At 32.8% G+C, this 72089-nt stretch overlaps 1 protein-coding gene across 4 annotated transcripts; it reads left to right on the forward strand.

Moving 5' to 3' along the window:
• Positions 1–23296: 23296 nt before the first annotated feature.
• Positions 23297–40435, forward strand: LOC109805560 (Rab3 GTPase-activating protein catalytic protein). 4 transcript variants are annotated; one of them, XM_083071247.1, is made up of 22 exons: positions 23297–23577; positions 23690–23733; positions 23882–23945; positions 24395–24509; positions 24615–24682; positions 24773–24870; positions 25181–25352; positions 27109–27310; positions 29657–29768; positions 30276–30385; positions 30508–30603; positions 31572–31700; positions 31866–31999; positions 32683–32772; positions 32878–32951; positions 34011–34140; positions 34246–34317; positions 35341–35380; positions 36255–36541; positions 39305–39482; positions 39553–39764; positions 40116–40435. In XM_083071247.1, exons 1-22 carry the CDS (start codon positions 23491–23493, stop codon positions 40410–40412), a joined length of 2811 nt encoding a protein of 936 aa, XP_082927373.1. In that variant the 5' UTR covers positions 23297–23490; the 3' UTR covers positions 40413–40435. The 4 variants fall into 4 exon arrangements, with proteins under 4 accessions (XP_082927373.1, XP_020223278.1, XP_020223280.1 ...); XM_020367689.3 differs by having other exon boundaries at positions 23298–23577; positions 24606–24682; XM_020367691.3 differs by having other exon boundaries at positions 23298–23577; positions 24606–24682; positions 30511–30603.
• Positions 40436–72089: the final 31654 nt, after the last annotated feature.

A 72089-nucleotide genomic window follows, 5' to 3' on the forward strand; every position in this document is an offset into this window, starting at 1 on the left:
GTGTTCGACTGTTGACTCGGTCAACTCTCCCGCAAATTTCGAAAACTTTGGTACTTTTATTCCTCGGGGTAAGCGCACCCAAGTCTCTGTAGTAAAAATAAAAGGTTGTCGAACCTCAGGGACTTGTGAGATAACTTAGATTTCTATTATATTAGTTGATGCTTATAAATTTAAAACTGGAATAGTTACACATATTCAAATTTGAGATATATGATTTTCCAACTTCAAGAAACCAAAGAGTAATTTGATTTAAAGAAAACAGATATAAGAAACAGTTGGGATTTGACTTCATCAATCTCCCTCCTATGCATTCCTATTGATTCTTTTCAAAAGTTCCATTACCCATTGTCATTAAGTTCACTAAATTCATTCCAACCCAATCCCTTGGCATAAGAAATTCTAAGATATCTAACTTAATGAATGATCCCTCACTTCATTTAGTTAAACATCCCGCATTAAGAACTAGAACTTGAAATAACTATTAATCTCAAGACCATTCCTGGATCTCAAAACTAATAGGTGATTCGTTCCAAGTCTAGGCTTGCAAAACGTCTTCCGACCGAATCCCAAACCCCAAAAGCATGGATAAGTGATCAGTTTATCAAAGCATTAAGAACAGGAAGAAATCACTAACATCAAGTAATGGATGATATATATATATGAATCAAAGAGAATACATAGGAGTTTGATGATTACATCTATCCCAACCCTGGAGATTAGCTCTCCATATTACAAGAAATCACCAAAACCCAGGTTGAGAGGTAGAAGAAGAAGAAGATCCCTTGAAGATTCGCGTTCCCACGAGCTCCAGAGCACTCTGTTTCTCTCCCCCTCTGTTTCTTTTCTTTCGTGCAGCCTCTTTTTTTTCTTTTCTCTCTCCTCCTTTTAATATATATGAAAACAGGGTAACACTAAAAAGATAAATCCGCTCAGCGCCTTGGAACGGCTGAGCGGATTGGGAATTCTTCACCCTGAAGAAATCTCAATGGCTGAGCGCCTTAGATCCGCTGAGCGCTTTAGAGGCAGAGAGCACCCCTTGTTCCTGGATGAAATCCGTTGAGCGGATTTGAGTGGCTGAGCGGATTTGAGGCAGAGAGCACTCCTTCTCCAGCACAAGCTAATCCGCTGGGCGCTTTAGAATGGCTGAGCCAGTCTTCTCCAGGTTCCAAAACCTACAAAATGCACACCAAAATGGATCAAAAGCTTCATCATTCCATGTACTTGCACAATCAAAATACCTCTTTGATTCTAAGCATATATAGATCAAAATAATGTTGATATGTACACAAAATGTGCTAGATAAGTGTCTCAAATGGTTGTTAAATCAAGCTTAATTAGACACTTATCAAGCTACCCCCAACTTGGAAATTTGTTTGTCCTCAAACAAAAGGTCTTAATTGAGAGTATAATATCACTAACTTATCTCTATCCGGTGAATCACTAAAAGTTTCACCCAAAAAATATATGTTAATGCACTTACATGATTTCAAAGAGTCCAATGAAAACTTGTTTACAAATCCAGTGAGTACATGCTACAACAAATGGTGCCCACATGATAACAAAAATTATAAACCTCAAGCACACTCAAGGGCAATATTCACTCATCTTCCATTGTTTTCAGTCAAGAGCACTAAAATTCCTCACCAAAGTGTATCTCTCAATGATATATTGTGAAGGGTGAGTGTTTCTCTCATTTCATGTACTAAAACATGCTAAGTCTGTTTTGTTATTCGTCTCCCACAAATCTATTGTTAAGACTACACATGGATCACTAAGGACTTAAGAGGGTTGTAGTGTGGCCTGGCTATCAGAGATTTGGTTTTTCTTTGGGAATCTGAAGGCCTGTTTGACAAGAGACATTCTCACTCATATGGGTTAATTCCAAATTCCTGCACTAGTTTAAACTCTCTTGACTCTTTTTTTGTTTCATCCCTCTTTTGATTAAGTTTGTTAGTTCCTTCCCTTTTAGACTATTTACAATTTGATGAACTGGTAACAAGGAAATTTGAGCATAAAATTAACTCTTGAAATTTTTATCTCTCTTTTTTTTTTTTTTTTTTTTTTTTTTTTTTTTAACATCAAGTAATTGATTCACCCAAGAAACAAACTTTGCCTGTACAACTCAGCTCCAACCAATGATTTCTTCATGCAAGCTACCCCAACTTGGTTCAAATCCCACTTGTTTCATGAGAATGTCTCTTACCAAAAAGGCTAGGGACAATCATGGTTTTTCTTCTTAAGCTTAGGGGTTCTGTTTAGGCTCACATTTGCTGATTAAAGATCAAATATAATTCAAGGGTTGGCTATTTGGTTCCTGGCTAAGTAAAACAATTGCCTTAATGCATTCCAGGCTAGCTTAACTACAACTCATGGGAGACTCAAACAAAACTGACCGCATGAACCAGTGATGACTCTCAGAGATTAGATTTCAACTGTTTGGCTCACTCACTCACACGGCTTGGTTAAGTGCCCTAGACATCAACAACTTAAGACTCGTTTCAACTTCACTTGAACAAACTTGAGGCACACAATTAAAATCAACCATGTACAACCACTTGTGCAACAATGTAAATTTCCAGATCAGAAAACATTGCTCATTGAAAGCTTGAATCATGAAATTGCTTCATCCAGAAAAATTTTTCAGTTAAGTTCCCAAAAAGAATTTTGTGTGTGTGTGTGTGTTTTTTTTTTTTTTTTTTTTTATATATATATATTAATAGACAAGTATGAGCTTAAGTAATTGAAACGTGCAATTAAGGTAAAACAAAGCAACCATACTTATACTGTTGTCCCAAAAAGTACTTACCAACCAACTGAAGAACCACAAAAGAGTAATTAAACCAAAGACAAGAAATTAAAGTCTAAGCAACTACTGTACCCAAAATAACTGCAACTTAAAGTACTGAAAGTAAATGAACAACTACTAAAGCTATTGCAAAATAACAAATTAAAGTGCTAAAGAACCCTCAAGTGTCCTCCTCATCATGGTCTTCCCCTTCTTCTTCTCTTTCAACTCCACCTTCTCCTTCTTCATCCTCAGCTCCACCTTCTCCTTCATGCTGCTCCTCCTCTCCTCCTTCAAAGTTAGGACTGTCCCCAGGCCAATAGAAGTGTTGCTGGAAAGTCTCTGGGGATGGCCACTGAAAGGGAGGTCCTCCATGAAACTGTTGTTGATGAGCATGATACATGCTTGTGTTGAGAGACATCAACGCCAGATGATTAGCCAAATTTTGCTGCTCTATATGGTGAAAATGGGCAACCATGAACTCTTGGCCAGGTAATTGGGAGGAAGAAGATCCTTGCCATTGCCTTGGAGGCCTAGGTTGAGAGGCATCACCGTGCGGCTCACTTTTACAATGAATTTTAATATATGCAGCATTGATGGGAGGTCTAAGAGATTTATTTAAATTACCAGGCAGACGAGAACCATTAACTAAACATAAACCAATAATTAAACCTGGAAAACCCAAAGGTTTAGAAACACCTGTTGAAGAAGAAGAGGATAGCACAATCTTATGTATTTCATCTGAAATAACAGTGGCTATATCTATCTCAGTCTTTTGCAAAATGGAGTAAAGAAGTGTGGCTCTGGGCATGTTCAAATCAGATATGTGGGTGATGCAGTACACATTGCAGTATAAAAAATTTTGCCAGATACGTGCAATGGTAGTCAGGTTCTTCCGTAAGAATGAAACAGGGTTACCTGTGATTCCCACTGTATATGTACAGCCCGGTAGACACAACACTTTGGCCATTTTATCAGCATTAAAAGCTCGGGCCTTCTTCAACCGGCCATATTCATCCAAACCATCACCTCCCATAACATCACGAGTGCTCAAATATTGCTGAATGGCATCTCTAGAATAACTGACCACGGCTCCTCTAACCCAGCTAGTTCTGTTCTTATCAGTCCTCTGAAGTGGGAGAGCATTGGCATAAAACTCCTTGATAATCTCTTCATTATATTTCTTCTCAGGAGTAGCCAGTTTATTCCATTTCCTGTGAGTCAGTTCTCTTTGAAATTCCATATATTCTCCAGCTTCCAACTCCACCCGTCTTTCAGCAACTATTTGGCGGGGCTCCAACTCAGTATATCGCTGCTGCTTAGTTTTGGTCATGAATCTGCTTCTATCCAGACGGATTGAAGCCACAGGTGACTGAGTAGGTTCCTCAGTTTCAGACTCATGTGGAGGATGATTTGAAGAAGCAGCCTCCTTCCTCTTCTTACTAGCTGGGATCTCATGAGTGGGTCTCGATTTTCCCATCTGCAATTCATTTAAAAACAATGGCAAACCACAAGTGTTAGGTAAAAGTTAAATAATTCATTTAACACAAGGAAATATGACTCTCTGTTGTCCATCCGCTCAGCGCCTCAAAATCGCTGAGCGCCTTTGAAAAGGATGTGTTTCTGACCTCTTTCCGCTCAGCGCTTTGAAAGCGCTGAGCGCCTTGAGCACTGGGTTTCTGCCCCTAATCCGCTCAGCGCCTCAAAAAGCGCTGAGCGCCTTACTCCAGGTTTGAAAAATTAGGGTTCTCTGTATTTGAAAAAATATGGAATTTTCTGGGTTGCTTGAGAACCCTAGTTCATGAAAACTTTTCTCAACTTCAAATTTTTGAAAGACAATCAAGGAAAAGCAGCAGATATTGAAATCCTAGAGCATGCATTGTACAATTATCAAACAGCCACACAACTATACACAGGATGTGAACCCTAACACAAACTTTAACCCCAAACATGTATTGTTGAACGAGACCACTGGGATAACAAAATTTAACCCCAAAATGGTGAGAGCAGATCAAGAATCAAACCCTAAACCTATCAAAGCTGAGGGCTATTGCCCATAGAGGGGTGAGAGTGGACATACCTTGAACCAGAGTAGTCTCGTTGTACACAGGAAAATCAACCACAAAATCGAAAAAATTAGAGAGCAAATGCGTGAAGGGGAATAATAAGAACGCGTGCCAAGAGCAGTTACAAGTAGTGGGATGTAGAAGTGGAAGAATGGGAATAGGCAGTTCTTACTCCTTGGGCCATTGGGTTTTATGTTTTAATACCTTTTAAGTAAGGCCCATGCCCGACACTCATCCGCTCAGCGCTTGGGAAGCGCTGAGCTGTTTAGCTCCAGAGAGCTCATCTTCCCCAAGGCGCTGAGCGCCTAAAATCCGCTGAGCCATTTGGCTCCAGAGAGCTCCAGGTTTTTTTTTTCTCATTTCCAGGCGCTGAGCGCCTTCCAAGCGCTGAGCGCTTTACCTCCAGAGGTCAATTCAAATCTAAGGCGCTGAGCGCCTGTCCTCCAGGGACTCATCTGGTTTACTTACTGATATAAGGGGCTGAGCGCCTCTGAGTGGCTGAGCCACTGAGTCCTGGATCAGAAATTCTGGTTTCTAAATTTAACTAAGTGTTGATCCAGGATTCCTAAAATTCTTCTTCTACATAATTTTTTTAGCAAACAAACATCAAACATCAAGGGAGAATGTATGATATCAAACAAGCATACAAGCAAGTTACTAAGTTTTAAATCCTACTTACTCCTAAGTACTAACATAAAATCAAATCAACATGCAAAAAGTGAATAATCAAAGCCAAATTCAAAACATATTCACTGGGTTGCCTCCCAGAAAGCGCTTCTTTATTGTCATTAGCTTGACACTCCTTCAAGTCATGGATCATTTAAATGAGCAACTGTGATGAGTTTCTCAACCTCACCACCCAAGTATGGCTTAATTCTCTGACCATTCACCATCCAAGACCTTCCAGAATTTGGCTCTTCCAACTCCACTGCCCCATATGGTTTGACTGATTTGATCACAAAGGGGCCTGACCATTTGGATTTGAGCTTTCCAGGGAATAATCTCAACCTGGAATTGAACAATAACACCTGTTGGCCTGGTTGGAAATTTCTCTGGACAATCTTCCTGTCATGGTAAGACTTGACTTTGTTCTTATAAATCCGGGAAGATTCATATGCTTGTAACCTCATTTCTTCAAGCTCATGTAGCTGGAGCTTCCTTTTTTCACCTGAGGCCTTCAAATCAAAATTCAAAGTTTTCAAGGCCCAATAGGCCTTATGTTCCAACTCAACTAGTAGATGGCAGGCCTTCCCATACACAAGCTGGAATGGAGATAGTCCAATTGGAGTCTTGTATGCTGTCCTGTAGGCCCACAATGTATCATCCAATTTCACAGCCCAATCCTTCCTTGAGCTGGCTACAGTTTTTTCTAAGATCCTCTTTAACTCCCTATTGGAAACCTCTGCCTGTCCATTTGTCTGAGGATGGTAAGGTGTAGCTACTTTGTGCCTCACACCATAGTGCTCTAACAACTTCTTCAGCTGTGTGTTGCAGAAATGAGAACCACCATCACTTATGAGCACTCTCGATGTTCCAAATCTGGTAAAGATGTTCTTTTTCAAAAACTTGATCACCGTTCGTGCATCAGCTTTCTGAGTCGCTACAGCTTCCACCCACTTGGAAACATAATCCATAGCAACCAGAATGTACTCATTGGAATAAGATGATGGAAGGGGTCCTACAAAGTCAATTCCCCAGCAGTCAAAAACCTCAACTTCAAGGATATTCTGCAATGGTAATTCATGTCTCTTGGAAATTCCTCCAGTTCTCTGACACTTATCACAATTCTTGCAGTGTTCATGAGAATCCTTAAAGATAGAAGGCCAGTAAAATCCAGACTGAAGAATCTTTGCTGCTGTGCGATCTCCATTGTAATGACCTCCATAAGGTGAATTGTGGCAGTGCCACAAAATATCCCTGATCTCTGCACCTGAAACACATCTTCTCAACAAACCATCAGCACCAATCTTAAATAAATAAGGATCATCCCATACATAGTAAGTGGAATCCTTGAAGAATTTCTTTCTCTGCTGCCAATTAAGATCTTCTGGAATGACCCCGGCTGCTTTAAAATTTGCCATATCAGCAAACCAAGGTCTTTCCTGCACAGAGAATAACTTTTCATCTGGAAATTCTTCATGGATAGCACTCTCTAGTATAGTCACCTCTTCATTTTCTAATCTTGATAGGTGATCTGCGATGTGATTCTCACAGCCTTTCTTATCCTTTATCTCTAAATCAAATTCCTGTAACAATAAAATCCATCTTATCAACCTGGGCTTGGAATCAGATTTAGTTAGCAAATACTTAATAGCTGCATGGTCAGTGAATATAGTAATTTTTGAACCAATCAAATAAGAACGAAATTTCTCAAGTGCATATACTATTGCAAGTAACTCTTTCTCTGTGGTTGCATAATTCATTTGAGTCTCATTTAAAACTTTACTTGCATAGTGTATGACATGAAAAATTTTGTTTTTTCTTTGACCCAGCACAGCACCCACTGCATAATCACTAGCATCACACATTAACTCAAAATCAAAATTCCAATCTGGGCTAGTAATTATGGGTGCTGAACACAACTTTTGCTTTAAGAGTGAAAAGGAAGACAAGCAATTATCATCAAATTTAAACTTAACATCCTTCACAAGGAGATTGCTGAGCGGTTTAGCGATCTTTGAGAAATCTTTGATGAACCGCCTATAAAATCCAGCATGTCCAAGAAAACTTCTAATTCCTTTCACATTTGATGGTGGAGGAAGCTTAGAAATGACCTCAACCTTAGCTGGATCCACCTCAATACCTTTCTCAGAAACTTTGTGGCCAAGCACTATTCCTTCAGTCACCATAAAATGACACTTCTCCCAATTAAGAACCAGATTTGTTTCTACGCACCTCCTCAGTACCATGTTGAGATTCTCCAAACATGAATCAAATGATGATCCAAACACTGAGAAATCATCCATGAAAATCTCAATACATTTTTCAACAAGATCAGAGAATATGGCCAACATGCACCTCTGAAACGTGGCTGGTGCGTTACATAATCCAAATGGCATCTTTCTATATGCAAAAACGCCAAAAGGACATGTGAATGCTGTCTTTTCCTGGTCCTTCGGGTCAACTGCTATCTGATTATACCCAGAATAACCGTCCAAGAAGCAATAGAAAGCCTGACCCGCCAACCTCTCTAGCATCTGGTCCATGAAGGGCAATGGAAAGTGATCCTTCCTTGTGGCCTGGTTCAGCTTCCGATAATCAATACACATCCGCCAACCAGTGACTGTCCTTGTAGGAATTAATTCGTTCCTGTCATTCATCACCACCGTCATGCCTCCCTTCTTAGGTACCACCTGAACAGGACTAACCCATGCACTGTCAGAAATAGGGTAAATCATTCCAGCTTCAAGTAACTTAATCACTTCCTTTCTGACAACCTCCTTCATTGTTGGATTGAGGCGCCTTTGAGGTTGTGCTACAGGTCTATAATCCTGTTCCATCAAGATTCTGTGCATGCAGTATGAAGGACTAATACCTTTAAGATCAGACAATGTCCATCCAATAGCCCCTTCATTCGCTTTTAAAACCTCAACTAACTTCCTTTCCTCCTCCGAAGATAAAGAATTGCTAATTATAACTGGTTTTCCACCATTTGCCTCTAAAAACACATATTTGAGATGGCTTGGCAATTGCTTCAATTCTAGCTGCTGAGGTTGAGACTTGTCCCCTTTGTTTAACTCTTGTACACTTGCAGGATTAGTAGAAACCTCCTTGGCTTTGTCTAACTCCTCCAGACATTTCTGAATTTCTCTTTCTTCTTCATCATTAATTTCACTGACCACACTCATCAATGCCTTCTCCAATGGTGTAGCTACTGAGAAATTTCTTTGAGCTTCCAAACACAGCTCATCAATCACATCCACTCTGAAACAACCTGCCTTATCACTTGGATGCTTCATGGCCTCAAAGACATCAAAGTTCACTTCATCATCCTGAACTCTAACCTTGAGTTTCCCATCATCAACATCAATAATAACTTTGGCTGTCTTCATGAATGGTCGTCCCAAAATAAGAGGAACCTCAGAATCTTCCTCCATATCCATGACAACAAAATCTACTGGGAACCAAAACTTATCAACTTTTACTAAGAGGTCTTCAACAACACCATGAGGATACTTGATGGACCTGTCAGCCAACTGCAGAGTCATTCTAGTAGGTCTCACCTCCACCTCACCTATCCTCTGTAGCATTGACAAAGGCATCAGATTGATACTAGCTCCTAAGTCCAACAATGCCTTCCCCACAGAAACATTTCCAATAGTGACTGGCAGAGTAAAACTCCCTGGATCTCTAGACTTTTGTGGAAGTGACTTCTGAATTATAGCACTGCAACCTGCCTCTAACTCCACTGTTCCATCTTCACTCAACTTTCTCTTCTTTGTCAAAAGATCTTTCATAAATCTTGCATAAGATGGCATCTGTTCCAAGGCCTCTGCAAAAGGTATGTTGATCTGTAACCTCTTGATTATATCAAGGAACCTTGCAAACTGGCGTTCCTTGTCTTTCTTTGACGGAGCATGTGGGTAAGGTAGATTCTTCACTGGAGGAGGCCTAATGACTTCTTTCCCTTTCTTCTTTCTCTCCTCCCTCACATCTCCATCTCTCCTCTCATTTTTTTCACTCTCTTTTTTATTATTTTCTTTTTTTTCTTCCTCTTTATTCAACTCCACCTCTTTCTCACTTTCTAACTCAACTACACTCTTTTTCTCTTCTTCCCCAACACTACTGTCTCTCAAATTGTCACCAATCCCCTTACCTATCACAGTGCCGCTCCTTGTTGTAATTGACTGACACTGCTCCTTCGGATTGACCTGTGTATTGGCGGAAAAATTTTTATTTTGTTGATCTGCCAACTGCTTGGCTAGCTGCCCTACTTGAACCTCCAGATTTCTGATAGACGCTTCAGTGTTCTTCTGATTAGTTGTGGAAACCTGCATAAATTGTGTAAGAGCCTCCTCCATTTTTGACAACCTATCAGGCTGATAAGAAGACTGATTTTGATATGGCTTTTGTGGGGGCTGCCTTTGTGAAGGCCCTGCTTCTTGTTTCCACCCAGAATACTGATTCTGATTACTCCTCCAGCCTTGATTCTGATTATAATTACCAGAGAAATTCCCTTGCCTTCCTGGATTGCTCATGTAATTAACTTCCTCCTCCTGTTCTGATTCAGAGACAGAGCAATGCCCATTTGGATGATCACCTGCACAAAAATCACATCTCATTACCTGCTGAGAGCGTGAAGATGACCCTACTTGCAGTTTGGACATCTGCTTCTTTATCTCTTCCATTTGCTGAGAAAGAAGCTTATTCTGGGCCAGGATTGCATTTTGGGTATCCAATTCCAGAATTCCCCTTTTTGAAGGCTGGCTCCTATCATGATGAGCTTGGTAGTCACTGGCTGCTAAAGCATCAATAATGGTAATTGCTTCCTCAGAATCCTTCATCATCATTGAACCACCTGCAGAAGCATCCAATAACATCTTTGTCTGTGGTCTTAACCCATTACAGAACATATTAAGTTGTGCCACATCATCAAACCCATGATTCGGGCATTTCCTCAGCAAGGATTTATATCTCTCCCAAGCTTCACACAAAGGCTCATCAGCACCTTGAGAGAATGTTGCAATTGCTGATTTGGCACTTATATATCTGGAAGGAGGGAAGAATCTTGCCAAAAACTTCCTTTCTACATCCTCCCATCTGGTTAAGCTCTGATTCGGATGGGCCTGCAACCATGTCTTGGCTTTACCTGTCAAAGAGAAAGGAAACAATCGCAAATAAACTGCTTCTTCATCTTCTCCAGGTACACCCATAGTACCAATAAGCTCATAGAAAGTAGACAGATGTGTGTAGGGATCTTCATGGTCCATTCCTGCAAATTGATTGGCAGTGATGAGAGATAATAATGCTGGCTTCATCTCCACTCCCTTGGTTGGTCTAGCTATACTGGAGAAATGCCTAGGTCCCAACTGATGATTGTATTCTCCTAAGAGTCTCCTTGGTTGATGATGAGGTCTGTCACCACCACCCTGTCCTTCCTCAGCCATTGATTCAGAAATAGAGTGTTGAGCTGAAACTGAAGTGGAAGTACCCTCCTGTTCCTGTCTCTCCTGTTCAAGCTTCCTTTGTCGCCTTCTTCTACTATTATTTTTCCTGGCTGTTTTCTCAATTTCTGGATCAAATAGCAACTGCTCAGCAGGAATCTTTCCTCGCATACAAAGACTAACTTAAACAGAAAAGTTAGAACAACAGGTAAAGAATATATTCACACAATAAAAGCTAAGAAATATATACAATAAGATCCAACTAATACAATAGAAATCACAACTATCTTGACACAAGTCCCCGGCAACGGCGCCAAGAAACTTGTTCGGATTTTTAATAGGCAAGCGCACCCAAGTCTCTGTAGTAAAAATAAAAGGTTGTCGAACCTCAGGGACTTGTGAGATAACTTAGATTTCTATTATATTAGTTGATGCTTATAAATTTAAAACTGGAATAGTTACACATATTCAAATTTGAGATATATGATTTTCCAACTTCAAGAAACCAAAGAGTAATTTGATTTAAAGAAAACAGATATAAGAAACAGTTGGGATTTGACTTCATCAATCTCCCTCCTATGCATTCCTATTGATTCTTTTCAAAAGTTCCATTACCCATTGTCATTAAGTTCACTAAATTCATTCCAACCCAATCCCTTGGCATAAGAAATTCTAAGATATCTAACTTAATGAATGATCCCTCACTTCATTTAGTTAAACATCCCGCATTAAGAACTAGAACTTGAAATAACTATTAATCTCAAGACCATTCCTGGATCTCAAAACTAATAGGTGATTCGTTCCAAGTCTAGGCTTGCAAAATGTCTTCCGACCGAATCCCAAACCCCAAAAGCATGGATAAGTGATCAGTTTATCAAAGCATTAAGAACAGGAAGAAATCACTAACATCAAGTAATGGATGATATATATATATATGAATCAAAGAGAATACATAGGAGTTTGATGATTACATCTATCCCAACCCTGGAGATTAGCTCTCCATATTACAAGAAATCACCAAAACCCAGGTTGAGAGGTAGAAGAAGAAGAAGATCCCTTGAAGATTCGCGTTCCCACGAGCTCCAGAGCACTCTGTTTCTCTCCCCCTCTGTTTCTTTTCTTTCGTGCAGCCTCTTTTTTTTCTTTTCTCTCTCCTCCTTTTAATATATATGAAAACAGGGTAACACTAAAAAGATAAATCTGCTCAGCGCCTTGGAACGGCTGAGCGGATTGGGAATTCTTCACCCTGAAGAAATCTCAATGGCTGAGCGCCTTAGATCCGCTGAGCGCTTTAGAGGCAGAGAGCACCCCTTGTTCCTGGATGAAATCCGCTGAGCGGATTTGAGTGGCTGAGCGGATTTGAGGCAGAGAGCACTCCTTCTCCAGCACAAGCTAATCCGCTGGGCGCTTTAGAATGGCTGAGCCAGTCTTCTCCAGGTTCCAAAACCTACAAAATGCACACCAAAATGGATCAAAAGCTTCATCATTCCATGTACTTGCACAATCAAAATACCTCTTTGATTCTAAGCATATATAGATCAAAATAATGTTGATATGTACACAAAATGTGCTAGATAAGTGTCTCAAATGGTTGTTAAATCAAGCTTAATTAGACACTTATCAGTAGTTCTACCTGAGTTATATAATCTGGGAAGGCTGACACAAAATAAGGACGTTCGTTTCGACCTACATCGAATCCGTGTCTATTTAATATTCTTTCTACCATTTGATCTAAGTTATCATTGGGATTCCTATTCGGTCGAACTACGTTCTGATGAAAATTTCCATGTCCCACAGGATTTTCCATCTCATTCAGGTTTGCACTCAGGGCTCTCGAAGGTGATCCATCCCCTAATTTATCTCCTATTTTGTTTATCAATTCGTATAGAGGAGTCATAATATTATGCATTTGAGTCGATAACAAATTAACCATGTCATGATTACTATGGTCCATTTGTTGTCGAAGAGCCATCATGGCTTGATTACTAATACCCGTAGGTACATAACTGCCTTGTCGAATCAGAGAACCCTCCTGACTTGTTCCTATATGTTGATATGGGTCTTGCATAACAAAACCCATGCCATTCGGCCCAGGATTATATCCCTGTGGGGATACATGTATTTGTGAATTGGGTCCTATTAACGGTATTGACATTTCGACATGCACAGGTTGGGTATTTCGCCAATTCTGTGGCATACCCCAGGGATATTCCCTAGTGACATTCGTTAGTTCCTGAGTAACATTTGTTTGCCTAACTGTGTTTTCGAGTAACACAGGGGATGAAGACGTTGCCCCCCTGGTCACATTAGTCACATTATCAGGATTAGAATTTGCTTGTTCTACATCTACGTGATTATTATTGTTAGTGCCCGTTTCTCTATTAGACGTAGACATTGTTCTTCCACTCCTAAGTCTCATGCAACACACACCCAAAACTAGTCCAATTATGTTTGATTTAAAAGGTCCCACCGGGCGTGCCAATTTGTTTACGGTGGATTTCGTTTTATGGATCCTTTTTATTCGAACTAGCACTACAACGGTTTCAATTTAGGTATGTAATTTAAAAATAGAAAATGAAACAGACAATGGAGTAGGAAGATTTAGTGATTACTTGTTTCTAAAGATTATTCAATAATTAACAAGCAATAATTTCCAAACATATAAATGCTAAGATGAACAGAATGGATAATTGAGATATTTGCAATACAAATCATGGTTCAACTTACATAACGTTCCAGAATTACAATGCTGAAGTAATCTAACTACGTGAGTTTAAAAGAGATAAACTAAGAAAACTACGCTAATTCTACTCCTAAAAAGCAAAGAAAAGTGGTCAAGAAATTGGTACCCAGCAGATGCGTGCACGGAAGCCATATGCGCAGGCAGAGAGTGCTTACAGAAATGTGAGTATGAAATTTCCGACCTCTGTGAAGATGCCCAACTCTCAGATTTATAGGATTTAATTGCGAGCAGTTAATTCGTGGGGATTATCGTGGGTGAGTATAACTGCTAGCCACTACGTCGCGCTTATGCGGGTTTAAGAGATAACTACCTTTAACTGCTCTTCCCACGTATTTTATATTTTTCGATTCTTAGTTTCTGCTACCTTTCTCGATGTCCAACCCCTTTTTTGGAGGCCTATGATAACCCCCTTCCTTTCTTTTCGAGCATTCATTCTCTTGGATTAGACTCTCGAGTGTAAACAATTAAATCCCCTGATACAATCTTAATAAGTGTTGACCTTTCTCTACTTCAAGCAGTTCTCACAAAAACCCCTTTTTCGAGTCATATGACTTTCGAGTAACCCTAACAACAATTTTATTTTCAATTCGTATAAAACATAATTTATTTTTAATTATCTAATCATAAGATAGTGTCTACTCTAGTCATGAAAAAAGAAAATGATGGTAAGCTGATAGATTGTCATATCAAATATCAAGATGAGCCAATTTTGATATAAAAAAATCAAGATGACCTATGAACGAATATTTTATGAGTTTAATTTATATGTGTTAATATAATTAATAATATAAAAAGCTTTTATATTTGTTGATAGACGTAAAAACTCGACTTTTTTTTTTTAATATACTGTTTTTTATTTATTTATTTAAATAACCCAGAGTGAAATATATTTACCTAAATATACCACCTAGTTTTGTAGGTGAGAAATCGGTTACTGGGTAACCGATTTCTCAAAGGGATTTTTCCAAAATTTTGAAAAATCCCTTTGAGAAATCGGTTACCCAGTAACCGATTTCTCAAAGGCCCTTTTTTTTTTTTTTTTTTTTTTTTTTTTTTCGTTTTTTCTGTTTTCTTTTTTGTTTTTTTTAATTTAAATTTTTTATTCTAGATTTATAAATTCTTTTTTAGTTTTTCAGTTTAAAATATATAGAATTTAAAAAAAATTATAATGAAATTTAAAATAATTAATTTAGTTATTATTTTGAATTCAGATTATAAGAATGTATTTAAAATTAAATTTAAAGAATAAAATTGAATCAAATTAAATTTAATTAGAAAATTTTAAAAAAAGAAAATATTATGATAAATGACAACTTTAGATAAAAACAACATTAATTGAGATAAAGAAGTTGAAAAAAAATCAAAATACAACAATAAAATAGGAGTTCGAATAAAAAAGAGCAATAACAGAATTATAATACAGCAAATTAGAATCCAACTTTAATGATGTTTATGACCAATTTGGTGGGTTGTTGAAGAATTCAATTTGGGTAATGAATCAGATGGACAACCACATTTATTAGGATGTCAGTACCTTTAAATTAACATGTGTTACTGATCCCAGAAAATGACGTATCACTGTTACAACTTTATTCATTTGAACATCATAGCTTCTACTTCTGGTTCCACCTATGTTGTATCACTGTTAAATTTTAAGTTATTTTTAAATTTTGTATTAATTGTAAATAAAATAATTTAGTTAAGTTTTTAGAATAAGAATAAATAATAAAATAATTATTAAATAAATAAATAATGAAATAAATATGAATTTAAATTAATTAAAAAAAGACAATTTTTATTTAAAATGATAGTAAAGAAAATACAATATTTGGAAAGTTTGATGACATTTTAAGCTTGGTGACTTGAACTCCCTTGACGATAAGGACATTTCTTCTTTGAGTGACCGACATTCCTGCAGAGAGAACACCTTCTTGGTTGGCCTGGTTCAACCATATCCATTTCAGTGCGTATTCTGGATGACTTTGGACGACCTTTTTTATTTCTAATGTGTTCCGGATTTGGTATGATTTGCGGTTCTTAAGATTCATTAGGCAGTTCACCAAATAATTCGTTATACACATTTGAAACATATTGTAATGTGTATACCGGATGTATGTAAGATTTATAATCATGGTGAACATGCTTACATGCAGCAACAACATGGGAGCATGGCATGTGTAGCTTTTGGAATTTTCCACAGTCACACCAGTTGTCATGTAGTCTAACCGTGAAAGTTCCAGTAGGTCGTGTTTCTCTTGGGTTAATGGTCTCTTGCACCAAAAAACGTGTACTGTGACGATCAAATTCGAGGACATGATGACTATTAGCCTTTGATTCTGCATCTCTCATGGCCCTATTCATTATATCCGTATAAACTTGGCCAGCCCTAAGTTTAGCATCGACTTCCTTCCCCTTTTGGATGAATAAGGCATTACATCTCTTATAAGTCGACATGATGATTGCAGAAATTGGCAAATTTCTTGTTTTTTTAAGAATGGAGTTAATTGCCTCAGCCAAGTTGGTAGTCATGTGTCCCCATCGTCGGCCACCATCCCATGCAAGAGTCCATTGTTCTTTTGGTATGGTGTTGAGCCATTCAATTACACCTTCGGTTTCTGGTTCGCTCCTTAGCGTATTGTAGTAGTAATTGAATCTTGGCTCAGTCATCCCATAAGCTGTGAAATCAGATCAGGAAAAAATGAATAATTTAGTAATGTTGAAATATGGTGAAACAAATTGAAGTAATTAATGATGCTAAGTACCTACCCATGTTGATGATTAATTTTTTTCGTTCCGTATTCTTGAAATGCCTCATGAAGTTTTGAGCTATATGGCGAATACAAAATACATGCACTGAATTCTCGGGTGTCCAACCACTGCCTTGTCTAGCGTAGGCATTTTTGATAGATTCGTGCCTGTCCGAAATTAAGCAAAGGCCATCTTGAGGGCAAACATGTCTTTTGAGATAATGTAGAAAGAAAAACCATGCCTCTGCTGTTTCACCCTCAACAATTGCAAAGGCAATTGGAAAGATTTTGTTGTTACCGTCTTGAGCCACGACCACAAGGAGAGTTCCTTTGTATTTGCCATACAAGAATGTGCCATCAACTTGAACAATGGGTTTGCAGTATTTGAACCCATCGATACAAGGTTTAAATGTCCAAAATACTCTATGGAATTGAACATAATGATGAACCATCTCACCTTGTTGGTTGTATAGTGGCCTTGTTTGCTTCTCAACAACAAATCCATTAAGAAATCCACTCATGGCACTAAGCAACTTGGGTAAATCATGGTAAGATTGTTCCCAGTTACCATGTAAGTCTTCAATTGCCTTTTGCTTTGCCATCCAAGCTTTGCGGTATGAGATCGTGTACCCTTCAGCACTTTTGATGTGTGCTATTATTGTTGGAATAGAAATGGATGGATCACTCTCCACCAAAGGAAGAATACTTTTGCTAATATATACATAGCCAAGGTTAACATGATCTTGTGTAATAATAGGTGATGAACAAGAATGTTCACCTGATACCTTACGAAGCTCCCATTTTTGGCTTTTAGTAATAAAAGTCGCTCTGCACCTCCAATCACATGTACTGTTAACACAGCGTGCAACAATTAACGTTGGTGACGATTTCTCCACCCTGTAATACAAACCTTTCTTTATATGGTATGCATTTAGAATATGTTGGACTTCCTCCTTTGTGTTGAAAGTCATGCCTTGAAATAGGCTGTCAAGAGAGTACTCGACATCAACATGGTCAAGTGCATGTCTATACTCTGGGTCGGTGAAATCTGTTTGCAAATCAACATTATGCATGTGTGAAGGAAAACTGAATGTGCTTACGTGCTGAGATTGTTGTACAACACGATCTTCCTCATCTTGTTCATCGTCTTGTTGGAGTCTTGCATCATCTTCCCCCTCACTGAAAGGACCAACTTCTTCTTCAGGAACTCCAACTTCAGGGACTCCTTGCTGTTGTTCTTCTTGTTGGACTCCAGATGTAAGGAGGTTGGTAAATGATCCATGTGTATGAAAATCGTCTAATGATGGTTGGTTTTGATGATAAAAAGGTTGGTTGTGATATGAAGAAGGTTGGGTTTCATAAAAACAAGGTTGGTTTTCATACGAAGAAGGTTGGTTGTGATAGGAAGAAGGTTGGTTTTGATAGGAAGAAGGCTGGTTTTCATAGGTAGAAGGCTGGTTTTCATAGGTAGAAGGTTGGTTTTGTTCTTCAGAAATAATTGGTGTGAGATCTGCATATAGTTCAGCAGAAGTTAGATGTTTAAGGGAACGAATCATTTGAATCATACCATGAACATCTTCATCGTCGGTAAGCTTGACAGCCCGGAAATGAAGCATTCCTTCGCCTACCACTTGTGGATACCGAAAGTAAAGTTGATCAACTGAATGTGGTTGTGGTAACGAAATTCTTCTTTGGATCTTAGCTTTCAACGCATCAAGTGTGATACGTGATCTAATTGATAAAAATATTGTGTCAGAGGATACAAAAGTATCTCCTTGAGTTGTTTGAGTGATTTCACCATTGAAAAAGACTAACACATTCAAAGAAGAGGAAGACATTGTTGTAGACAAGGACTAACACACAGAAACAACAAAGCTTAGCTCAATTGGACTTTGCATTTGAACCCAACATTCATATCATTTAAATAGAAGGTGGAGTTAGGAGTCAATCAATTACATTCAACAACCGTAATAACTTTTCTGACACACTGCATCAATGACACCCTGCATCAATGACACACTGCATCAATGACACCCTGCATCAATGACACCCTGCATCAATGACACCCTGCACAAAGCAATAACTTTTCTGACGCTCTGGGACACTGCATCAATGACACCCTGCATCAATGACACACTGCATCAATGACACCCTGCACAAAGCAATAACTTTTCTGACGCTCTGGGACACAGCATTGATTACTCTGCACAAAGCAATAACTTTTCTGACGCTCTGGGACACTACATCAATGACACCCTGCATCAATGACACACTGCATCAATGACACCCTGCACAAAGCAATAACTTTTCTGACGCTCTGGGACACTGCATCAATGACACCCTGCATCAATGACACACTGCATCAATGACACCCTGCACAAAGCAATAACTTTTCTGACGCTCTGGGACACTGCATCAATGACACCCTGCATCAATGACACACTGCATCAATGACACACTGCATCAATGACACCCTGCACAAAGCAATAACTTTTCTGACGCTCTGGGACACTGCATCAATGACACCCTGCATCAATGACACACTGCATCAATGACACCCTGCACAAAGCAATAACTTTTCTGACGCTCTGGGACACTGCATCAATGACACACTGCATCAATGACACACTGCATCAATGACACCCTGCACAAAGCAATAACTTTTCTGACGCTCTGGGACACTGCATCAATGACACACTGCATCAATGACACCCTGCACAAAGCAATAACTTTTCTGACGCTCTGGGACACTGCATCAATGACACCCTGCATCAATGACACACTGCATCAATGACACCCTGCACAAAGCAATAACTTTTCTGACGCTCTGGGACACAGCATTGATTACTCTGCACAAAGCAATAACTTTTCTGACGCTCTGGGACACTACATCAATGACACCCTGCATCAATGACACACTGCATCAATGACACATTGCATCAATGACACCCTGCACAAAGCAATAACTTTTCTGACGCTCTGGGACACTGCATCAATGACACACTGCATCAATGACACCCTGCACAAAGCAATAACTTTTCTGACGCTCTAGGACACTGCATTGATTACTCTGCACAAAGCAATAACTTTTCTGACGCTCTGGGACACTGCATCAATGACACCCTGCATCAATGACACACTGCATCAATGACACCCTGCACAAAGCAATAACTTTTCTGACGCTCTGGGACACTGCATCAATGACACACTGCATCAATGACACCCTGCACAAAGCAATAACTTTTCTGACGCTCTGGGACACTGCATCAATGACACCCTGCATCAATGACACACTGCATCAATGACACCCTGCACAAAGCAATAACTTTTCTGACGCTCTGGGACACTGCATCAATGACACCCTGCATCAATGACACACTGCATCAATGACACCCTGCACAAAGCAATAACTTTTCTGACGCTCTGGGACACAGCATTGATTACTCTGCACAAAGCAATAACTTTTCTGACGCTCTGGGACACTACATCAATGACACCCTGCATCAATGACACACTGCATCAATGACACCCTGCACAAAGCAATAACTTTTCTGACGCTCTGGTACCAAGCATTCATTACTCTGCATCAACCATTAATTTTTTCCACTATATATACACTACATACAATCCAACACTAAACACACAACCAAAGATCATTTCTCTTCAGCTATTGCAGTATTCAATTTCGTTGCTATTGTTCTTCAATAATGTCTTCTTCATCTTCAACTATGTTGTGGAAACAACACCTTCATAGGTCAAATGATACTCATCTTATGGTAAGTTATTATACATTGCATAATGTTGACAACTAATATTATCTTTTACAAACATTTTAATTCTACCATTTTCGCAGACAACAAGTGATCAAATCATTCAATCTTACTATCATTCCATGCCTGCACCTGACCCAAGAATTGAGAATTTGTTGGAGGTTGCTGGCTTTGCCGAGGTTGCAAAAATAAGACATTTTAAAATCGATGATTGTTTGATAACGTCTTTGGTGGAGAGGTAGAGACCTGAGACACATACTTTTCACTTCCCGGTTGGTGAGTGCACGGTGACTTTGGAAGATGTGGCACTACAATTGGGTTTAAGGATTGACGGCAAACCAGTAACAGGACCAACTTTGTTTGACTGGGATGTATTATGTTACGAGTTATTAGGCTTCGTACCTCCAAAAGGGGAAGCTCTAGTTGGCTCAACCATAAAACTCAAATGGATAAGAGACCATGCAATTGCACTACCAGATGAACCCACTCAACAACAATTGCTTCAACATTGTCGAGCATATATCTTAGGGTTGATCGGTGGTGTCATTATGCCAGACAAGTCAGGTAATAGAATTCACTTAATGTATTTACCATTATTGGCTGACTTGGAACGTGCATGACGATATAGTTGGGGTTCTGCTTGTTTGGCACATTTGTATAGAGAATTGTGTAGGGCAATCTATCCATCCTCAAAGAAAATGGGTGGATGTTCTTTACTTCTACAGTCTTGGGCTTGGTATAGAATGCCCTCCATCCAACCAACAGTCCAACGGGATATTACATTTCCGCTAGCATCGAGGTATGGATTAATTTTTATACCACTTTAATACATCAAACAAGTAAAATATTTAATCTAAAATTTTATAATTGTACAAATGTTTTAGGTGGTCAGGAAGAGGGCTAAGATTTACCGGGACGCCCCATGGAGACTTACTAGGCTACAGATTAAGATATGACAACATGAACCATAACGAGGTAATACAATGTAAACTTCTCTCAAACATACTCTCTTTTACATCAAACAAGTACAATAATTAACCTTTTTCTTTTACAGTTTCTATGGTTGCCATATAGGGAATTTCAGTCCTCATTGCCACCACGTGCTTATCAAGATTCTAGAATATGGACTGCTTGTACTGCTTTAACTTCATTTGCAGTTGTAGTCTGGCATCAAACTGATAGAGTCCAATTGCAATTTGGCTTATGCCAACCAATTCCCAACGAAGCTCATAATCTTGATAAATTGCACGACATAGACATGAGAGGACATAGCGACACCAACTGGGCTCAACAACATGCTGACTGGATTTCCATTTGGAAAGACAGACGCAAACATGTTATTTTTGGGAACCACTTCAAGGGTCTCTCCTACACACTCCAGAGTATTTACAATGGTTTCATGCTAATTCTAAATTATTTCTTTGTAGCCAGTATTCTTCATCTCATGCATCCACTTCTAGTACGCAACTCCCAACAACAACTACAACAACATTCGCAATGGCTGGAGATAATCACCCACCTTATACTGTGGAACAACATCCTCAGTCTTATCCATCATTTCATACACACCATGAACAATTCATGTACACACCACCATCAACAACAACTCCAACAGGGGACTTCATGAGCAATCTTTTTGGCGTCGACATACACACGCCACAAAGTGCATATAATTACATGCAAAGCATGAATTTCCCTTCATTTTCGTCTTATCACTCTGAGGTCCATGGAAGTGGTTCGTCAAATCCAGCCACTGATACTGTTAATATACAACATGACGAGGACCAGGTTGAACCACAACAACCACGCATTGGTCGTCGAAACCCAACAAGGAACCGGCAACCTCCGAGGTGTGGAACGGGTGGCCATAAACATCATTAAAGTTGGATTCTAATTTGCTGCATTGTTATTCTGTTGTTGTTCTTTTTTATTAGAACTCCTATATTATTGTTGTATTTTGGTTTTATTTCAACTTCTTCATCTCAATTAATGTTGTTTTTATCTAAAGTTGTCATTTATCATAATATTTTCTTTTTTAAATTTTCTAATTAAATTTAATTTTATTCTTTAAATTTAATTTTAAATACATTCTTATAATCTAAATTCAAAATAATAACTAAATTAATTATTTTAAATTTCATTATAATTTTTTTTTAAAATTCTATATATTTTAAACTGATAAACTAAAAAAAAAATTATAAATCTGAAAAAAAAAACTTAAAAATCAGAAAAAAAAAATAGAAAACGAAAAAAAAAAAAGGGCCTTTGAGAAATCGGTTACTGGGTAACCGATTTCTCAAAGGGATTTTTCAAAATTTTGGAAAAATCCCTTTGAGAAATCAAATGGTATATTTACGTAAATATGTTTCACTTTGGGTCATTTAAATAAATAAAAAAAAAACAGTATATTAAAAAAAAAAACTCTAAAAACTCATCTGGTGAATTTAATTTTATACGTTTAAAATACAAGACAAAACTTACATACCAGATAACTGAGTACCATTCAAAATTATAACTTTATCTTAATAATATACTTAATAAATAATTTTATTAAATTTTAAACTCCAATTCTAATTAAACTTTGGGGAATAACATTTATGATATTATATAATTTTTATTCCAAAAGAAATTAGTCTTTGATAGTATCTCACGCAAAAAAAAAGTAATATTTTTTTTGTGAATTATAAAAAGTAATATTATTCATTAATTAGAAATTATGTTACAAATAATTTTTAAAATAATTATTAAAAAATTTAAACAATCTTATTAAAATACAAGTTGGGTTAATTACTCTTCGGTTTTTTATTTCATTTAATTAATCTAATTAATTTTTTATTATTATTACAATATTTAGTTTAGTCTCTTATTTTTTTAACGAATTAACGTAGTTAATTTCAATCGAATAAAAAATTATATTATATTATTTTAAAAACAAAAAATTAAATTAATTTCTAATAGAAGATCTTAATTTAATTAAATAAAATAAGAGATTAAAAAAGTAATTACAGGAGAAAAGTTATAAAAAAAGGATAGATAGAGAAACTTTTTCATTTACAAATACAAGTCACACAAAAAGCTAACTATTATTATTAAAAATAAAAATAAAAATAAAAAAATTAAATCCTGGTTTGATTGATTTACGTTCAGATCTCAAGCATGATCGATCTCGTCGGAGAAGGATAGGCGAAGAAGAGAAAGAAGAAAAAAATCGAATAATATTTCCATTTTGGTGATGACGATACGCATTCCGTGAACCTTGTGGCGTATTGTATTCGATGGCGTCCTCCAGCACCGGCAACAAGATCCACGCTGATGCCACTGACGACGAACTCACCGAACAAGAAGAAGAAGAAGAGGAAGAAGTAAGTATAAATTTTCACCGCATGAAGTTACCGAATCTAAATTGATTTTGGTTCCTCAGTTGGAATCGGATTTGAGACTGCTGATTTGTTTTCGTGTTGATGATTTTCACAGCTCGAGCACTTTGATGATTTCACTCTCGCGTCTTCGTGGGAACGGTGTGTCTCTTCGTATGGATAATGGCTAATTCACATTGTTGTGTTGTGTGTGCTATTCGCATGCATGGATAGAAAGGAGATGCGATTGGTTTAGTTTGAATTTGATTCAATTGTTGTTGTTGCTTTGTTGTAAATCGTGTTTTTGTAGGTTTATTTCTGAAATAGAGGCAGTTTTGCGGCTTTGGATGTCTGATGGGCCAAATAATTTATTGGTAAGAGCTGGAAGTAACAGAATTTAGATTATGATGGGATAAATTTTTCAATAAGCACTTATAAGAAGAAGAAAAAGTATGTTAAATGAATTGAGCTTCTCGCATATCAACTTATACGCTTAGCTTTTATAGAAGCGTTTTTCAATTCATTTAACTTCTGCATAAGCTAATGTGCGTAAGTTGATTTTAGCTTGTGGAAGCTCACTACGTTTTACCTTCTTTGTAATGATTGGAATGCTGCTGGTGTGAAATGAATATTATTCTGGAAGTTTACATGCTTGTGTGGGATATGGTTTCTTCAATTTCGTTTTTTCTATGGTGGTTTAAGAATGGTTGGTGGAGGAGGGGGTTTTGTTTTTTTCGAAGTTATATTTTTCCCTGTTGAAAACTGAAAATTTATGTTGTTTTTGTTTTTGGACCAGAATGAACATTTTTTTTTGTTTCCCTAGGAAAAAGGTGCAGTTCTGTTGGAGGATTCTGGTAATTTGTACAAGGTGAAGTCTGAGATGAAGTATGCCATGAAAAATTACTGCATGGAGTTCTATTTCAAGACCGACCCTGATGGTAAATTTTTTTTGGGGTGTTGGGTTGAGTAGAAATGTTTAGCAGGTTGAGGTTTAGGGCTCAGAAAAGTTTTGTTTAATCTATTTTTGTATCTAGTTGATGCAGGAAAACTTGCGGACTGGAATTTTGATTTGCACGATCTGCAGTTATGTTATGGTGTTAAGGAGTTTTTGGTATGGTTTAATTTTGCATCTTGCCTTTCACTGGAATTTTAATGGTTTTACTAAGAATAAGGAAACAATACTTTTCATGTATATCACTAGGTGATTGCTCCTCAGAGTGCAAGTGGCGTGGTTCTCGATGCGCCAGAGGCTAGCAAGCTCTTGAGTGCTATTGCAATTGCTTTGTCTAATTGTTCAAGGTAATTATCGTCCCTTGCTCTTTAACACTAAGTGAGTTGTGAAACTTTAGAATAACTTATGCCCATTGGCATAGTTATATCACATTTGTATGTTTGATATTTGTAAGTGATAACTAGATGCAGCTTGCTGCACGTTACTATTTAGTATTTGGGTTTGTCTTGTCTCTTGTTTTTTAGTAGAGAAAGTTTCTCTGTTATGGGATTGAAATGGAATGGTTTACAGGGTTTAAATCAAGAGATTGTTGAAATATTCAGTTTAGTTTAGATAATTAAAGTGGAGATGTGCTTTCTCATAATATTGGCTTCATAGTTTATGGCCAGCATTTGTTCCAGTTCATGATCCATCTCGGAAAGCTTATATTGGAATTCAGAGCATGGGTACTGTATTTACTAGAAGGTTTGAAGCAGATCGAATTGGTAGTCAGGTTCCTGTAAAACTTATGCATTTGGAAGGGCTGTACGAGTTATTTGTATCTAAGTTTGTGAGTTCCTCTCCCAAGTTGTTCAATTTAATATCTATTTGATTTTGTGATGTAGGAATACATCCATTTTGAATTTGGTATTCCCTTCTTGCTTTGTGCTTTTGTACTTTGCTTGCTCCCTTCTTTGAATCCGAAGCAGATATATTTAGTCCTCTGATACAAGTGAAAGTGGTTTGCCATTCAGTCTAAAGCAGATATATATCGTGAGATGAAATAAGTAATTGGATACATAAATTTATCAATAATCATTCAGTAACAAGGATAATAAAATTGACACAACTTAGATGATGTACCATAAGTGTTTTTAGGGTTGTTCTTTAATCAAAATTGGAATTTTAGTATAGTAACCTGTGCGTTAAAGGTCGGTGTCAATGGTAGAGCATTTGTTGAGAGAGGTCAACCTCTTAAATGGATCTTTGCACCTCCAAGGATTAGTATTTGGCTCTTGACCAGAGGATATAAAAAGGCTGGTGTGGATTACCGAGATGAAACTAATTTTAATTGGAGAATGACACCAAAAATATTTATAATATTGTACCTAAATTTTGTTCCAATGCAATCGTTTTCTAAATTGATGGTTTTTTTACCTTAATATTTGCATGAAATAGTTGGCAATTTGTTCTGAGCTTTCTAAGAAAGTTATTTTTGTGATTTTTTTTCTTTTATATATTCTTTCTTCCTTTACACTGTGTTTTTTTTTTTGGCCCACAAAAGATAATATATATATATATATATATATAGAGAGAGAGAGAGAGAGAGAGAGAGAGAGAGAGAGAGGAGGGATCCGTTTACTACCTAGACTTATTTTATTCAATAACTCATGTTCTACATCAAATTTCAACGATCCAACTATTGAATTTAAAGTTCTTAATGCATAGATCAAATTTGTAAATTTTTTAATAATTTTAAAATCATTTGATACTTGTATATATATATATATATATATATATATATATATATATAGAGGAGGGATCCTTTTACTCTAGGAGTAAGTCTACCTAGACTTACTTCGTTCAATAACTCATGTTCTACATCAAATTTCAACGATCCAACCGTTCAATTTAAAGTTCTTAATGCATAGATCAAATTTGCAAATTTTTAGAAAATTTGAAAATCATTTGATACTTTGTTTCATTAATTCAAATTGACGGATAATCATAAAATCATTTTATACATTGACTCAAATTAATGAAACGAAGTATCAAATGATTTTCAAATTTTCTAAAAATTTTCAGATTTGATCTATGTATTAAGAACTTTAAATTGAACGGTTGGATCATTGAAATTTGATGTAAAATATGAGTTATTGAACGGATATATATATATATATATATATATATATATATATATATATATATATATGGAGCACAAAAAGGATCCCTAGACTTACCCCTGGAGTAAAAGGATCCCTCCTCATATATATATATATATATATATATATATATGGAGCACAAAAAGTGCTAAAGGAAGTATAGGAAAAGGGCATAAAGTACCTGGATATCAAGGAATCTTAGGCATAAGGCATCTTAGGTATACAAATTAACATGCATATGCCAAGATACAAATCCTAGAAAAGAACCTGCAAACCAACACCACAAAAACATGCAAACACAAAGTGTTGATTGGACACTTTGCATATACAATAACCTCTTCAGTAATCTGTCTTATAGCCAGCAGTTCTATATAAACTTTTGATTTCATGTCTGCACTGTCCTAACTTTTACTTGTAATAATTAATTTTCAATTGATCTTGAAGGCCTACTCCACATTGGATCTATCTGTTCATAATTTCAAAGTCCGATTTGCAATGAAGCTAACATTCAGAACACCTCCCTATGATGAAGATGCCAAAATTACCAAATATGAAGAAAATCTTACTGGTGAAGTGTCCAGTGGGACGCAGTGGGATGATGATTGTTCTTGGAGCCAGTGGTATTCTGCAGAAGATCCTGTTAAAGGTAAATTCTAGTTCTAGGATATAGGGACTTGTAGGTAGAAATAGCTATAGGTTCTTGCTTGGATGCTTTCATCAGATAGAATGGGTTTTAACTTTTAAGATTCAGATACATCTTTAAATCTCTATGTATAAACTGTAATCATGCTGGCATGTAGAGTCCATGTTGGGATGGATTATAATTTCAAATAATGGAAAATTGGGGATCATTTGCAAGTATGACCAAAATGTTTTAGATGCATAGTGCTTTTAGCTCTTTTCAATAGAATAGCTCTCTTCTCACATGCTTTTGCACATGTAATCTAATTGTGACGCAATTTTCATCATTGTCATTAATTAGTATTTATGATATGAGTATTATTATCTTCTAATGGGATAAGGCCATAAGGGTAAGATACGAATTATGTCGAGGCCTTTTCATGTTTTGTACAGCAAGTTCTTATTGTTATACATTACCTCCCTTAACTTCGGTTAACCATGAAACTATTAAGTGAGTATTAAATTTAATGGTTTGTTGGCCATGTGTTAAATGATCTTTTTTTTTTTCTTTTGTTTTTTCCCTTTAAAGCACAAAGACATGCCTAAGTTCATATAACCAATAGCATGTTTTTCATTATGTTGTCATAAGCAGAATAAAGCCTTACCAACAGCATCTATCACAAAACAGGGATGAAATAAAGCCATGCGCTACATTGTCTCTTTGCTAATAAATAAACTATAGGTATCTAGTGAATTGTGATCCTTACATCTTACACATTCACTAAAAGGGTTTCTCTGTATAATGATTCTTCCTTATACAAAGACTTACATATGGAGCTGAACTTTAGAACCTAAACACCTGTGATAATTCAGAGATATGTCATATATGTTCTCTCTCTCTCTCTCTCTCTAATTTATGCCTTCTAAAATTCTCTGCTTTACAAATAAATGAACTGCATGTGTGCAAACTGCAAATCTCCTTGATTCAAGGGAGGATGCTTCAAAAGCTACAGTGGAAACACTGAAACAGTTAGAATCAGAAAGATGACTTCTTCTGTTTTAGGCTTGCAGTGTCATTTGTTTGGGAGGTAGTCAGAAGCCACCAATATAACATCAGTTGCATATATTTAATACTGATTAATTAAATATCTCCTACCATTTTATTACTATTTATAGAGAATTGACTGTAGGATGGCAACATTTTTCCTTAGGATAAATTACATTCTCCTCTCTTAATTAATGCTTAAGTTACACATTTTTCCTCTCTATTTTTAAAAATTATACTCCTCCAAGAGATTAATATACAGTTCACTTTACCCTTTTCTTTGCATTGCTTTTCCAGTCCATTTTCCTTATATTTGATAATAAAATAAAAAATAAGAAAAATCTCTGTGACCATCCTGAAGTAATTGTGAAAGGGACACCTGCCCCCTTGTTGCTTTGAGTGAGAATCACAATCAATATCTCAAAAGAGTCTTTTGCTTATCTATATATTTGTATCTATAATATATATACTACAAAGGAGGATTTTTCCTCTACATACTCTTCCACCCTAATTTCCCTCACAAAACTATTATATAATATATTATCTGCTTTTAATATACTATTAGTATTATAATATTTATTATTATAATATTTCTGTCACTATTATACTATTAGTATATAATATATATATATATATATTACAATAATATATGTTATAATATAAATATTATACAGTTAATATAGTGTAATATTTTATATATTTAATATTATGTAAAAATAATATATTATAATACTTATATTATTTACAGTCTATGAAATAAACATTAAAAAATAATAACAAAAATATTTTGTAATAGATATTTTATTATTGTTGATATTATATATTCTACATATACTAAAGGAGAGGATTTTTCCTCCATCCACTTTTTTGAACTTTTCCATCTATTTATCTGTTCTGCTTTTGCACATTTTTCTGCCTATTTAAATATTTTTTTACAAACATTTGTATGTTTTTTTTTTCCTATCATGTTTTGGCTCATTTGAATACTCTTTCTTGGCCATTTGAATTTCCCCCCACTCATTTACATTTTTTTTTCCTGTCCATTTTTTCACTCATTGAATGATTTTTCTGTCTAAATTTTTTGTCCATTTGCATGGTTTTTCCTTGTCTATTTTTCATGCATATTTGAATAGTTTTTCCTACTCATTTTTCTGTCCATTTGCATCTGTCCCTTTAGAAGTTTGTGTGGTGACAAAGGATATTTTTTGGGATTTTAGTCTAGATTTTGTTTTGGATTAATATAAGCTCTCCAAGCTTTCATTATTTTCATGAAGCTCTCTGATGTCAATGCCAGTTCCATTTAATTTATGCTTAGGCTGCATGCAGGTTTTGAACTGATTGCAATATGGTCAGAGAAAATGATTGAAAGTTCTATGGAAATGGCTGAACTGGAAAATGATTCACCACATGAAGCTGAAAAGTGGCTGATCTCTCTAAGGTTTACTCCAAATTTTAAGTTGTTTGTCTGTATAACAGAAACCAAAATTCTCAAGAATAGTTGCTTCTTATGTTAGTAATGAATATCTGTTGCTCAAAGTGCATAAGTATAATAAATCATATTCAGGTTCATTGGTTCAATATGTGGTTCAAATCACCGGTCAATATAAAACTGCCCAGGATTTTCATTTTTTTCAGTATCAAACTATGTGTATAACACTTAAAATGTTTTGGTAGGTTATACTTCAATGTAATGACCATCCTTTACTCTTCTGATTTACTCTTTTAAAGCATTACCATAGGGTTGTTGTAGAGTTGCTTGATTTGACAAAAAGCATCAAGGATGTTTTAGTGGCTGTGCCATAGTGGCAATAAATATATTTAGGTTTAATTTGTTATTTATGTTAGGTACAATTACTTCTAAAACTCATAATCAAAGTTTGACTTCTTATGCTTTTAAATAATTTATGAAATTCAAATTTCTGTGGTATTTTTATTTTACATATAGACCTGAAGGTTCCAGTGGGAATCGGATTGGATTTGCATCTGAGTTGCGTCTTCTGGTTGATGCATTGGAAATGTCATTCGAGGCACAATTTATGGAAGATTTTGTTTCAGGTTTGAATTTGTTTTGGTGCATTCTATGGTATAGTTCACTTATTCATTTAGGCATTTTATGTTTCATAGATAGTAGTGAATTTGGTACACTGTTCAATACTTTCCCTTCTTCTGGCCTGTAGCAGTTGAAAATCCAGGTTCTGATAATTTAAAATCCTCAATGGTTATACCTCCACCAACAGTTAGAGACCGTGTGCTGAAAGAACTGTTTATTGAGGGTATGTAGCTCTTCCTCCTTTCTTTGCCTTCCACACATTGGGTGAATACTCAAGTACTTACACTGTTGTTATTTTATTAATTGTTAAGATGTCCCACATTGGTTAAAAATATGACCAGCCTACAAGACTTGGTCAATCTTCTCTCTTTAGCTAGTTTTTGGGTTGGTTTAGGACCAGTTCATTTTTGATATAGTATCAAAGCCTATCTTGTCTTGATGTTGGGTTACTAACAAATGTGCAGTCTTACAAATTTCACGCTACTGTCCAGTCTTGAGCACAGGGGGGCATATTAAGATGTCCCACATTAGTTAGGACATAGGAATATTATCAGAATACTCCTTAGTTGAGTTAGTTGTTGGGATTGAGTTAGGCACTTAGACTTAATCCATTAGATTCTGCATCTACATCCAATCTATGGTCAATAAATCTGCTAAAAGCAAGTTGCTAGTGCCTTGGTACACTAGTGAGTGAATGAAGAAATGGCCTACAATGTAGTGCTGCCTATATGTTCCAATTTGAAAGAAATTATCTTGGATGGTGAAAAATTGCTTGAAGATCCCTATCAAATGATGGAAATGGAATATTTAGTATTTGCATGGATAGTTGTGATCCATTTGATGGTGGTTATTTCTTTAAAGTAAAAGGATTTCCAAGTAATTTAAGTGGTGGGTGGAACACTGATGAGTGGTAGAAACAAGTTTTTGAAAGGAAAATTTGCCCTTGTCTCACATGCAAATGATTATAAATTGGGGAACATTTCCATTCATTTAAAGAGTTTTATTTTTCCTTTTCTTATTCTTTTTTATTTATCACTTCTAAAACTTAATGCTATTTTATACGTTACTAAATAATTTCAAATTTTAAGTATCCTTGGGGTTCCTAGCAAGGCATGCTGATTATTTGGTTTTTAAAATTGGATGTTGATGCTTCACATTATTTTCCTAAAATCAGTGATGTAATGTCTGCAGGTGTACAATTCTCAGATTTTGCTGATAGTGGACATAAGACTTCTCGAGCTATAAAAGGCGCACCTCTTGGATCTCTCTTTGCACAATTTTGTTTACATTCTCTTTGGTTTGGCAACTGCAATATACGTGGTATTTTCCAAAAGTAATTATGGTTTGTTTGTTACATTATTGTTTAACCTAAACCTAATTAAGAGAGAGGAACAAATTGTTGACCTATGAGGAATTGTTCTTTTGAGATATATCTTTTGTACAGCATATTTTTCATTTGTTTTACTCAATTTTGGTCTCTGTCAGCTATTGCTGTGCTATGGATAGAGTTTGTTCGAGAGGTTAGGTGGTGTTGGGAAGAGTCGCAACTATTGCCCAGGATGCCAGCTAATGGATCAATTGACCTTTCCACTTGTTTGATTAACCAGAAACTTCAGATGGTAATTTATTTTTATCCTTAAAGGATCTTTGCTGAAATATACTCATTATGTGCTTGTATGTGCTGTATATTTTATATGAAATTTTATGTTAAAACATATTTTTAATTTTGTTTTCTAGAACATTCTTAGCTCACTGGGCTTGTGGCTGAATTAAATTCCTGGTTCTACCCCTGGATAGTTTATTGTTTTGGTATGCTCTATGGTAGTGAATGTTGGGCTTTAAAAGGACAAGAAGTGAAATATGCGTGGGTAGCATAAATGAGAATGTTAAAATGGGTGTTTGACCACTTAAGAAAGAACATTATATAAAATGATCGTGTATGAGGAGATATTGGTTTTGCATCAATTGAGGAAAAGATGACAAAAAATCGGTTAAGGTAGGTAGTTTGGACACATGTAAAGAAGGTCACTGAAATCACTAGTGAAAATAGTAGATTGCTTGATCTTTAGTTCCGTGAAAAGGAGAAAACAGAGAAGGGCATTGGAGGAAGTTGGTATCGCACAATTCATGTGCTTGACCTTAGTGGGATAAAACTTTTGTTGTTGTTATAGTTGTACCACTGGATAAGTTATTATAAGAAAAACTAGAAATATTTTGAGCTTGGATGTTGTGGATCTTTGATCTGTATATGTTATGAAGTACACAGTGGTAAAATTGACACATTTTCTGCTTTGCTATATAGATTGCAATATGCATTGAGAGGAAGTGTCAGCTGAATGAAGACTATCAAGATTGTATTGGAAGCTTGGATCAAATGGATTCCATGAGTGAGGTCACAAACCATTTTTCACTCTTGGTTTTGGTTGTTTGTTGTATTACTGTAGTTTATTATTATTATTATTGTTATGGGTGTTAATTAGTTTGAATTGAATTGCAGGATGAAAGTGTAGCCGGGGATGACTCGCACAGTATACAGACACCTAGTGAGGATTTTTCTGGGAAAGTTGACAGGTGAACTTAGCAAGTGAGAGCCTGCTCGGTTGTTATTGTCTGAATCTGTCTTCTTACTGCCAATATAACAACTCATTTTCTTATGGCCATCTCTTCCATATTTTTATTTCACCACTTCTGGTCCCAGTTAAATTAAATTTTTAAAGTTTCTATATGTGCATATCCATATTTATTTATTTGTAAATTTTCTATATTGATTAAAGGACCCTTTGTTTCTTTTCTTGTTTGCTTTTAGTGGTTAATTTCTTGGGCAGTATTTTAATAGGGGGATAGAGAGGGATTAAGTTTTTGATTTATTGGGTATGAACATGTTCTCTGATCTTGTCAGATGATAGGAACAAAATGGCTAGCTGTAACTAATGTAGGTCCTTGTGCATTCTCTATTTTGCTGGCATAGATAGTTGAAAAATTCAGCAACCTTGATGTGCCCTGTCCAAAAAGGAGATTGGATCTCTTCGGCTTAAAGATAGCCAGTGATTTAGAAACTATTGTATTTTATCCAGTAGCACGTTCTGTAATCTGTGCTTATTTTGGACTCCAATTGGTGTAGTGTGACTGATGGTTGACGGATAATTGAGCAATTTCCTTTTATTTTGATTTTTATTTCAGTAACAGAACTAATTTAGTTATTTCACACTTAATTTGTCTCCCTAAAGTGATATTTGGGTTTTGGAATTGTTCACTCCAAGTCCCAAGACCAAGACTACTGATTCAGCCTTGACCTAGGGGGATCAGCTGGTCTATCCTTAGTTCTTGTACAGTGTCATCCATCTCTTTTCTGGGCTTTTCTCTTTGCGTGTGTGTGCATGTACACTAACGTTGGCCCACTGCAGGGTAGTGAAAATACAACTCCAGGACTGCTTTTGATTTCAATATCTGCTATTAAGAATAGTTATGGATTTGTATAATTGTAACTCAAGTCACAATTTTATACTATAATATTTTTGGAAATGTTTCAAGTATTTTCTAGCACAAATGGTGTCTAATTCTATGATAATGCTGCATGTTTTCAACGACTAATGATTTGCACTGTTCTGGGGAAAAAAATAATGCTAGCAGAAAGCCTGAAGTGGTGGACCTGTTGAATGACAAAAATCCTTCAGACTTGACCAGGAGAGGTTCTGCTGGTATTGTTGATTCTATGATGCTTCTCAAGTCACGTCAAAGTATGCATGCCCCATATACACAGGTCGTTCCTGCATCCAAGCACCATTTGGCATTATCATTATGTGGGTTTACTTCAACAATTTTTGAAGAATATAATATGCCATTAATCATTTTTGCTGTTTTACAGGAACCACCACTTATGACAGAAGACATGCATGAAGAGCGGCTCAAGGCTGTTGAAGCCTTTGGCGATTCATTTGTAAGCTCAAACTAATGTAATGCATATAATAATAACAATCATTGACAATAAAAGCTTAGAGCCTTTGGCAACATAGACCTCATATATAATTCACATAGGGGTAAATGACTGAAAATAAGATGCATTGAACAATTAATTATGGTTAGATGCAAGGATTTGAATGGTATTGCAGCGGTATAGGTTCAGGAATATAGCCTTAGTTGTCAACCAACTTGAGTTAGTCTAGTGCCATGGGCACTGGTTTAAAGAGGTATGAATTACCTTGCCAGTGATACGATAGCCTCCCAATTGCTTAATTTATTGCTTTACAGACTTGAGTAGCCTGGCTAACGTGACTATGAGTTAATATTTTGTAATTGGTAAATCTATAACTATAAATTTGCAACCTGGTTGCTAAAAAATAGTATTGCTTTTGTTGAAGAAGGATGGTATCTACCACTCCCTATCTTGACCCTGATATGTTCATTTGATCATGGATTAAAATTGTCCCATATACCATGTGCCGTGAGAAGTGGATAAATTTAGATAGTTGAATCCTCTAATAGGTGGTTGACAAAGTAAAGTGAAGAAACTAAGCTGTGGAATTTCTTATGCACAGTTATAAATACTATTATTTTTGTATTAGGTCCCTCTATTCACGTAATATTTAGCAAAATATCAATATCATAAGTAGAGTTAGCCTTGAAGTTGATGGCAGTATAAGGTCTTAAGGAAACAAAGACGTATCAACTTAAAGTATGAATTACATGAACTATATTGTGAAGTGTGATGTCTGGTTGGGATTAATTTTGGGGCTTTTGTTTTTCTTTTCAAAGGCAATTCAGGGAAGAGGCACAGCAAAATATCTAAACACACTAAATATTCATCTCCTTACTTGAACCTTTTCAAATTCCATTTCATTTGATTAAATCGTGCATATTTCTGATTCCAAATCTAGAAAAGAAAAGGATGCAGTAGGAATGATATATGTCCCATTTCATATTTTGCATTGTTACTTAGCAATGCTTTTGTTTTCCCCCGCAGAATTTCTCTGCTCAGCTGGAAAAAGATATCTTAACTTCAGGTAATAACATATATGTTTCATAATAACACTGGATAGTTATTAACCATGTCTGAAGCTCCTTTTTTGTTTCCAAAAGAATAGTCAGTTCTGATTTCTGAAGCCGGTGCTTCTGATGTTACACAATAATTAAGATTTGTTTGGATAAAATTTCTCCGAAAACACTTCTAGGATAGAAAAATAGGAAGGAAAAATGAAATAAGCTTCTTCATAAACTGAAATTAGCTTATGAAGAAGCTAATTTGTATAAGCTCTCTTCTATTAGTTTCTTTAAAATTTATTTTAACTCATGCATAAGCTAGTTTTTGTTTATAGAGAAACTAATTTAAATTTTTCTTCGTATTTTTATCTCCTAAAAGTGCTTATGGAGAAGTTCATCCAAAGTCCAAACATGCCCTAAATGTATAATCACACATTCACTAGAAGATCATATTCATAATTCTTTCTAATTGGTGTAACATTTGATATACCTGCACCATTAATATAATGGAATGACGTTTTCATCAATTTAATTATTCATTCATGAGTGTTATGTTCACCATACCATACCCACCAAATCGTGGAAAATTAGATATTGGATAACTTTCTATTTTCAACAGTATATTGTGTGTTAGTTTTTGTAAGATAAACTGATGAACTGGTTTTAAATAAATTTTTATATGCAATATTATTTTGTTGAAAAGAGAATTCTATAAAAGCTTATTGAATGGTGTGACATTAAATTTGTTTTATGCTAGTTTCATTTTATTTGATCCAAATGAAATTATATATATAATCAACTTTTTTTTTCCTTTTCGCTACATGGTTAATCGTGCATGCAAAGATTCTTGAATATAATAATATAAGAGTGACAGACCAATAATGGCTTTGTTACTAGATATGTCAGCATTTAAGGCAGCAAATCCAGATGCTGTCTTTGAAGATTTTATTCGGTGGCATTCACCTGGGGATTGGGAAGATGATAAGGATCAAGAAGGAATTAAATCATCAACATCCAGTGCTCTTGACATTAAGAAGTCAAAAGAAAGTTGGCCTCCACGAGGGCGGCTTTCCAAGAGAATGTCTGAGAAAGGAAATTTATGGAGAAAGCTTTGGAATAGTGCACCTGCTCTTCCCGCTTCTGAACAAAAGCCTCTTCTTGATCCAAATAGGGAAGGAGAAAAAGTAAGTATTATTCTAGAAGTTTAAATTTGTTTTGCTTTTTACTATTGGTAAACAGATTGTTGGCCACCAGGATATACTAGAATAACATTATCTTTGTTGGTTTCTCTTTTTCATTGCACAGCTGAACCATTAAAACCAGCCATTTCTTGCTTTAGAAGTGATCCAACAGGTGGATCTTAAAGATAATAGGAGGCCATGCCCTAAGAATCTTATAGATTTTATCTTGATTTAGAAGTAATCATTTTCCCTTTTTTGTTTCTGATGTGAATTTGAATGTGTTTCTAATAACAAGTAGAATGGTTTTAAATGGGACTAAATATGTCCAAATGAAGAAGTCAATAAAATTTGATTTAGAATTTCTGAAGTAGATCTAGCTATCCTAAATATTAGATGTGAAAATTATATACAGGAAAAAAAGGTATAGTAAATCTTAAATGATCATTTTATCATTAAGATAAAAGTGATGACTAAATATGATGATCAAGTAAGGGACGATCAAACACTACAAACATTGGTACAAATGAATGGGCAGGAAAAGTTATAACACAGCTGAAAGGGGGCTGGTCTTCTGGTTAGCAACCATAAAAATTGTCATTAGGAATTAAATATCCCTAAAGAAAAAAGTCCAATCCTAGCTGTTCCATAGCACACAAAAAGAAACCAAAGGATGAAAGTAAAAATCCATTGGGCTTTGGTTAAAGACCAAATTTTCAGGAATATAATTTGCCATGAGATCTCTCTTAATAATTTCCTTCAATGTCTTTCTTAGTCTCTCTCTCTCTCTCTCTAGGGCCCAAAAAACCATGTAATCTACCCTTCTCACTGGTGCTTCTAGAGTTCTAGTGACCTTTGCATATTTTCAAATCACCTTGACCAACTTTCTATAATTTTTTCTACAATGGCTGCTACATGAATAGCTCTTTATCCTTGTATGGCCACACATCCATCTTAACACCATCATTTTTGTTACTCACCATTTTTTCTTCTTGTTCCTTGGAAGCCCAACAAATATTACTATTGAATATACCTGGGCGTATAGCAATACAATAAAACTCCCTTTTTACTTCGTAAGTACTTTGTGAGCACAAATAATGTCTGATGTCTTTCTCCATTTTAACCATCCAACTTGTATCTTATGTGCCATTGATCAAGTTCTTCATCATTTTGTAATATTGGTCCCATATATCATTATCTCAAGTTTAGAGTTAACCTCTTCCCTTGATTCCTTATTCAAAAATGTATTATCTGCAAAGAGCATATACATGGAAAGCACACATCCAAGACTAAATTGAGCTAGAACTTAAGACTGAGCTCTGATATAATCCTGTCCTTATAAGAAAGTCCTTAGTCTCGCTTCCGGTAGTCCTCACACTAGTAGTTACCCTATGATACATGTTTTGTATAGCCCAAATATTAGTCACACAAACTCCTTTTTTTACCAAAGTCTTCCACCACACTTAGCACTCCATCATAGTTTTTTCCAAGTCAGTAAAAACCATATGTAGGTCTCTTTCCTTGCTTTGATACCTTTCCATCCACCCTCATAAAAGACAAATAACTTTTGTTGTACAATTTTTCCATCAATGCAAGTAGGAAAAATGCTCCAAACATATATGTTTGGAAAAGTCGTCTTGTCCTATGCATATATGGCTTTGTTTTTGCTTTTGGGATTGGATATTACTTTACTATGGCCTTTGGGTAATGGGTAATGAGTCAATGACATCATTTTGAGGTAGCTTTTGTGACAGAATGTAATGGGGATTAGAATGCTTCTTTTTGTAAAAATACATATAACTACAAATTATTATAAAAAAAATTCCTTGAATATATAAATTATACTTTAAATATATAATAAACAATTTTAATTGTGATATAACTATATAATAATATTTTAAACTATTGGAATTTTAAAAAAAAACTATTGAAATTCAATTTAAAGATAGAGAGTGAAAAGGGGATAGATTGAAAGAGATAGGCAGTTAAGAATATCATGTATTTTGTTGTTTGAGATAGTTGAGAAAAAACATTTTTGGTCAGTTGCAGAGGTAGTGTGTGAATGCACATTTAAAGGAGAGAGAAGAGAAAATATTGAGAATTTCTAATTGAGAGAGTAAAGAAAATAAGGGCCACACTCTCCAAGTTATGTATTTTAATTATACTATAGGAGTAGATGCCATGCATACCTACAGAATTAGAGGCGGTGCTAAGAGGTGCACCCTCGAGAGAGATCCAGCCCTAGTGAAGGCAATTATTAGTTGCAAGACTGACCAAGATAGTCTTCAGCAGCAATATCTGTAAATATACCCTAGTTAAAGACCAAAATATATATATAATACATGCATCAATCAAAGTTGATGAATTTCCTCCATATTTATACAAAGAGGATTTGCTTTGGAATGCAGGTCCTACAGGGTTAACTGGACTGTGGATAGATAAGTGATTAGAAGTATCAAGACATGCAAAGCAAATGTGTTCTTTCATGGGAAAAGTGTTCACGTAGGCTAATATTCTTTGAAGTAGGGTTATTTGGTGAATTCAGAGCCTTGCATGAAAGACAGATGGAAGTTTAAATATTGTAGTTCTCTTATAAAATGTGGCAGTGATCAAATCATCAAATTAGTATTTATCAATGAAATTGCTACTGCATATTTGTGTAAAGAGGAAAAAGATTACTATATAATACATATATGGATTGCTTGAGATATGCCGTTCTCTGTGTATCTCTCGTTGTATGCTATAAATTTTATGTTCTCAATTTTCCAGGTTCTTCATTATCTTGAAACTCTAAAACCACATGATTTGCTTGAGCAAATGGTGTGTACTGCCTTCAGAGCAGCAGCCGACACACTAAGTCAGACAAGTTATGGAGAACTGAAACAGATGGAGACTGAGATGCAGCAGCTATATCTTACCATGACATCCGCTTTGAGGCCTTTGCAAGGTATCTATTCATTAATTTTTCTCTCCTGAAGAAAAGAATGTTTTTTTAACCTATTTCCATTTTGTCGCAGTTAATCGCTTGTCTGCAGACAGTGAGACTTTTGAAAACTTAAGACGACTAAGTGTTGCTTTTGAACAAGTTGAGAAGTTATTGGCTCTTGCAGCTTCCCTTCATCGCAAGCTTATACAAGCACCACGCCTCAGCAGAGAAATTTTCACCGATTACTACAATTTCTATATTCAAACTACGGGAAAGAGCTTGGCAGAGGACATTGGCGAAAAGGTGAAATACTCATGTCTGTTTGGATAAATTTATTCAAAAATATAATTAGGAGAAAAAAATAGAAAGAAAAATCAATATAAACTTTTTTTATAAGTTAAAACTAGCTTATATAAGTTAAAAATACATCTTTCGAAGAGCTAATAGAAGAAAATTTCTACAAATTAATTTATCTATGAGCTAATTTTAGCTTCTGGAGAAATTTATATCATTTAAAAAAAAAAAGTACTTTTGGAGAAATTTTAACCAAAAAGACCCTTTATTTGTCTTGAAATACCTAATATTTGGTTTGGCTAATATTCCAAAGTCTTCCTTGGCATTAAACTGACATGTATTTTGTGCATTCTTGCGTAGGAGTTTGACAATAAACAAGAAGTAAAGGAGCATGAGAGGGAAGTGTTGTCAAATATGTTTGTTCCTCCAACCGCTAACCAGTCTTGGAGAAAGGTTTTGAGCATGGGCAATCTTCTGAATGGCCATGAACCAACCGTGAGGGAGATTATTTTTTCGCTGCGTGATAGAGTGAATGGTAATCACTATGCAGCTCGTAGTGGTAGTGTTTCTCAACAAGAAATTGAAACTTACAGAATGTACATATGTGGGACGTCTAATGACCTACGTGTAGCACTTTCTGTTGTCTCTTGTGATTAATTTCATGGTGTTGTTTATTACAATTATGATTATGATTTTTAGGAATCAGTCACATATTGCATCTGGTCCTCTAATTGAATCGATAGCTAAACCTCCTCCCAAAAAGTGGATCCAACCCTAATATGGAAAGAGGTTGGCTGAGTTCTAAGAAAGGGGGTCGAAATGTAATTGAAACTTAATAAACACTTCGTATTCATTTTTGTACCTAAACTGGAAGCTTTTTTCTTTCGCTGAAGATTGCCTAGGGTTTACCGTACCACGATTTGTGTAAAATATATTTTAGGCACATAAAATATATTTAATATTTTTTCCCTTTAGTTGTTTAATACTAGGTTTGATAAAAAAGGAAAGAAATAAAAGGAAAAGAAGAGAAGTGTCAGAAAATAGAATAGAAATGGAAGTTGTTTGATATGAGAAAAATAAAATAGTGGTTGATTATTTTTATAGATAATATTGTTTATAAATAAATAAATAAATGTATTATTATTATTTAAATATATATATATATATATATATATATTTTATTTAAGCATAATAAATATATTTATTAATTTTTTTAAAACATAATAAATATTTTTTTATAGTTATATTATTTTATTAATTATTATATTATTACTATATTATATTTGTTATTGTTTTATTTTGGGAGGAGGGCTTTACGTGGGTCGGGTGGGTACTAAACATAATCAAATTTATTAGTGTTTTGTTGAAGGTGATTAATAGGTTTGAGAGTGGAATGAGATGAGATGGCTGATGAAATTCCTCACAAATCTGCTCAACTTTGCCAGGGAGTTTACTCAGGCAGGACTTACCTCAATCTTTCTGCACTTTCACACAATTTCCACTTTATCAAACACCTTTAAAAATCAACTTCTCTTTAGGCTCTCCATCTAACTTCCACTTTATCAAACAAGGGTATGAGAATTGGTAAAGTGGATTTACAACTGTTTTTGATACAAGTTTATATAATAAAAAAGTTGAACTAAATTGAATTGATTGAGAACCAATCTGAGTTATAAAAATTGAACTACCTTTATTAATAAAATAAAAAAAACAGAATTGAACTATTTCTTAAAAGAGAAAATAGGTTATGTTTTATAACAAAACAATTTTATACTATTGTTGAATTATAAGTATCTGTCGACACCTTATTGATTTTAACATAAATAACAAAATGTCATTCAAAAATGAATTGTAATTAATTGATATAGTAAAAATACTTAACAATGTTTGTGTGTAGCCATTAAACTTTTTTTTTTTAATAAAAATTAAACAATCAGTTCTTTTTAGTTCATGGACATGATCCACCAATGATTAACCTGCATTTGCAGGACATAACTTCTATCGACTAATTATTATTTTAATATAAATGAAAATCGTTTGAGTATTTTTTAAATAAAAATTATTTTTTTTAAATGTAAAGATTCTCTTACTGTTAATATTTCTTATGTGCATCATTGAAAAATAAAGTAAAATTCAATTTAAATTTAAATAGTTCACCTTTATCTAAAATACAATTTGGTTTGAATTAGAGAAATTAGTCTGCTTAACTTAAAAAAAACATTTCAGTTTATTCACATGAATTATTTTTCTAATTCAAGTCGGTTTAAGATTTTTTAACAATTTTAATAATTATAATTGTTGTCTTATGTTTCTTTTTCCTTTTTTTTTAACATAAACCAATAAAACTAATAAATAGGCAATAAATAAATAAATTTATAAAATTAACTATTATTATTATTGTTATCACTACTGAAATGACGTAAGACAATATCATCGTTCTAAAAAAATATTATTGGAAGTATAAATAAAAAAAATGTTATATAAAAAATTAAAATGACACTTAATTTTTTTGTTTTCACACAACACTTATTTTAAGAAAGAAATATTATTTTTTTAAAATAATATTATTTTGAATTGATGAATTTCTAAATTCAAGTAGTGATTGTGACACACATCCTTTAAATTTTTGTAAGACCCTTATTTTCTCTTTTCTCTTCCGCACTCTTTTCTCACTCAACTCCCTTTCACTCTTTTACTCACTTTTTCCACCCTTGCTACCTTGGTCTCGATTTTCCTTCGGGATTCTTGGGTGTAGGTGCTGATCTTGGAGTCGGAAGCTAGCTGAAGTTCCCTCCTTCCCCGCCTTTCTTTCTCTCCATCCGTTTTCTTCTTCTCCTTTGAGCTTGTCTTCTTTCCGGAGCTCGGAATCTTCACCCGAGGTAAGGGAAGCTGGTTATTTTCGCTGGGTTTGGCTGTGATTGAGTTCAGAACTCATTTGTTGGTTGATGTTTGAGGATTTTTGTTGAAATCGCTGAAATTGGAAGTTTTGGGGTTTTTGTGGGTTTGACAAATTTTGGGTCTTTTGATTGTTTTATGGTTGCATGTGAAAAGGTTGGTGTTTTTGAGCTGTTGGTTGGAAATGTGGCATCTTGAATGGTTTGCATGTGTTAACATGGTGGATTTTTGCAGGATTTGGTTAAGTTTTTCAAAAATAGTGTTGCTGCTGAGCCTCGCGCTGAGCGCAGTTCTTCGCGCCGAGCGCGTGGCCACCAGGAGACCCCATTTAGCCAAGCTCACCGGGCGCAATGATGAATGCGCTGGGCGCGCTTGAGAATGTGGGTCTCTGGCTGGCCCGCGCTGGGCGTGACTTGGACCGCGCTGGACGCGATACCAGTTGAAACATGTTTTGGGGTTTTTGGTTCTGCGCTGAGCTCGACCATTGTCGCGCTGGGCGTGAGACTCCTTGGGAGTCTCTACCTTGTGGGCGCTGGGCGCAATTTGAATTGCGCTGGGCGCGAGGCCAAGGGGAGGTCTCTGCCTTCCCCGCGCTGGGCGCTAGGTTAGGTACGCCAGGCGCGTGAGACTCCTTGAAGTCTCTGCCTGGCCTGCGCTGGGCGCAATTGGTATTGCGCCAGGCGCGAGAGAGCCTTGGGCTCTCTGGTTGAGTCCCACCGGGCGCGGGCATGCTTGCGCTGGGCGCGCCAGCCCCCTGGTGCTCTCTGGTTGCACTGCGCTGGGCGCAACCACGAGTGCGCCGGGCGCGGAGATGAGATTTTTCTATATGTTGGTTAATGTTGTTTTATGCTGAGTTGAGTCGAAATGGATGAATATAATGTGATGACTAGTAGATGATGTTGGTTGATTGATGTTGAGTTGTATAGTTGTGTTGTGTTACAAGTTGATATGTTGAGTTGTAAAAGTTGTGTTGTGTTGAATGTTGATATGAGTTGCTGTAAGCCATAAGGGCTGAGTTGTTGTAGGCCATAAGGGTTGAGTTGTTGTAGGCCATAAGGGCTGAGTTGTTGTAGGCCATAAAGGCTGAGTTATTGTAGGCCATAAAGGCTGAGTTGTTGTAGGAGATCTCCGAGGTGATATGCGTGACGATGCATTATTTTTGCTAATGGCTGATTTGTTGTATAACCGATGAGATGCAGATTGATGTTGTGTTGATAGTTGAAGTTGTTTCTGTTTTTTTTTTAAATCTTGCTAGACGTTGATCTTTTTATACTAGCTTACCCTTTGTTGTTTCCATGTGGTTGGACTGTTGTGATCGTACTATGTGCGGGAGCAGAGCAGGGATAGGTGTGTGGCTTGTGATGAGTCTGCAGCGGGCAGGCAGAGATGCCCTTAGTTACTGTTATGTTGTTTCAGCTACTTGGTGTAGCGGTTAATGTTGTATTTTGTTTTGGTTTGCTTGTTTTTGGCACACTCTAACTCTAGTTGGATTGGGACTTTGTATATATTTATATTCTAGATCCTATATTTATATACTTGTTCTTTCTGCCTGGTATTTCCGGTGTACAGTGGTATGTGTAGGACCTGCCGGGTCGTTACAATTTTCACATGGAGAGCTTTCCATCCATAGTGACCTTATTTGACTCTATAAGATTGCCTAAACTGTGGAGCAAAAGGTGGAATCCAACGAGGAGGAGCTTATGTCTGATTAACTAGTTGGTAAAACATTAGCTTATCAAGAAAATAATCAGTAATTGATTCGAGAGATACATGTAATTTATATAATAAAAAAATAATAGTGTTGTAATAGAATTTCTAAATTCTAACGCAGTAATTTAAACATATTTTATCATTAGTTAAAACTTATTGAAAATTATAAAATTATAAAATTATTAAATAAAATATAAAACCCACAAGTTTTTTGTAATTAATAATCAAATCCAACCTGTGAGAGAAAATATATTCATAAGAAAATATTGGTAATATTTCTCTTGTCATGTTTAGCCTAGATAGAATATTTATGGTTTTTCCCTCATTAGTCTATTTAGGTTTTCCAAATCTCCTAATGGAATATGTATATGATAAACAGATTGATTTTATTCTCAACAATGTATCACGTCACGGGATGAGAATCAGAAACCCACTGCCAGAGATAAATATTAATATATGGTACAATAGAACAAATGTGCCATTTAAAGTGGTTTTTGTCATTAATGTCAGCAGAAAAATTAGATTTGAAGAATAATGCTAGTCAGTCAAGATGGCACCTACTTAATAGGTTCAATCATCAATGGAGTAAATTTTTTTTTGTTTATTTTAAAGCTAGAAAATTATTCTTTTAATAAAGATATTTATTCTAATATAAACAAGAGATTCACATAAATTTAAGCTCCTATATATTTCAAATAAATTTAACAACTTTTTTATAATAAAAATAAGAAAAATTACAAAAATAATCGCAATAAGAATTTATCAAATTCTAAATTAAACGAATATCAAATCTTAAGATCGATTATGTGTCTATTAATTAGGTTAATTAATTTAGATTATGATACACATTTTTGTAAAGATTTAGGATGTGAGCTAATAACCACGCAAACATACATCCAAAGAATCGGTGAACGCCCAATTAAATGACTAATCAAAATTATGGTTAAAAAATTAGTAAAAAAAATATCTAATTGGCAATCATGATAAATACGAAGCAAGCCTTCCCAGATTTGGCATGTGACAGTAAACTTAATTACATATTCTTTTTCAGTACAGCAATTTGCAATAACTTAGAGGGTTCTTGTGTTTGTGGGGCTTCCCACTTGTATAATTAATTAGGAGAACCTAGACATTTCATGCAATGTGCGTTACCAAAGAAAAATTAAAATGGAAATTTTTCTATCCTTCGAAGTGTTCTTCTATTCATCTGTAATTGTTGAAATACTCAATAGTAAAAGATTATATATTATACACATTCAAAAATATTTTCTTTATTAAGTGTTAACAAGTGAATATACTATTGCATAACTATTTTTAATATAAAAAATACATTTTTTCTCTCTTAAATATTCCACATAAATGAGACTAATTATATCTCATTGAAAGAATATTTCAATACATTAATTAAACCTCACATCACTTAAAATTGAAGTTAGTCTTTCTTAACATAACAATGAGACTTCTTTTTTAAAATAGACCTTAGAAAACAACATACACACTAAAGTAAATAACACTTTAACCAAAAAGATACTTATAATTTAATATATATACATATATATATATATATATATATATATATATATATATATATCTTTGTCAATAAATTTAAGTAATTAAAAAAAATGCTAGCATATGAACTAAAAAGTCATATAAGATCTATTAAATGATATGTGTTTTTATTAAACATCACTCTAAGTAATTAATGAATTTTACATGAATTCACTAAATAACAATTAAAGAGTATGTTGCTGAAATTACTCAAAAAATATAACACTATTAGATAAAATTATTATTTTTTGGTATATATAAAATTATGAATTTGAAAATACTTTTGGTCATTAAAAATATATATATTTTTTATCCTCATTTAAATTTTATTTAATTTTTTTTTACAGTTAGTAGAAATATGTAATATATTTTTAGTTCACCATTAGAAACTAAAAAACGTGGTTTTTTTTTTTGTAATATTCAAGAATTAACGAATTAAAATAAATACAATTTAGATAGAACGAATTTCATTTCAGAGATTCGTGCAATAAAGATCGTTGACAATGAAAGATGATGCTAATTATTGATAAACCTATTCTTATACTTAATTTTAAAAATGGCTTTATTTAATATTATTATAAATGAGTGAAGCAACGAGCTAATTAAGGTTAGCTTAATTATAAAACTACCAAATAACAGAAAATGCATTTTAAATAATACTCTGATCAAGTATATTAAACTATAAATATATATAGCTTTGTTTTTAGTAGTCTTAGGATATGTGTTTTTAACTGGAGTTTTAAAAAGGATATATAAGACAGAGAAGACAGTTTAATAATATAATGAGTTCAATTCAATGGTAAAAACTCACTGATCAATTATTTAAGAGTTTCACTTACTGAAAGCGAAATATTCCATGTTAATAACCATCATCAAGTAAATTTTGAAACATCTGTTTCTTTAAAAAAAAAAAATTAATTGCGAAAGATATATCTTAAATATTTTTGTCAATATATATGACATTTAATTTTATAAAAATTATTGATAAATATTTTAATATACTTAAAGTTTAAGATTTAATAACCTAATCTTAATTTAGATCGATTTATCTCTTTTATTAATTTGAAAAATCTTAAACAAAAATATCTATTTTCATTATTATTCTACCTTCTTTTTTTTCTTGTCACAAATTTTTCCAGTTAATTAGATTTAGGACTAATCTCATTTACAGTACTATATATATCATTGACATGATAAGTTTTCACACAAGACAAATATCAAATACAGATTCTTTGCTATATAAATTGTCCCCCATAATATTTTGCATGTAAATATAGATACTTAAATATTACACTATATATCTCATCAAGTTTTTATTAAGGATGTTCGTGGTACAATTTGTTTTGATTTTTACCTTAAAAGTCACAATCTAATAAGAAAATTGAGTATGATTTAATTTGGTTTGATTTGAATGAATTATGAAATCTAAACTAAATCAAACCAATCTTTGTAGTTTTATTTGATTTGGTTTGGTTTTTACAAATTTTAAAATTTCATTTAAAAATCAATTAAAAATGTATAATATTATGATAATTATTTAAGATCATACATAAAAAATAAAACTAAAAATATACAAATATTTCAGTCACTTAATTTAACACCAATTTTTATCCTATTATTTTAGTAAAAACATTTTTTAATACAATTTTATTTATCATATTAAATATTTTTTTTCAAATTTAAATTTGTCACTTTATTCAAACGTCGTAAATAATTTATAACCTTTATTCTAAAATTCATTTTAGTAGCTTATGATTTTATAAAATACCTTATAAATATTATAAATATATTTGAGAGAAAAGCACATTTTAATAATTTACAATTTTATAAAACATCTTATATGTTATGTGTCAATTTATATATATGCACTATGCATTTGAAAAAAAAAAGTTTATAAATAAGTGTAATTTAGTTTAATTTAACGTGATTTAACATTTTAATTTGAAAGTCGATCGAACTAAACAATGTGATTTTAGAAATTTAAAAAACTGAATTAAATCACTAATTTATATTTTTTTTAATCAATTTTTTATTTTTTGTCTATCTATAATTTTTTTTAAAGATTGATTGGGTTTTAAAGACCCTAGTTTTTATCACCCTAGTATATATACACTATTAATTGTACATTAATCTAAACCTTGTTTTTGCTTAAGAGTCAAGGAATGGTAAATGAAAATAAAAATAAGCTAGGTGTGACACAAAGGTTGTGATTGGAGCCTAGAGGCACTGAATACTCTAGCCCTACTAAAATAACCAAAAGAAAAAAATATTTTGCCATTCGCAATTATTTAATTCATTAGACCATGTCACGGACCCAAAAGCGTAAGACTCAAATATAATTTATTCATAATACAAAAGTAGTGCTCAATTTAACTTTATTAATTTATGATTGTTAAAGATGAATAAATACTATTTCAAAGAGAAAACAATGATATCGTATCTTTATGAATATAACACTCTCGTACCCATAAAGGCATACAGTCTTTTTCATGGCAAAGTCGTTGAGACTTGAGAGCTTCCTCTGTTGAGCATGTTTGAATGGAGAGAATGTATACAAGATAAAGAAGAAGGTGGATTAATTTTATTTTAAATTTGAGATTTATGAAATATTTTACAAAAAATAAAGAATAATTAAAATTTTATATGATAATATCTTATTTTTATTTTAAAATATTTATGTAATACAATATACTTAGGCAAATAAAAATAATAATTATCCCCTCTTCTATTTCCTTGTCATCAAAAGGAAAAAGGTGGTCCTTACATATTGCATATTGCTATAAAATTCTAGTTGATAAAAATAATATATAATATAATTCTTTTATCAAAATGTGTTTCAAAAACATGCTTAGTTTCATCTAATTTTTTTTAATTTTGCATTAGTGTTCTAAGGTTTTGTTTTATACCAATCTAATTTGGTTGAAAGGTATAAGTAAAGTCTAATCAAGAATTGTTTCCACTAAAGATCGAACTCAAACATTGTTCGAATAATTCGACCTTGAATTTATCATATCAACCACTTGTGTCCAACTTCTTAATTTAGTTTTATCTACTTTTATATAAAGTATTTGTAACACTGTCATTTCATAACTTTGTTGTTTGATTTAATAGTTACTCTTAAGAGTTCTAGGGTCAGGAGATCCTAAGAGTATGTTGATCTCTAGAAGGTTGGATAAAAGATAAGTGGGGTTGGCTTAAGAAAGGTATAAAAGGAAGATTTTTCAAAAAGAATCATAACTCAAAATTTTCAAGAACTCAAGAGAGAAGTTAGAGAGAGAATTCACTATTCTTTCTTTCTTTCTTGCTTTCTTCCTTATTCATTTTTCACTTGAGCCCTTCCTTTTCTATCATTTTCTCACTAGACTCTAAGAGGTGGTGAAGAATCCGAGCTTTGGAGTCGGAACTCCTAGCTACGGTATGTAGAGTTTCTTCTTTCTATTCTCCTCTTGCGGATTAATTCTTCGATAGGTAAATAAAGCTGTAATTTTGAATTATAGGTTTATAAACAGGATTGAAATGCTGAAATGGATTGATTTTGAGATTGTTAAGAGGTTTTGATGATGAACATGATGAACTTCAGAGGATTCTTTTGTAACTTTGAAGTGGTGTAAGAGAAATGGGGTGATTCTTTATGGATGCTTGTTGCATGCTATTTCTGATAGTGTAATTGTGTTGTATGTGTTATATTTATGTTGTTTAAACCATTGCATGTTGTTGGGGTTGTTGAATTTCATGTAGATTGGGAAAAATCGAGTTCTGTAGAAGTACAAAAATTGATATTGCATTGGGCGCGCCTTCAAGGCATCGAACGTAGTTATATAGAGAGGTCTATGTCTCACTTACGCTAGGTGCATGATTGGTCGCGTCGGGTGTGAAGAGAGAGACTCGCCTTGGATTGGAATTAGTCAGACATGGGTTGAATGATGCTAGACATGAATTAAGAGTATGGCTTCTATCTAGGATCACATTGAGCATTGGTGGAGTGGTGCTGGTGAGTCAAATAGAGAGCTCTCTGCTTGATTAGGGTCGGGCGTGGGTATTTCCACGTCAGGCATGAGACTGAGGGCACTCTCTACCTGAATTACGTCAGGTGCAAGTGGTGCAACACCAGGCGTGGACAGGATAGGGCGCTACCTACCTCAATGACGTCGAGCATCCAGTGACTAGAGCCAGGCACAAGTTTTATGATTAGAAGATGTTATTTAATATTTTTTTACAATTGGATGATGGTGAATGAGTTGTATGATGTAAAGTTGATTGCTTAAGGTGTTTGGTAGCTGATTTATGATGATGTAATAAGTTGAACATGTTGTGAAGTTGTGAGCTATTTTATGTTGTCTTAAGTTTATTTATGATATTGTATAATCAAAGTTGTGAATGTTGCAAAGATGTTCGATGTTTACATTATTTAAGTTGTTATGTTGTAAAGTTGAAAGTTGAATGTTGTATGAGTTGTATGTTGTTAAAGCTAAAAAGTTGAATGTTGAAATATGATAAAGTTGTTAAGTTGATAAGCTATATATATGTGGGTTTGATACATTCTTAGTTACGATACATAGAGACTAGAGGATAGTTAAAAATGTTTTCAAACTTAATATCCCATTGTGTAGATATATGTTGTGGTGCTCCAAAAGCCCAATTGGAAATCCTTCAGTAGTTAAGTAGGCCTCTGAATGGGTAAGGTATTTTTTAGTTGTCTCCTATAGGTTCTGTGTAGTATCTATGTATGAGTAAGGTTGAGACACACGTGTACAAAGCGACCAATTGAGTAAAGTATCGTGTTGGGGACTCAATCTCTAATCTAGTATTAGAGGATTGTGGTATTTGGAGGATAGTTGGTGGACTAATTTCATATGCGGCTTAGTGTTGTAAACCAATGTCATGGTAGACCTATACCCAAACTGTTCTATCTTGACATAATACCATACTTCCTTGCTTAAGTGACAAAACTTGAGAAATCAATTTAGCTTATGTTAGTCATTGTTTATAGGTTTATGCTAGCCATTATTTCTGACCTCAGTGTCAGCCGTTGTGATTCGGTAGGGTCACACCACACTTAAGTTGCTCACTATAAGATGTAAGAGATCTTTGTAGTTGACATGTGTGACGACGCATTAGATATGATGTATAAGTTGTTATGTTGTATGATGTTTAGTTGTTGTGTTGAAATTGTTGTTTTGTTGTAAGTTGTATATATATGTATTTGTTATGATAATGTTGTTTATAAGATGTTATATTGAATTATTTTCACTAGCTTACCTTGTGTTTTCTTTGTGGTTGAAACTGCAATGATATACTTGGTATAGGAGCAAGACATGATTAATAGGGTGGTTTGCACAACTGGAGGATAGTCACGCTGGAGGTGACTAGTTTTGGTTGTTACGACTACTTTGATATAGTCACGTTTTGTATAGACATCAATGACATTTAGGTTGATTCTACTCTTAGTACTATATTTTGTATATAACCTCTATGTATAGGATATTAGTCATTGATTGTATTTATAAACTCTTATTATAACACATGTTGCTTAATCTTCCATTACACAATAATTATTTAGTAATACGTGTAGTAACCTATTGAATCCTTACAATATTACTATCAAGTATTTTAAAACATAGCAATAAAAGTGAGTATCTCTTTTTTCATCTCTTTTGATGCACTTACTAGCACTTTTTTATGCATAATCCTATTTAAACTTAAAACTCCAATAAATTATTCAAACTCCTTGCCATCGAGTAGTCTTCTTTTAAAAATATTCTGTTTAATTAATTTCTTCAATTGGGACACTAATAAGTATTTACTATTTTTAATGTATATCAAATATTTCTTGTAAAAAAATGTATAGCAAAGTTTTTACTATTTAATACAACTTAATCATTGATGAGTCTTGAAAAACAGTGAGTGTATCTCCCAAGTTTTCTAAAATTATTAAAAAGACATTTTGATTAATCAAATAGTTTTATATAAATATTTTAAAGACTTTTAATAATTATGAGTATTTTAAATAAATAATAAATATTTATGAAAATTATTTTATATAATATTTTTAGAGAAATATGTATTTTTATGATTTTGTTATAATAGGTATTTAGAGAAAAATATGTATTTTTTTATTATGATTGTGTATTATTTATATATTTTATTTTAATTATAATGGTGTTGGGAGAAATATATTTATTTTATATATTATATATTAGTTAATTATTAATTATTGTATTTTGTTATAATTATTTGGGTTGGGATAAATATGTTTATTTGATATATTATTTATTTATAAGTTTTAATATTTGAGGTAAAGGAAAAGAGAACTATGATTAAAGTATTTTTTACAAAAGAAGTTTTTAAAAAAGGGTTATAACAATTCTTTATTTTTACACTTTTCGTTTTTCATATTACGCATATGCTCTAAAGAAGGGAAGGAGAGCTAGAGCTCGTAGGAGAACACCCTGGAAATCCACATCTTTCATCAAGCATTCATTGATGTAAGGTGGGAGTGAGTTATCTCACTCTAGGACGTGGTTAATTGTTGGGTAGTGAGGTTAGCCCCCCTGTACATTGTATGTGTTGTATGAAGAGGGAAACCTAATTATTTTTTTTTTGTGATTTGTTGCTTGTGGGAACCCTAATCTATATTTTTACCGATTGGAAAAGGGGAAAAGAGTTTGGATTGAGTTGTGTCTGGTTCTGAAAATTCTAGTATGAATATACCTTGGTATTTATGTAATTTCTCTTTATGTAATTAATGAAATTAAGTTTTGATTGTTGGGTTAGAAAGTAAAAATTTGAGGCTACAGTTTAGATTCAACAATCACTTATGTTAAGAAATGGCTGAGTTATATGAGTTAAAAGATGAACCTCATATTTTGTGTGTGAAATGCAACATGCGTACATTGTAAGCCTTTCAAGTAGACTTAAATGGCAGAATTAGGTTTTGTAATCTTCATAAAAAAAAATTGTAGTCCTGGATGTTAACTTTCAAATGTCGTTAGAATTAATTAAAAAAGAGGTTTAAAACTTGAGTTATGGTCAAATTATTGAGCAAAGGTTAGATCGCCATATTTAGATTTGAAATGTTACGATTTTGTATTTTTTGAAAATAGTATATGACATAATTAACTCTTGAGGTGATCAACATAAAAGTTGGAGATAGTTGTCTTAGTTTTATAATAAAATTAAGATCAACTTTATACATACATACATATATCTATATCTATATCTATATCTATATATAGATAGATAGATAGATAGATAGATAGATAGATAGATAGATAGATAGATAGACAGATAAGGTGTTTGGATCACATGTCTTAGAAAATTAAGTTGCGGAAATGTAGTTTGTAAATGAGGATGGTGAATAACTTTACCCTTTAAGTGTTTGATCTTATGAATGATTTGAGGTACTTATATCAATGTTTAGGAAGGATGAATTATGATAGAAAATAATTGTTAATAAATTATGATGTAATTTGACGGTTAATTACTTGAGGTGTTTTGATGATAGCAATATTTGAGGACTTCATGTGTGATATTGATAAGGCTATTAGACTAGTTAATTAAGCTATTGATTTAAATACTTAGTGATTATGATCAAGGTGTTAACATATAATTAGATGATCTCATTATAATTTTGTCTTGAGGTGTATCAGATGATGTTGTATAATTGTTATACTTAAACCACAAACGTGTGTAATCATTGTACTAATTAATATTGATAACCAATTGTGGTATGTGACTATGCTATTGATATGATTGTGAGTTATGTATGAGTTGTAGTGATGTGATCCCTTATACAATTGATTGTTAATATTTAATTTATATAGTTGAATTGTTAATTGCTATATTGAGATTAGTTGAGAGTGAAATAATGTGATAGTGTGATATGATAAAACACATGATATGTGAATTAGTGAGATCATGAGTTGACATGCATAGAGTTTGTTTGATATTTATCATATGCATAAAAGTATTTTTAAGATACAATATGAAATACATCGTCAGAAAATGCCCATTTGTGTAAAAGCTTGGGGATTAGTCATTGGAGATAACTTGGTTTGGAAGTTCCAATTTCCCCCATTGTATGTATGAGATGTATCTTGCATAGTTCAACTATTTCGACTAAACCTTGGTAATATATCCTCCTAATGAGAATGCATTGAAGGTGTGACTGGCATGTACTCCTAAGCTACTCTACATGTATTGCTATCGATAATACACAAGCGTGATATATATGATATTTTTATTGGCGTCGCACTCATGATAACATGTAGTCCATATCCATTGCATAATACATCTTAATATTATGTGGTATTTAGTTGTTACATTGTAATTAATGGAATATGTTATATGATCGATATGCTTATGTTAAGTTGTTATATGTCTTGTTTGTATTGGATAGTCGGACTACATCTTACGCATGAGCTAGAGTGAGATATTTCTCATCATTCTCCTTGTTTGTGTTGCTCTTCTTATATGTTATTGTAAGTGATCTTCAACATGATGTTGAGGATATTGGTGACGAGACTTAGTCTTCATAGAAGGGTTATACTATAATAAAATGTGGTATCGGGAGTAATTAGGAATTATCTTCTTTTGTCATGTTTTGAAATAATTGTTAGTTTTCTTGTAATAGATTTCATTAGGATTTCAGTTAGTTTTGTTTTGTTAAAAATGTGATACCTTCTTTGTTGAACACGTTGGATTTTATTTATAAAAGACTTTTCTATTTAGTTTTAATTATTTGTGTGTTATGATATGCGGGATAGAGGATGTCACAATGAGAAACGTTATTTTATAATTTTTTTTGTTAGTTAAAATTAATATTACCAGTATAAAAAAACTAAAAAATTAAATTAGTCAAATAATTACATTTTAAAAGATTAAATTGATTTTTTAAGAAATTAAAATAAAATTTTTAAACTAAAGAGATTGAAAATAAATAAAATAAAATAAAAGATTACAAATATTTTAGCTAATATTTTAATGAATTAGAATATGTTGATACCATATGTAAATATAAAATTTACACCAAATTTTACACCTTTAATAAATTTTATATAACACAAATTAAATCAATACAACCATTAAATATACATGATTTCAAAATTATTTAATATAATTCATCATACGTATAATATAATTTTTAAAATATAAATAAATATTTATTATTAAAAAAAATATTTTAAAAAAATTAAATCATATAAAATTTGATATACATAATATTATATATAATATCACATAATTTAATGATTAAATTATTTAAATTTATATTAAAAAATTAAAAATATAAGATTTTATGTAAAATTTTAGACTTAAACGTAATATAAATCTGTTTTAACACTTTATATAAAGAGTTGTTATTATTATATATATTTTCATTTTATTTTTCTGGTCGTCTCTCTTTTATTTCACATCGAACTATTTAATGTTCATCTGTCACTTCTTTATCTTTCTTTATTTTATTTTTCCCTCTTCTACTTATGCACTCCATAAAGATGTAAATATCCTGAACAACAGTTTCCTTATCTAAACTTTATGGAAGATGATCTTTAGATACCCAGGCATTAATTAACACAATAAAGAAACATAAATATAAATATAATAAAATATATATAACCACGTACATCACTCAAACTTTATTGTCATTCATGTTGGGTGAATTTGGGTCACATTGAAGAAGAAAAGAATTTGGATTTAAGAACAGTTAAAGACAACAACACAACCTAACCCAACTAAGGACTCTCCCAATTTGAAGTGCTATTTGTCTTCGAAATTATTGAACATATATGTGGTATAATTATAATGCATATACAAGATTTAAAAATTAAATAATAATAATAATAATAATAATAATAATAATAATAATAATAATAATAATAATAATAATAATAATAAGGAGGAAAGTGAGGGTACAAGAGGTATCTCGAAAGCTAAGAAGATGGCAATGAAATATTTGACCATGTTATGACCCTCCATTTATTGCCCCATCAGATCTCATGCTACAATGTGCCTGTGTTGACCACTCTCTGTAACGAGCCAATGAGAAGAGCGCGTGGAGAGAGTAAGAAATTGGTGAGAGTGGGTGAGGCCAGGAAGAGTGGAGAACCGCCAGTAGTGAATGGTAAACCTGTCACGTAAAGAGGGGCCACCATCTGAAATGCAAAACTCATGCAAATTCAAATTCTCTTCCCTAACTTGCTACATTTCTACTTTCGATCACGTTCATAATTTTATTCCAGTTAAATAAGGTCATCGATTAAAAAACTCTTTTTTTAAATTTAAATAACTTTATATATATGAAATTTGAATTTGAAATTATTTATTATAGTAAAACAATTTTATTCAGATCAATATATATATATAAGATCTTCTGGTCAATACATGCACTTACACATACTCCTCCATGTCACCAAACTAAAACAACCATATGCTATTCTGTGTGCTATTCTTGCTCCTATTCATTTCTGACTTTTTTTGCGTCTCATCATTAGTCCCTTTATTAAATATTCTTTTTCATTTAAAAAGAGATGCATGTTATTGTGGATCACTGTTATAAGTGATCTTCTTTATTCGTCATTAGATTTTTTTTTACTCAAACAAATTAATTCATTTCAGCATCAATAATGTCATAAATATAATAAGGTATGCAATCAAAAGTATAGTGACCAACATAAAATTGAAATGTTCTAGCTAAAAGATGAGTCATACAATTAGCTTGTCTTCTAACAAAACTTATCTCTAAGTTTGGATAATGTAACAATCTATCTTTGCAATTTCTAAGAATAGATCCTAAGTCAGTTTGAGGAATGACTCTCCTCTTAAGACCATTTGTAACGTACTTGCAGTCCAACTCAAGAATAATATTCTATTGAATCCAAATTTTATAACCCACAAAATAGCCTCACTACAAGCTAAAACTTCAACTTCAAACGGGGCAATTCCACTAGGCAGATAAATTATTTTTGCAAGAATAAACGTACCACTACAAAAAATATGCAATTTAGCGAACACTAAAATCAGTCGCTAAATTGTAAAAATCGGTCGCTATTTAACTTAGCGACCGAATTCAATCAGTCGCTAAAACCCTGGTCGCTAAGCTATTTAGCGACTGAAAAATTTTCGGTTGCTAAATGGTTGAAATGATTTTGGTCGCTGAAGTGTATGGGACCAAATTAGTGACCGAATAAATCGGTCAAAAAATATTTATTTTTTATTTTATTAAATTTTATAGACGTCGCAAATTTGGTCGCTATGAACCACTCATATTTGGCCTCTTAAGGATTTTATTTCACAATACTTAAGTTTTTAGCATGTTTTGTCCTTAATTACACAATTTTTGGAAACTTCCCAGAAGGTCACTCATCCCTACATTACTCCAAGTCAAGCACGCTTAACTGTGAAGTTCTTATGAGATAAGCTACCGAAAAGCAAATGCATGTTGTTAGTATAAGTAGTACAAATTAATTCATTTAAGTCATCTTCAACTATCCAATCTCATACTTATATTATTTTTGGATCCTTACCATTTTGGTATATCCGGACCGTTATAAATATATAATAATATATAATAATTATATTACTAATAATAATAATTATATTATATTTAATTAATCTTTATTTATATATATACTTACTTTTATAATTAACAATCTACTTATTTCTATTTAAAATTAATTTTATGATACAATTTAAATTATTTATTATAAATTTAAAAGTTTAAGTAATAATTTATATATTTTAAAATGAGAAGGGTTATAATAACACTGGTATAACTTTTATACTAAGTATTACACCGCTCAATAAATTTATATTAAATGTGAATTTTGTAAATCCAACCGATAGATTGAAAGTCCATATCACTTTATGTTTATATCAATTTTTGTTAAAATTAAACAACAACTTAAAAGTAATCAAAGTGCTCATATTTTATTTGAAATGAATATATTACGTCAATTTTGTTTTACAAGATTGAAGTATCAAATCATGTTGAATTCATATAAGATTTTGTATATGTGATCTAAGAGTAAAAAACTTTCAATCTAACGTTGAATTTATAAAATTCTCATTTAATATAAAATTATTGAGCGATGTAATACTTAGTAAAAGTTACACCGATATTATTATAACCCTTCTCTTTTAACATATTATTTTTATAATTAAATTTTAACATTTTAAATAAATTATTAATTAACTTAATATATTTATTCATATTAAATCTAAGATATAAAATTCAAAAAATGTATTTATCCTTGTTTTATTTTCTAATTATCAACCATTAATAAAATACTAATTTAAAATTTAAATATAAAAATTCATTTAAAAATAAAGTTATCATAAGTTAGAAATATATATTATAAATATGGATCAAAATAAATAAGAAATTTTAAAATTCATATACTTTAATTAAAAAACTGCCTAAAAATCTAATCGTAAAAAAAAACCTCTAAATATTTTTTCACATAAATAACTATTGGTATTAATTATGTAGGAGTGCATATAAATATTTTTTTTAATATAAATTAATGTCTTGCTCTTACAAAAAAAAGAAAATGGGATTGATACTCAACAAAAATATTATCATTACTTTTAAGCAATTTATAAATTTTTTTAAGTTTTACTTAGTGACCGAATAGAATTTCGTCGCTAACTTTAACTAATATTTAGCTACCGAATAGAATTGTAGCTAATTTTAACTAATATTTAGCAACCGAATAGAATTACATATCGCTAATTGTAACTAATATTTAGCGATTGAATTTAATTCTGTCGCTAAAAAGATCAAAATTTCTGATTTAGAGACCGAATTCAATTCCGTCACTAATTTTAACTAATATTTAGCGACCGAATTAAATTTCGTTGCTAAAAAATCAAAATTTCTAATTTAGCGACCGAATTCAATTCTGTCGCTAAAAAATCAAAATTTCTAAATTAGCGATCGAAATAGCGACCGAATTCAATTCTGTCGCTAAAAAAAATCAAAATTTATAATTTAGCGACCGAAATAGCGATCGAATTTAATTCTGTCGCTAAATTTAACTACTATTTAGTGACCGAATTCAATTTCGTCGCTAATTTTAACTATGATTTAGCGACCTAATTAAATTCCGTCGCTAAAAAAAACAAAATTTATAATTTAACGACCGAAATAGCAACTGAATTCAATTCTGTCGCTAAATTTAACTACTATTTAGCGACCGAATTCAATTCCATCACTAATTTTAACTAATATTTAGCGACCGAATTGAATTATGTCGCTAAAAAAATCAAAATTTATAATTTAGCGACTGAATTTAATTTCGTTGCTAAAAAATTAAAAAAATTTATTTAGCGACCGAAATAGCGACCGATTTTCTAGCGACGCCTTATTTTGGTCGCTAAATCGATCGCTATTTTGATTTTTCATAATCGGTCGCTAAATCAGTCGCTAAATAGCGACTGATAAATTTCGGTCGCTAATTTCGGTCGCTATTTTGCAATTTTCTAGTAGTGTACCTTGGTCATCCCTTAATCACATTCCCATTCCAATCATATTTGACTCTTGAAAGACAACAACATCACATTGCATTTTACCACTCCCTAAGGAGATTTATGCCAAACAACCAAGCTGATTTGACGCTAGGGAGTAAGATGACTAATGTGCACTTGATCCCAATCTTAGAGAGAATCATTAGCCCGCTAAATAACCACCATAGGAGGTCTATCACAATTTTCCCAAATATTACCATTCCTCTTCCACCATAACGACCAAAACATCATAGTTATTTGAGACATAACATTGCTAGGGAAGGCTTCTATAAGCATAGAAAATAGATTTGTGAGTCCTTCAGCATTATCAAACAAACCAACCATTTCAACCCGTAAACTAGACTCTAACCAATATTGTTTGACCGTTGGACAGCCCACAAAGTAATATGCCAAGCATTTTCAATATGACCTTCATAAAATCTACAATTATTAGGACATTATATTGTAACCTATAGAAGTCACCAAAGGAAGACAGGAGCTTTGTTGGGAATTTGTAGCTTCCAAAAAGTCTTCCAATTACTTAGTATATCTTAAACTAGGATAGGTTAATGATATGTTCCATAACAAAAAAGTATGCTGACTTAACAAAGTAGCACCCATCCTTACTTAATGATCACATATATTACAAGATTAGATTCAATATCACTACGGAGGAATTTTTAGAATCTTTTCCCAATATCTTTCCCGCATAATTTTATATATGAGGTTAACGTTCCAATTGGTATGCTCATCTTGAATCAAATATGCTCTACACATATCTTTCATACCTGCTAGAGGTAAGTTGTAAACAAAATGGTTGCCTGAACTTCTAAGCCATGGGTCACTCCAAATATTTATACTTTTCCTTCTTCCAACATGCCACCAAAGACCTCTTCTAACCAACACTTGATTTGCATAGATGATTCGCCCAGAGATGACCCAAGCATAAGGCTGGCCAAGTCTTAACTTTAGGCTGTCAAAATATTTTTTTTACTTATAGAACTTAATGAATTAGTTGTATCAATACTAACTTTGATTTATTAGTCATTGTCTAAGCCTAGTATTATAAAGACTATGGTTTGATCCTAATATTATAATTTTTTGTTGAAAGTTTCTTTTTTTATGGATGATTGTTGATTTTCTTACCACTCTCTCTCATCTTTAGAAGGGCCCAATTTCAAAACTCATTTTAAGCTTCAAAATATGTTGGGCCGACCCTAGATACGCCAAATGAAACTTGGATTATGGCCTAAATTAGCCTCCAAGAAGACCCCCCTTGGGTAATATTTGGCTTTGAAAACTCTGGATACTATAACATCTAGAGCTTTGTTGTTACCCTAACAAAAATAATTGATCATCATTTAGATCTCTTCACTTAGAGAAGTGGACGGTAGAAAAATACTCATGCAATAAGATAAAATTGCTTGACCCACAACCTTGACAAGGACTTCCTTCTTCTCCCTTGAGAGATGCTTAGCCGACCAATTATTAAGCTTCCGCCAGAGCCTATCTTTTATATAATTAAAGACAATTTTCTTCTTTCTTCCAACCATAGACATTAGACCTAAATGATTGTCAGTACTTAGAAACTCAAAAACTTCCAAAGAAGAAATTATTTTCTGTCTAACCTCATTGTTGGTATTTCTACTTAAATAATTTTTTGATTTATTTAGATTCATTACTTGGCCAGAAGCTTTCTCAAACTTAGTTAGAATTAGGGATGGCAAATAAATCCGTACCCGTAGGTAATACCCGAACCCGTCCCGACTTTGACGGGGAATACCCACTTTGACTGGGTACGGGTACGGGTACGGGTAAAACCCGATAAAAAAAAAATCGGGTACGGGTACGGGGACGGGTATATACTTACCCGCCCCGTCCCCGTCCCCATCCCCGTTCCCGGTTAAATACCCGTCCCTGGTTTAATTATTTTAAAAAAAATTAACATTTCAAATATTGTTCTAAAATCTAAAGGCCACGCACACGCTGAGCAAGCAAACATTTAGGGTTTCAATTTTGAAATCTCATTCACACTCCAGCCTCCGACCAAGCACTCTACTTTCTCCCTCCGAGCCACCGCACCAGCCACGGAGCCACCGCACCAGCCACTCCCTCTACTTTCTCTCTCGCTCAATCTTCTTTCTTCCTTCCCTACATTCTTGTCCCTTGTTCTACCAGAGTGTTCAATCTATTTTAATTCAATCCGGGAAATGTGAGTTATTCTCTGTTTCTCTACTTATTGTGGCTGTTGCTATATTAAATTTTAATATTTTATTAGTTTCTTTTTATTTGTTTGTGTATTGTGGTTTACATGTGTACTTCTCTGTTTTTGTTCGAATGATTTGGGATCCTCGCAAATGTGATTTGGGATTCTCTATTTTTGTGTATTGTGATCAAATGTGGGTTTTGCATCCTCGCATTTGGGTTGCTGAAAGTAAAAATGTCCCTGAAACCAGTGTCGTTTCAGTTTTTTTTTTTTTTTTGAAGTAAAATCTTGAAACTTTTTTCCCTGTTTTTTTTTATATGAAGTGGATGTCATAAAGATAAGTTAAAAATATATATTTTTTAATTATTATTTTACGCGTACGGGTACGGGTACGGGTATACCCGATACCTGACGGGGATCGGGATGAGACAAAATTTACATACCCGACAGGTATGGGGACGGGGACGGGTATGGGTTTGAGTCGCGGGGACGGGGACGGGTATCATGAAACCTGTACCCGCCCCGCCCCGTTGCCATCCCTAGTTAGAATATCTTTCAAAAATCAAGCTCCCTTTCTCCTCAACCTTGAAAAAAAAAAAACAATCATTAACAAAAAGGAGGTGTGTGAGGGTAGGGGCCCCTCTAACATTTAAATCCCATGCAAATCACCTCAAGCTTCTACTCTCTTTATCAAGGTCGAGAGACCCTCACAATATAAGATGAATAAGTAAGGGGACAACAGTCGCCTTGCCTAAGGCCCCTCTCTAGGTACACAAGGGCAAATCCTTCACCATTAACTTACATTGAGTATTTAACAAACTCTAAGCACATTACATCCACTTCAACCATTGAATAAAGAATCTCATCTTAAGCAAGATACTCTTTAGATAGCCCCACTCTATTTTATCACAGGCTTTGCCTACGTCTAGCTTCAAAGCCACCTTCCTTTTCCTCCCTTTAGTTTTACATTTCATGTGATGTATGGTTTCGAAAGCTAACAAAGCATTGTCGAGGATGAACCTATTCTCCACAAACGCATATTGCTTCAAGGCTATACACTTGGCTAAAAATGGTTTTTGGTAATTGGTGATGACCTTTGATAATATTTTATATATACACAACATTACATATAGAAATCAACCTTACATCCTTCATATCCTTGAATTTTCCTTCTTAGGGATGATACAACATTTTTATCATTCAACTGAGGAGGTAACTTCCCTACCTACAACCAAGCCAAACATGCCTGAAAGATCTCTACACCACAAACATCCCAAAACCTCTTATAGAAAGTCAGAATATAGCCACTTGGGCCTGGAGCTTTATCTAAGTGCATTTGAAACAAAAAGCTTTTTTAAACTCCTCAATAATAAACTACCTTGTAAGAGTTGAGTTATCCGCTTTAGTAATAGGACAACTAACATGAGCTATATAACTCCTTTATACTCTGTGGAGGAGCTAGTAAATAACTTATTGAAGTATGAATCAGCCACCTCACATAGTCTTTCTTGACTATCTTTGATGATGTCATCATCTCCTTCTAGAACAAAAATTTTATTTAAACTTTTCCTAGTTGAATCCACTACATGAAAGAACTTGGAGTTGGTATCTCCATCTCGCATCCAATGGACTTTAGCTCTCTACCTTCAAAAATGTATCATCTCTTGCCAATAAGGTTCCCATCTAAGTTCTCAACTCTAAATACTTCTTACTTTCACCCCTCAAATCTCTACATTCCTCCATACATCTTCTACACCTCTCAATGTCAATTCTAAATTTCATACACAATTTTCTCTCCCAATTGTCTAGATCTTGACTACAATAGTTTAGTTTGGCTAGGAGAGTTGTTATCTCATCTCTATTCCAACCCTTATACACCACCTCATGAGGATCTGACTCTTCTAGATATATTATCTTCCAACCTCAAGATGACAGGAAAATGGTATGACCTATCTACAACGACATTCATCAGCCTGCAATGTAGGAATTTGTCCAACCAAGATTAAGTAGCCATAACATAATTAAGCCTTTCATCCATTACCTCAAAAGACCCCCTCTTCTAAATCCAAGTATATGAGTAACCTTCCAAAGGAAGGTCAATTAGATTGATTTCCTACACAGGTTCTCTAAAACCCCTAATTAGCCATTAAGGTTGTTTTTACCCCCTCCCCATTTGTCCGTAGTAAAGAACATGTCATTGTAATCCCTTATCATGCACCATGGCAAGGAATTATCCATAGCCAAAAATTTAAGCAGGTTCCAATATCTAAGAAGTCGTAGAAACTAACGAACCTCCACTTAATACCCTCACTTTACTCCATTTCAACATTAATTAAATTTCTCCAAAGGATAACCAACCCTTTACTTCTCCCAATCTTATCCACTGTAAAAGCCAAGTCAAAACCTAGCTTGATATGAATTTCCTCAATTTTATTAGCACAAACCAGTGTCTCATCTAGAAATATAACATCTGATTTATATGTTTTGATGAGGTCCCTTAGTGAAGGAACTACTCTTGGGTTGATGAGGCCCCAACAGTTCCAATTGAGAAACATCATAATCCTTGACAAGTTCTGTTACTAGGGCATGCCATTAATAAAGGTATACCATCACTTTGATACTCTTACAGCTGATTTTCCTATATCTCACCTAATGTAGCATCCCTTCCCATATCATCTGTCACAGTAATAGATTGCAACTCATGTCAATGTCTCTTATTTTCCCCTTCAATCTCACAATTATCATCCCTTGTGGCTTTACTCATCATGTGATTATCTATCATACCTTCCTTCAAGGCTTTCTCCTTACTAGATAGAAATGAGAAAGGATCCCTGAATAAGTTGACGACTCACTTCTATCTATTTTTGTTAGTATCCTCTATATCCTTTTGTTTACCCATCTTCTTTAAACCACTTTGAGTTTGGATGGTTTCCCCATTATAATGATCATACCCAAGTGAAAAAGCTTTCTAATCAGACTGGCCTTCTTCTCTAACCCACCTAGAACCCCTTAAACCTCTGATTCTTCTATTATTAGCACGCAACTCCTTACCCCAAGCTTGGACACCATTGTCCTTGTCCATTGTGAATAATTGATCACAATAGTTATCCACATGCCCTAATAGGCCACATAAGAAGCAAAAAGTTCCTAATCTTTCATACTTGAACAAAACTTTTTTCGCCTCTCGTATATTTACATAAGAAATTTGATGCATTACTCACATCATATTCCAAAAATTTGCCAATGAAGTTAACAATATGTTGCCCCACCATCTCTAACATAAAATTGACTAGTATATTATGAACTTGGACCCAAAACAAAATCGTGAAAAGCTGAACCTTACTTAAAATCTCCCCTTCTTGTATAGCTCTAATTATCTGTATATGAGATTCAAACGACCAAGGGCCATTTTTCAAAACTCTCTAAATATTGATAATGTGGAAAAATTGAAACAGAAAGAACCATGCTTTGACCTCTTTTATGGCCACCCCTCTTCCTAGATGCCACACCTCAACCATCCTCTCCTTCATGATATGAACCCTAATAGGTCTATCAAACAAAAATCCCCCCACCAAGCATAAATATTTGTCATCTCCTCTGTCATTCTTCTCAGCATTCTAAATCTTTAGTTCCTCTATTCTTCCTCCATCATTAAACGACCCAAGATTGCCATGACCTCCATTGAACATTCGTCGTTTAATGCCAACTCATGAGCATCGTAGCCACTAGAAAAACCCTAAAACTTCTCACGCAAAGAGAGAACTTCCCATGAAGAGAGCGAAATTTGTAGTATAAATTTTCAAGAGTTTATTATTCGTCATTAGATATATCAATACTCATAATTACATAATAATTACTTGCAAGAGTTTTTAATTTGTACCTTTTCTATATCCATTTTTTTCACTTTCTCTCCTCCTTTCAATGCCTTCTAAATTTCATTCCAGCGCTTACATAATTGCTTCTACATATTGTCAACATTAGAATCTACCTCAACACCACTTTTGTTGTACTGAAAACAACTTCTCCCACTGCCCCTCCCTTTGACTCTATTGTTGACACGTCCTCAAACTTAGCTGTCAATTTCTACTTCATCCTCTAGTTTCACTCCTCCAGTGACAACAATCGTGACATAAGGGTCATCCTAATACATCATTAGGCCTAAAACAAATCTTAAAATGATTTTTTTTCTTCAAATTAATAATAATATCTTTTAATAAAAAATAAAAATATTTTAGATGTAGGCCTTGAAAAAAATATATTATATTTGTATATCTTTTAAATATGAGTCTTTTAGAATGAATTTTTAAGAATACAAAAAATGACTCTTGAATTATAGACCTAGAAAAAATTGTATAAAATAGATTAGTGATTTATGAAATGTATAGGATAATTTTTTAATCAATTCATACTATTATTTGCTTATAACAACCCATAACCTGTTGATTCATTATTACTATAAATAAAAAGATATTTATCTAACTTTCACCAACTAACTATGATGTCTAACATGTTACTACATAATAATTATATTTAAGGTTGTATAAACCAAAACATGCAATCATAACCTTTAAAAAATATATTTATCAAAGTTTGCATTGACATAGTAACTTTGGATCAGTGCCATTTCACCTTGTATTAGCAGGGTCTTATGAACTACACATATATAACATGATGTGTTTGTCTTAACTCTCAAAGTTTTAATTAAATACATTTGTACTCATAATTAAAATTAGAAGACTAAAGGACATTCTAAATAAAGTTACTATATTCTTAACTATTTTTTAAAATTTAAATAGCAAGTAACTACTTAAAAATAGCTTAACTAATATATCTGTCAATAATAGTGAAATAATTAAGATGATTGTTGCCACTGTTCCCAAAATAATAAGTAAAAGTATATCTATTAAATATGGTGAGCTAGACAATTGAAATTCCCATCGGGATATTTCTAGTTTAAATCAATCAACAATGAGTTCAAGATGCCATGACATGCTTTTATTAAATGAATTTACTTAAACCCCACTAATGATCACCAAACAATTTATGTTACTTTTTATTCATATATATATATATATATATATATATATATCACATTATTAAATATCATGTACTTAAATGTTAATAGATTATTAAATAATATCAAAATTTAATAATCAATAAACTTTAAATTAATAATAAGATTAAAATTTTATATTTTTAAAAATAAAAAACTAAATATATTTATTTTAAAATAAAAACATCAAAATTACACATTGAAAAAGGGGGAAAAAGTACAATTTACCAAAATATATTAGAAAGAGTTTTTAAAATGTTGTCAACACTCGTCTTAATTTGATTCAATTATACACAATGTTTTTTTATGTCCCAGATGGTATATTCCCATCTTCTCGTGCATTAATTTATACAATATTTTTTTTTATCATATTTTATATTTATCATTCCTTTTTTATCACGATAGTTTTATTATACAAATAACATTATTCAATTTTAATCACCTTCCTTAACTGTTTGTTAGCATGATGAGAAAAATAAAAATAAAATAAATAAAATAAAATAAAAATATGATTAAAATGAACAAAAAAAAAGTAAAAATAAATAAATGAAATATTTTAGATTAATTAAAAATAAATTTGACTAAAAATATAAATTTTTATAATATTATTTTATTGACATAAATTACTGTTTTTTTCACATTTTTTTTTTCGTAAAAATAGTTAACTTTCTTAAAATTTAAAATAAAATAAGTACAGTTGGCGATTATTTATTCCCTCTCAAAATCTTGGCTAATGACTAATGAGAGAATAACTATTTTCTTATTATTAGAATGCCAATTTTGATTTATTTTTTTATTTTTTTTAAATCTATCAAAACAAAATAATAATAATAATAATAATAATAATAATAATATCCTAAAAAATAAATGTAACTTTTAAAACCTAAAGATGACATTGATCATTGTTTCATAAGTCGTCTCCCATAAAGAATAATAAAATGTTTTAATATAAATCATCGCAAAAAATGTACATATCAATATAAAATTGATCATCAATAGTCGATCTAGCAGTTGATTCAACTTATTGTTTTCCCCCCTTTTTAAGTGAAGAATCTTAGAATAAAAAGGCAATTAATATTGTGTTTGTTTTCATAGGGATGAAATAGTGTAGAGAGAAATATTTCTATAAAAATATTTTATTTTTTAGTCGTTTGTTACATATGAGATGTGTCAGAAGAGAAATTTATAGATGTGAATCTCACGTCTGAAATTTTTTTCACAAAATGGAACAAAAATAATAAAGAGCACTACAATAAATTTTGTTATTAACAATAATTATTTAATGACAATAATTTAATTGTCGTCATATATAAGAATATTAATGACTAATATATAATAGCCACTAAAAATGTATTTATATTACACTAAAATTTACTATTAGCGATAATTATTTATTAGAAAAAACTTAAGTCCCACGTCGATTAGAGATAAGATAATTAAATAGTATATAAGTGAGTAATAATTATCACTTTACAGGTTCATTCTATAGGGTTGACTCCTAATTCACTATTCTAAATTGGTATCAAATCATCCATTATTACCAAATTCAATAGTGTTATAAAACATTTAAAGAGCAACTTTCACCTTATAAATCTCACATTTCTTAAGAGACAAGACAATTAAAAAAATAAATTAAAAAATATATTAAAAAAAAGACAACTCTCATTATACAAATCTCATATCGAGTAGAGATAAAAAAAAAGTATATAAGTTATGAATTTAGAAAAGAAAATTATAGGAATAAATTATTTAAAGTAAAGTGGACAATTGAAAAAAAAACTTTTAATAACCTTTAAAATGACTACTAGAATTACCACTAAAAAAAATAAGTTTTTCCGACAATTTAGTAAATTTTTACCAACATTTAAATAAAGGCCGTGTATCCATTTATATGGCTGCTAAATAATAAATTAATTGTCACAAAAAATTAATTTTGGTGTAGTGGAAAAAGACTAGTTTTATTTATTTATTTAAATAACTAGGTTATGTTGTATGGATCGCGTAAGTTATTTTATTTGAATTTGTTCATTTCATTCGAATAAAATATTAGTGTGAGAAATCAAGTTTTTACTTTTTCTCTAGGATTTATGATAATTTGTGATATCACCTCCATTTCTTCTAAGTGGTTTTCATTCCTATATTCAAATAGCACGAGATGGGATAGTTCATTTCATTCGAATAGCATGAGATGGGATAGTTCATTTTATTTGAATAGTTCTTTTTCTTCTCCATATGCATTTAAATCAAATAACTTTATAATATTAATTTTCTTTAATTTTTTTTATCTATTTTTCTCAAATTAAATAATCTTATTTTTATCATATTTTTTTTAATCTATTTTTAATCACTTATTTCTCTCTATTTTATTTTTCAATCTATTTCTTTTATCACAACAAAAAATATAGTGTAACTTTTTATATTATTAGTCAATTAGAAGTTACTATTTATGATAAATTAGTTAGATTTATAAGAAATAAATAAATAAAAATAAGTTATTTTATTGGTAATACTTAATTAGTTGACAATGTATTCTACTATCAGTATATAATCATTAAACTCAAAAATTTATTGTTACTTTAACCTATAGAGGGATACATAGGTAATTTTATCACTTCAAGTCCTTGCTTGATAAGTCTCTGACAAAACATTCGTCCTTTATATCTTTATAGTCTTCTATTAATTTTACTTATGTGAGGGATTCAACAAAAACATTGTGTTTAACTTTCATGTCAAGGTGAATAGTCCTTAAGCATACCTATGTGATAAGATAAAAGGGAGGATACTACAAAAGACAATTCAATGCTTAAGTCAATCATCAATCTTAGACAAGTTAATGTAATTAATATTATAATAAATATAAAAGCAAAAACTTTATCTATTTTAATATGTTATCATTTATACTAATCTTATTGGATTTGAACTGTAACATATTCATTATTTACTTAATTACCTTAAAAAATGTTTCTAAGAGCAACTCGAATAGGAGTTGCTTGTCCTATGAAGCAACTCAAGTGTCGATTTCTTACCATTGGAGGACTCTGTCGTGGCAACATGAGTTGCTTGAAGGAGAGAGAGAGTTGTTTCCTCAAGCAACTGTTCCTTACCAGATTTTAAGCAGATCTTATTGAACATATTTGAAAACGTTTCGAAAATAATAATGATAAAAATTAATTTCGTATAATATTTATGTACTTATTATTGCTTTATTTTATTTTTAATATCTACTTATTGTGTATTTTTTCTCGTAATTTATTTTCTTTCACTGTAGCGCAATTATTCTTTTTAATAAAAATTTAAATTTGATTCATAAATGATTAGAAAAAAAATTCTAAAATTTAAATTTTTTAAAGTTTCTTACCATTGAAGTAAATTTGTGTTTGAGTTGCTTAATACTGATATGGCACACTAGGAATTACTTTTTTTATTTTTCAATGCATGAAGCAACTCAAATGAGTTGCTTCCATTATAGATGCCCTAAATTACTTGTAAACTTATTTAATCGACAATAAGTCCAAAGAGTATTTGGTTCTATCCCTTAATTGGACCCTTCCCGTATATTACTTTTTTTTTTCTTCTTTAAGAGTATAAACTGGCCTAAACTCTCTTTGCAAAAAAAAATTCTTAAAATTATAAGAAATTTTTTTAAGGAAGAAATTGCAAAAATAAAAAGCTTTTTAAGACAACTTGTATAGAATTTTTCTTTTAACATGAGCTTATTACAAATTTTGTGCGTGACAGTTTTTTTTTTTCTTACGTACTGTCAACTTAAAAATATATGTGACCATTTTTTTCTTATCATAAACTAAATTTTTTTCGCGGGCTTAACATTCATATTATAATCAACGTAGAAAGAAAAATTCATTTGCAATATATAATTCTATCAAATATTCATAAAGAAAATTTTGTTGTCAATAATAATCATATTCATCTCAAACATGATTATTTTCATAAAAAATAGTATGTGAAAATTTCTTTTCTTATCATAGAATAAGTTTATTTTTTTAAGATGCAAACTAATATATGCGTATTATCTTCATTTTCATCATTGAGTTAACATTATTTAGAGTTGTCAAAATAAGTTAGGTTAAGGTAGAAAAATTTGGTCAATTTTAATTATAAGAAAAATTTAACTTAATTCACTTACAACTCAATCTACTGTGAGTCAACATATGACTCACGGGTTGCCCCACCTAATATACTTTTTTTTTAATATTTTAGGTTCTCTAGTACTAATATATGATTATATATTTATACTATTGATTAAATTTTATACATACTAATTATGAATTATGATAATTAGTATCAATTTGATATTATTACCAATATTTTATGTAACAACTTTGATATTATTGATATTATAAGTTTATTAAATTGTTTGTGATTGATGTCTATTTTTTAATACATTTTTTATTCTATTATTAATATAGTTGCAACTCTAAAATATAAGACTATAATATGTATTTTATAAAGTTCAATATTTTTTAATTTTTAATTTTTTTAATTTAAGTAAGCCAACCCCTTTAATCCATCAATTTGTGATGAGTTGGGTTAAGTTTTTTTTATTAAAAAAAAAAAAAAAAAAAACTCACCAAAAGGTGTGTTAAGTTGACCCACCTATTAGCCAACCTATGGTAAGCTAGAATAGATTACCCACTTTGACAACTCTAACCTTAGTGGTTAAACTAAACTTATCTTATACTAGTCAAATTAGAACAAAGATATTTGTGATATGTAGTTATGTTAAATAATTAGAGGAAAAACCTTGTCACTTATAATGATCATATTTGAGTAAAAATGTCTCAGTGAAAAATAATTATAATGTAATTTGAAAAAGAATCTTATTTTAGTCCTTTGCTCAAATGTCATAAAAAAAATTGATAAATAAAACTTACTATACTAAATCTAGCACACCAAATTCACTTACTAGTGTTGTTTATTAGTAAAAATATTATATTAAATTTGGTTGATATTGCACAAATGACTTAATTTGTCACTGCCTATTATATTACTAGAGATCATGAGAGACTAAAATATATTTTTTTTAAATTGCAAGAAATAAAAATATTAATTTTAAATTTGAGAGATCAAAAAATATTTATTTCAAACTTGGAAAATTAAAAACACACACACATATATATATATATATATATATATATATATATATATATATATATATTATAACTCATACATTGGTGTATTTTTTATTGGAAGGAATTCAATTATTTTAGGAGTAATTATTGGTAGAGTTACTCCTACAAATAACTTATAATCTACATTTAACAATTTATCTATTAAATTAAAAAAAAAATTATTAAATAGATAAATTTATAAATTTTTGCAAAGTTTTAACTTAGTTATATAATTTTATTAAATAGAATAACTTTATTAATTAAAAACTAATTATATTCAAATGTTGTGC

This window comes from Cajanus cajan, chromosome 3, assembly GCF_000230855.2.
Source record: "Cajanus cajan strain Asha chromosome 3, NIPB_CcT2T_4, whole genome shotgun sequence".
In the NCBI taxonomy this organism is placed as follows: domain Eukaryota; kingdom Viridiplantae; phylum Streptophyta; class Magnoliopsida; order Fabales; family Fabaceae; genus Cajanus; species Cajanus cajan.

Bases quoted from the DNA above. Each gene is read 5' to 3' on its own strand.
- LOC109805560 (XM_020367689.3), top strand. From the start codon at position 23,491: ATGGCGTCCTCCAGCACCGGCAACAAGATCCACGCTGATGCCACTGAC. The intron at 23,578-23,689 runs GTAAGTATAAAT...TGATTTTCACAG, and splicing joins AAGAAGAAGAAGAGGAAGAA to CTCGAGCACTTTGATGATTT. The intron at 34,318-35,340 runs GTAAGCTCAAAC...TTTCCCCCGCAG, and splicing joins AAGCCTTTGGCGATTCATTT to AATTTCTCTGCTCAGCTGGA.